The following is a 72,089-nucleotide window of genomic DNA, read 5'->3' on the forward strand; positions in this document are numbered from 1 at the left end:
TAAAGGTTGAGTTATTTCTTTTCATTGTATGAAGAAGGATTATTATTGACAATATATTTTGGAGATTATTGAGCTCTCATCTTTTGGAGCATATTTTTCCTGTGTATTCTTTCCTTCTATGATTTGCTTCATTGCTTCTCCTTGTAACAGGTTTTTTTAGCTTGTAGAGATTATTTGGGCTCCTATGGTTGTATTTTCTCAACTCCTATATGGTATTAGAGCTTTAGATTTGCAGCTACCTGTTCTTGCTTTGAGATTTTTGGCTTTGGAAGCAGATCTGGGGTTTCAGGAATTTTTTTATGTACCTAGGGTTTGACCTTTTTTCTGAGCACTTTGGGCCTAAACGGACCTCACCATCATGCTCAGAAGGCCTGAAAACCCCTATGGTCATATAAAATTCAACCTATTTTGGTTCCTAAGCCTTTGAGAGAATTTTTTTCTCCAATCCAGGCCGTACAACCCTAGCACATAGATCGAGAAAAAAAATTTGAAATTTTTTTTTTTTCCTTTTTATGGCATGTAGGCCGAAATTTGCTTTAAAAAAAAAATAACAAAAAAACAAAGGTGAAAATAGGTTTCTTTTTTTTAAAATTTGTTTGTTTGCGATTTTAATGGGGGGTTCCCATGGTACATAGGGTACCGTGGGACCCCTGCAGGTGTCAGTACGGCCCCTATCGCTGCCTACCCTCGGGCCCCACATCACCTTTCACTGGCTCTTTCGCCGGCCGCTGCCGCCGGTCTCCCCGCCTGCAGCTCAGCTCAGCTCCGCCCGCCTGCGGCCCCCACCGCCCAGCCCCTGCATCGCTAGCGGCCCCCCGCTCCCCAGTTGCTACAGCTTCTGCCACTACCTACTCCCTGGCCATGCTTCGCCTTGCCCCGCCGGTCCCCGGCCCACCGCCTGCTAGCCCCGCTGCCCACCGCCTCCTGGTCGCCGCCTGCAACCCATTGCCGCTCGGCCGCCGCCTGTAGCACCTCCAGCTAGCTCTGCCACCAGAGCTCCTCCCAACCACTGGCTCTTAGCCAAGCCACCACTAGTACACCATCAGAGCGCCGCTCCCTGGCCACTAGACCACCCACTGCCCACCATACCCCTTTTTTGGCTCTTTTAGGGGGGGTTTGGTTTTTTGGCCCTATCTTGGGCATACAGAGTCATTTTTTTGAAAATGAATAGGCGTTAGAAAGTTGGTCCCGAGGCCAACCTCATCGTTTTGGTAATTTTTTCCAATTTTACTATTTGACTATTTTTTTTTGTAGTCAAAGTGAGGTCTCTTTTTTGTACTCCGGGAGACGTAGAATGAGCATCCGACCTCCATTTTTTGAAAACTTTATATTTTCGGAAAGTGTGTGCTGTGTACTTTCCAAAAATATGAGTTTTATTTCTATATTTTTCTCCATGCATATTTTATTTAGTTTTTTTCTTTTCAGCACTCTGGTGGATATCGTGGTTGTTTCAGGTCCTAGGATCTCTTTTCTGAGTAGGGTGTCTCTGTTTTGATTCTCGTTTCTATTTCCAGTCTTCTTATCATTGTAGCATTGTATACATACAAATGAACTGAGATAAAGTGCCATCATGCATATCTTGTGTCTTGTTGTACATGCACTATTGATCAAGTGTCATGAGGGGGTTGATGTTTGCCTGTTGTTTGCCATCTTCCTTTGTCAAGTGAGTGTTCCTTCCATGACATTTGCCTCATGATGATTTGTCTCAGCACCTTTGATGTTCTTGGTTCTTCATCATGCAATTTTTTTGGCTATCCTTTTCAATGTTTCTGTCCCTCTCCCACTTCCGCATTATGGGGAGGTTTATCTTGTTGGTTCTAATGCTTCCATGGTTTGATTGATCAGCTCTTCAGGCTTTGGTTTCTCATGCCATCTGTATCTTTGATTTCAGTTGTTTTTGCCTTGTTTGCCTCTTGATTCGAGTAGTGTCGTTTGAGGGCACTCATGCAGATTATAGTCTTCTCTACCTGGTCATGTTCTAGTTCAGTGGATGTTCTTCAGATCAACAGTTATTCTTTGATAGAGTTTGCAGGTTCTTCATGCTTCAGTGATATTTTTTCAATCTCTTTTTGGAGTAGAGTTTTGTTCCCATGTGGTTTTCTCTATTTCTCCAGTTCATAGAGATTTCATTGTATTTGGGTACTTGATCAGGCCTTGTTGTCGGGACCCATCTTTATTGCAGTTGTTCTAGGTTTTAGCTTCTCCCTAAGTCTAGCTTAAGGGGGGGTGTTAGAGTATTCAGGTATTTAATTGATTAATTAAACATTATTTGTTTAATTATTTAAGTTCCCTTTATCTCTTTTACACTTAAGCTAACTTTAGGTGCATATAATTAATTATTTTAATTAATTATTATGTGCAAACCTAGGTTTTCCCTTTTAGGGTTTCTTGACCTATTAAAGGTTGAGTTCTTTCTTTTCATTGTATGAAGAAGGATTATTATTGACAATACATTTTGGAGATTATTGAGCTCTCATCTTTTGGAGCATATTTTTCCTGTGTATTCTTTCCTTCTATGATTTGCTTCATTGCTTCTCCTTGTAACAAGTTTTTTCAACTTGCAGAGATTATTTGGGCTCCTGTGGTGTTGTATTTTCTCAACTCCTATGGGCAACACTATTGGTTTTCACAAATCTACTTTAAAACTATGCTTTTTCATCTTCTTTTCTTTACCTTTCACTGATTGAACTAAGACAATGGCTTGTGAGGCTTGATGACCCTCGGTTGGTCGCTCGTTAGAGGCAACAGTTTGGTTGATTTCTTTAGCCTCTGTAGTGTCCTTTGGTGTCTCAGTTGCAACATTTTCAGTGCTAGAAGGTGCTTGTGAGGTCTGTTCTTGAGAAGCAGCTTCTCTTGCTATAGACTTGTGACCTTCAATGCCTTGTTCCATATCCTAAGGGGCCTCGGTTAAATAGGCTGATTGATCAGAGGATAGGGCTGACCTTGTTCCAAAACTGACTCACTGGATACAAGTTGGGCATAAGCATTTCCTTCTATCATTTCCTATTCATGTGCCTCTGTATCCATGATATCTTCATCTACTTGTATGGTGTCAGCAGGGTCTTGCTCGATGACATCAGGATCTTTCTTGGTGACATCAGTAATTTCAACTATAGCTTGCTCACCAGCATCCTTGATTCTAAAGATTTCCTACCATTTTTCCTTGGTCTCTTTCTCTACTTCCAGATAAAGTCCATTCATCAATTTTAAAGCTTTTTTCTTAACTAGGAATTTTTTGTGGTAGTTTGTCAAATTTTCTTTGATTTCATCTACCGACATGTCTTGAAAGAGATGTACTAGACTTCTTTCTCTAATCTATTTTTTCGAGTCCATTGCATATTTCCACCTATTATCAATATGCACATACAATTATTTTGGAAGAGAATTGGATACTTCCAATGGGACCAATTGGAATTTCAGAAGTGTGTAGATGACAACTTCTTCTATTTGTCTCTTTTCGGCATCATTTCTGGATTCATACTTAACATATCTGAATGATCCAAATCCACCATATTGCTTCAGATTAGCAAAAAAATTTTCAATACTATGTACATTTACCTTCTTGCTCTTAACAATCTGAAATTTGCTTGCATCTTTAGATTTGGTGTCACTAGACTCTTTTGCCAAAATGAGTCTTCGAGTAGATTTCTTGTAAGTTTTTGTTACCTTGGGTGCGGCAACACTCTTTGTTTTCTTACTCGGTGATGTTGTTGATGCTCTTATGTTAGGTCACTTTGCTAGAGAAGTCGGTAAGGCCTTTGATGTATCATGTTTCTTTCTCTTCAGCACTTTTCCCTTAGGCAATTTGGTGCTTAGTGTTATAGCTGCCTCTTGGGCTTTAGATTCCTCTTCGGCAATGGCTATAGTGCCTTTGACAGGTGTGGAGGAAGAGTCTTCTCCAAATTTCTCCATTAATACCTTTATCATCTTTGTTGCCTTCCTTGTAGCTTTGGGTACTACAATGTTCATTTTTACTTTTTCCTTTGCTTCTTCATATGTTCCATACCTCAGCTTGGTAGCATGCCTTGGTAATGTAAGAAATGCATCAATTTGTTGTTGTGTTATGTCAAAATCAATCTCATAACCCATAGGTGGCAAAGATTGAGTTCTTGGTTCCACAACATCCACATAATAGTAATTAGTGTCCACTTCAAAACATATGTCATCTTTGTATTTCTCCACTAGCTTGGGTGGAATCCGGTACCTATTATGCATCCTTCCCTAAAACTTGCTAAAATAATCATCCATAATATCATTAAAATTATCACCTAGCTTCTTGATGAAGTCATTGATCTAATGGGTGATTGGTTGGTGTAGCTCCCAAACAACTTTACTGACTGATGGAAAGAATTTTTCAAAATAGAAAAACATGCATATTAACAGTGATCCAAACTTTAGTGTATTGGCCGAATTGTTCTTCTTTGGCTTCCTTATGGTGTTTGGATTCTCAAATAGGTTTTTCAGCAACACCTCACATAAATCAATTTTCATGCCTTTCTTCACAAATTTATATGCTAAGTCTACTGCTGCACAGGGTACATTGTTTTCCCTTCCTGATTGGAAGAAACAGTAACCTATTACTCTAATGGAAAACTTTAGTTCTATAGTAGTGACATTGTTCAATTTCAGTCCTCTGCAATCTGATTCTACTCTGGTTAAACTGATCAATTCCTTCTGTGATATCATTTTTTGAGCTCAGGCATGATCAAAAATAGGGTAACCAGTGATCAAATGAATGATCTCCTTGGTGATCTTAAACGGCTGCTCTTCTAGCCACATGAAGTCATCATGAACTCTGCTTAGAACAAACTTGACTCACTGGGGTTTGAATACACAAGGATAGGTTAGGGCTTCAGTCAATCCCTTGATCTTAATGTGCTCATACTTGCTATCCATTTTACCATCGGTGCACAATTCATCATATGTTTCTTTGATTTCAACATGACCTAGTTCTTCAACTTGACTTTTGGTGAAGAATCTCACATCCTTGACTAATAAAACTCTATCTGGGATGAGTGAAAATGCAGTTTTGTCATCTGGTTCAGATGCAATTTTGGGAGTTAAAGAGTATTTCAGTGAGGGCTTTTTGATGTTCTCAACAAAAATGAGATTCTGTATATTAGGTGCCATTGCAGATTTCAAGTAAGAATTAACAAAAGATCCTTAGGGTTTGAAGATTTTCAAACGGAAGATGCTTCACACTTAGCAGATAATAACAACTTGATATGATCGATAAACCAGCTTAACAATGCACTGAGATTGATGTAAATACCTTGAATTTTTCTTTGGAGGTGGTTTGATCGCCTTTGATTTGCTTGCTCTGCTCTCTTGAAAACTTGGTGAGTGAAAAATGACCGCGTAAATGCTTTAAGTACACAATATACCTTTTCGGGCTCCATGCAGGTTAGGTCAAAAACATTAAATGCACTCGGTTTCACTAAACGTTCTTTCCTTTTTGTGCTTTAACTAAGTAACTAGACTTCCTTTTTACTGACAAGACAGGCTTCCTGTATTCACCAACTTGATAGTCTTCCTATATTCACTGACTTGACAGTCTTCCTGTATAGTGCTCCAAAAGACTTTGATAGAATTTCTAACTTACTAATACATCTTTAACTATGCAGGTTTTGACTTAAGTACATAATAAAATAGGAACTGTTAAGATTTGACCTTTGAGAGAATGCAGTCCCTTCATACCTTTATCAATTAATTTGGAATAGGTGCACCTAACTCGGTAGGTAAGGTGCTTTCTTCATTTGACACAATTTCCTTTTTTTTCCAAATCATCTGTAATTTTTCTTTTATTTCTTCAGTGTCTCCTCTAGGTTGATCTTTGCAATCTCTAGCCAAGTGTCCAACTTTGTGACAATGAAAACATGCCATACCAGGATTTCTCCATGATCTTCGGTTGTTCATTCCAAACCTTATAAAGTAGTTGGCACTTATATGTCCATATCTTCTACAACATTCACACCATATCCTTGTATTGTAATCCCATGGAACTGCAGAATATTGTCGGTATGGATCTTTGTGAGTTTGGTAACCTCCAGTATTTACTCGGTGTGCAGACCACATATAGTTCTTTTGCTTAAGCCAACACTTCTCAGTACTATGTCCATATCTATTGCAATTTTTACAAAACCCTTTGAATTTTGCCTTCTCATAATTGTTAACAGACTTTGTCCTACATTGGTTAAATGTGTGACCATATTTATTGCAATTATAACAATAACCATTAGACTTAGTGACATTCGGTTGCTTACCTTTTCTGATTTGGCACATGTTAGTAGTATGACCTTGATTTCCACAGTAGTTGTAAATAGGCTTCTTTCTTTTGATGTGCTTCTTGTTTCTAGCTTGCTTTGATGATTCTCCTCTCTTGGTTGTATGAATTCCCTTCTCAGTAGAGTCTATTCCTTTGTAACCGAGTCCTGCTTCTTTGTTGGGTCTTCTTGTATTCAGCTGCTCATCCAACATCTTTGATGCTTTATAGCTCTTCTTTAGTGTTTCCTTGGATTTCTTTTCTATTTCAAGTTCATTGGTCAACCTTGATATTTCAAGTTTCAATGCTTGATTCTCATCATCTTTCAAATTTGCTTCATGATGTGCATAACCTAATTGATCTGACATATTTTGTTGAATCCTAGTCAACCTTATGATTTCATCATTCTTTTTAGATACTAATGCTTCAAGTTGTTGTTTTTCTCTTTCTAGATCTCTTACTTTATCCTCAGCTATCCTCAATGCATCAAGATTCTTAGTCATCAGTGTGCTGAAATGTTCATGTCCTCTTTTCATTGCTTTTAGCTGATCAGCCAGTGCTTTGTTCTTTTCTTTCAATACTCCAATCATTTCTTCAGTCTCTTTAGATATATTGTTCTCCGATGATGTCTCAATTTGTTCCACTAACTCTTGAGAGTCCTGCAAATCATTTGATAATCTTCTTCTCACTTTCAATGATTTTTGCATTTGTCTTTGCATGTCTGCAATCACTTAATTATCATGATCCAACTCTTCTTGCAGATACACAATTCTCCGAGATTGTTTATAAACTTCCATTGATAAGATCTTTCTCTTTAGGTTGTTAAACCTTTTTCCAAGATTCAAGCTCTGATACCAATCGTTAGGCTCCATATGGAAAGATAATATACTGAGAGGGGAGGGGTGAATCAATACTTCAAATCCTTTTAACAACAATATCTTTACTATTATGCATAAACCAAAAATTGCTGCGACATAACATAAAGCTAAAACAAATAAATAACAATCATACATGATTCACTCCATAACACATATATTTTGGTTACGCAGAAACTCTTGATTACAGAGAAAAACTACGGTGGGGATGGCACCCACAACTTCACAACTACAATAATAAAGAGTGCTCGATTAGAGCTACATGTTTAGCTATTTATGATAGCTTACCTTGTTAGGAGTATCAAGATATGTTAGATCTACCTTGCTAAAGGATTTTAAAACACTTAAACTAAATGTTGTACCTAGTTAGAGGCTTTACAATTTATAGACTTGGTTAGAGTCTTTTACCCTGTTAAAGGTTTCTCTTACAACTTCAAAATATTTCAATAAAATCTTTACAAATATCTGCAACTTTACATCTAAAATGTTATAGCAGATTCTATGTGCTCAAAATAAGATTACCTTGCTTATAGCATACCTTGGTAACCCATAAAGTAACTTGGTAAACCCTTCTGTTTACTCTGTCCTTTGTCTATTCTTTGAAATCCTTCTCAGTGACTTCTGTGTCTCTATAATAGTCATAACACTTAGTTCTTTCTCATGTTTCACACATGTCTTGCTTCATAAACCTCTGTATATCTTTGTCTGTCACTACATGTCTATATCTAATCTCAATCCATGTTGTATAAATAGATCTCTTATGTCAGTGATCTGATTCATTTCTTCGATCTTACAAACATGATTTATCAAATGAATAACTATACAAAATATTTCAATGGATAAATGACCTCGAAATCATACACAATCTTTAAGTGCAATTTCCAATGTGATAATGGTGCTATGTTCCTTGATCTTGTAACACGTTTTCATATGTGTGTCTAGGTTCAATGAATATGGTAACACATTTCACTCGGTGTATATCAACTCGGTGTATCATCTTTGTTGCTCGGTAGACATGGAATGATACTCGGTAGATAGCTCGGTGCATACTGGGCTCTGTGAATACTTTCTTCTTTAACCGACTATTCTGTTCATACCAACTGAATATTTCGGTAGAGATAACTGACTAGATTATATAGAATGACTTTGGATGTAAAACTAATGACAAATTGATAAGTAGTAATAGTTATATTTATTGCTTGCTGAAAATTATGAAATGCTTAATTATAAATTTTTATGATGTTGTGCATGTATAAATTAAAAGTATGATTCCTTGATGAAGATTGCTTCTGAAAATAGTTGATTTAATTTGTTAGGACCCAAAGGCAACTGAGAGGTGGGGAGGGTTGAATCAGTTGACAATGAATTATAACCCAATTATAACTTAATCAAACTTGATACTTAATACCAGTAAACCAAACTTAATGTTGGTTGACAAATTAGCAGATAGTATTAATACCAGTGAAACTCAATGCATAAAATAGAAAGAGAAACAACATCCACAACACATAACACAGAGATTTGTACGTTGAAACCCTATAAGGGGAAAACCACTGTGGGAAACCTTACCCATAATCAGATGATACTACTGCAAATAGTATGTGTATACAAATGGGGTCTGCACATGTAGAAAGGCTAACCGCTTAGAGCTAACTACTTAATCACAATATAGGAGTCACACTGAGTACAATTGGATGGTTAAATCCAATGATAATGTACTGCTCAAAGTAGCATCTCCAATGTTGGATTCAGTACCGGTTAAGCTCTGATAATCACCTTCAAACCTTTCTTCAACATTCTCTATGGTCTACTCATATGATCTTCAATATTTGCACATACCATTTTATAATACCATGTACCATTACATTACCTCCTCTGCTTCTACTTCTATCTCATCAATTGAGATCTTACATATATACCAAAACCTAAGACCAAATGTGTAGGTCGACTCACTAAGAATATTACAATCAAATAAATTACAAATAAGTCAAGATATGATGCATCATGTGGGCTCAATACATTTACAACAATATCCAATCAATAACTCATCTCCATAACATGTTGTGCTGTTCTGGAATAGATCTTTCATGGTGGTCCATAACCCAGACCAATTTGACAGTAACAACAAATATGCCAACCCGATTAGACCAATAACAAAAATACCAAAACCAAGTATCCAAACCATGTCTTTGACATAACCAAGTGATCTCTAGATGATGACAAGTCATTCTCAGTGCCGATGAACATTATACCAGTGAATGTGCATAAGTCATTGAACTTGCCGGTGAGCATAATGTGTTGGTTCAACATAACCAAAGATCTCCATAAGAATAAGTGTTGACATCAATGACAAAACTAATATAGCACATCCATAATACCGACAATCTCCCCCTTTGGCATTGATGGCAACATAAGATGGAAAAACATCTAAGTGCCAAAAACAGAATGCCAAAAACCAAAAACCAACAATCTCTTGAATAGATCAATACCAGAAATAAAAATACAAATGTAGAGAGTATATATCTCGCCAATGAATAATCTCTCCCCTAGGATAATGCTTCCTAAATACAAAGTTTTTCCATAGATATCTCTCCCTCTTTGGCATCAAATTCCAAAGCAATACAAATACCAAATCATACAACCAACTCATATATCCAATTACAATAACCAATTGTTATAACCAACTACTCCCCTAGAGAAATAGCACTCCTCCATCAAAGCCAGAAAAAGGTTTCTCTATTAATTTCTATCAGTTTGATGCCAATACTCAACTATCTAAGTCTCTTCTCTTGAGGGTATTACTCCAGGCTGCTCTCTGAGATATTCAAAAGTTTCCTTAGGAAAAGACTTAGTAAAGATATCTACAATCTGCTCTTTTGTATTCACATAAACCAATCTCACTTCCTTTGTTTCAACATTGTCTTTTAGAGAATTATATTTGATAGAAACATGTTTAGTTTTAGAGTGAAATACCGGATTCTTTGATATATCAAGTGCTATTGAATTATCACAATAAATGATTATAGGTTATTTATATTTTACCTTTATGTCCTTCAACATTTGCTTAATCCATAATACTTGAGTACAATTAGTTGATGTTGCAACATATTTTGATTCTACTATTGATAATGATGTACAACTCTGTTTCTTGCTCAGCCATGAAATCAATTTGCTACCAAGAAAGAATGCTCCGCCGGTGGTGCTCTTTCTATCATCTACATCTCCTACCCAATTTGCATCGGTATATGCACATAAATCAAAATTTTCATCTTTAGGATACCATAAACCAAGATTTGTTGTGCCTTGTAGATACCGAAAAATCCTTTTCACTACCGATTCATGATTTTCTTTAGGATTACTCTGAAATCTTGAAATAATACATACTGCATTCATTATATCAGGTCTTGTTTGAGTCAAATACAATAAACCTTCAATCATAGATTTGTATCTTGTCGGATTAACAGGGGCTGAATCATCCTTCAATGTCAATTTATCAGTTGCAGTCATAGGAGTACTTACTGGTTTAGAGTTTTCCATACCAAATTTCTTCAGTAGTTCCTTTAGGTATTTTGTTTTACATATGAATATACCTTTATCAGTCTGTGAAATCTGCAATCCTTAAATTTTTTTTATCTCCCCAATCATAGGCATTTCAAATTCTTGCTGCATCTTATTAGCAAAGTCTTTACACAATCCATCTTCTCCTCCAAAAATGATATCATCAACAAAAACTTCAATAACCAAGATGTCTTCATTATTTACTTTGAAATATAAGTTGTTGTCAGCATTACCTTTAGTGTAACCAAGCTTCAAAAGATATTTGTCCAATCTAGCATACCAAGCTCTAGGAGCTTGCTTCAATCCATACAAAGCATTCCTTAATCTGCAAACCATATCATCATTATTTGTCAATGAAAATCCATCAGGCTGTTCAATGTAAACTTCCTCTTCAAGATGACCATTTAGAAATGCACATTTTACATCCATTTGATATACTTTATAGTTCTTATGTGTTGCAAATGCAAGAAATAATCTGACTGCCTCAATTCTAGCTATCGGTGCAAAGGTTTCATTATAATCAATTCCTTCTTTCTATGAATAACCTTTACACACTAATCTTGCTTTGTTTTTGATAACCTTACCATTTTTATTAAATTTCTTTCTGAATACCCATTTAGTTCCAATTACATTTTTGTCTTTAGGTTGGGGAATTAATGTCCATGTATTATTCTTTTCAATTTGTTCTAATTCATCTTCCATTGCTTTAATCCAGTGTTTATCTTCACATGCTTCAATAACAGATGTTGGTTCAATTTGAGAAATTAAACATACTTCTTCATTTTCTAGTCTTCCTCTTGTCATTACACCTTGATACTTATTCCCAATTAGCTGACTTTCAGATTGATTCAGTCTGACATACTTGGGTTTGTTTACTTGTTGTTGTTCTTCAGTCACTATGGAATTCTCTTATGATTCTAGTGTGACTGGATCTACATTTTGTACCATTGCACTCTGTATAGGTTCATTTATGATCATCTCAGCTGCTGGTTCAAAATCTATAGACCTTGAATTTCCTCTAAATTGTTCATCTATCTTCACATTTGCTTCCAAATATTCTAAAATATTTAAGAGTAGGAGTATTACCAAACCATAGTTCATAAGGGGTCTTACCGGTTTCACCATTGATGTGAACTCTGTTGAAAGTGTAAACCGTTGTATTCACTACTACTCTCAAATAAACATGAGGTAGATTTGCTTCCAATATCATGCTTCTAGCTGCATCCAGATGAGTTTTGTTCTTCCTTTCCATAATTCCATTCTACTGAGGTGTCTGAGGTATTGACAGTTGTCTTTTGATTCCATTCACTTCATAGAATGTATTAAACTCCTTAGATGTAAATTCACCTCCTTGATCTCATCTCAAACATTTGATTTTCTTACCAGTTTCATTCTCTCCCATTTCCTTGAATAACTTGAATTTCCCAAAAGCTTCTGATTTCTCCCCAAGAAAAGTAACTCAACACATTCTAGAATAATCATCAATAATTAGCATAAAGTATCTACTTTCCTATAGACTTCTTATTCTTTCCAGACCACACAAGTTAGTATAAATTAAATCAAGAACATTATTGGATTTCTCAGAAATACTCTTAAAAGTTGTTCTAACTTGGTTTCCCATTTGACATTCCTTACATATTGAATTATGAGGTTTCACAATTTTAGGTAAATCCCTTACTGCCTTAGATGAACTGATCTTTATAATGCAATCAAAATTCACATGACAAAGTCTCGTATGCCATAACCAACTTTCATCAATACGTGCAATTAAGTATGTCTTTTCACTATTATTCAAATGAATGATATTACCTCTAGTCTGATTACCAATTGCAATCTCCAAACTAGTTATGTTCATGATTTTGCATTTACCATTCTTGAACTGTAACTGAAATCCCTTTTCAACTAGTTGACCAGCACTCAAAAGATTATGCTTCAAACCTTCAACATAGTAAACGTTGTTAGTATTGTGCTTACCATAAAAAGATGTAGTGCCCTTTCCTTTGATCAAACAAGCTTTATCATCCCCCAATCTTACTAGACCTCCACTATATTCCTGAAAAGATAAGAATTTACTTTTATCACCAGTCATATGATGTGAACATCCAGAATCTATAATCCATTCATCCTTTTCTTCAATTTTAGCTGCCAAGACCTATTCTACCGGTGGAACAATAGATGTCAGGTGATCTTCTTTTATTGCAACAAAATCCCATCCATTGTCTGCTAGTTACTCATCAAAATCATTAGTAACTCCTTCATCATCATAGTAACATGATTTATCTCTATTCTTCTTAAATATGTATCTCTGATATTCAGGGTTAGGCTTATATGTTCTTTTAGCTTCTTCTCTCAATCTTGCATGTCTATCAAGACATCTAGATGCCATGTGACCAATTTTATTGCAGTTAAAACATTTAAATCGTGCTTTACCTTCATACTTACTTCCAATAGGACCTTTAGGCCTTTTCCTTGCAAATAGTGCTTCAACTTCTTCTAGTTATTCATTTTCCCTCTTGATTTCTTCAAGTTCTTTTCCATAAAGTGCTTTCCAAACAGATTTGTCAGATGATGATGATGATGTTGCAAATGATGATGCTTTGAAGGCTAAATCTATCTTAATTGTATCAACATGACCAAATTCCTCAAGCTCAAATGCTAAAAGTTTTCCAACCAAGGTATCTCTAGATACTGATGTATTAGGCATTGTTCTCAACTCATTAATAGAAGTTACTTTCATTTTATATTTTGGTGGCAATGCTCTTAAAACTTTAGAAATAATTTCATCTTCACTTAAGGATCCTCCACAACATTGTATTTCCAAAACAATTTCATTAACCCTTTCCATAAAAGAAAAAAGTCTTTCATCTTCTTCCATTTTCAGATTTTCATACCTGACTCAGAAGCATTCCAGTTTTGCAATTTTGACAGTGGTATCTCCTTCATTCAATGTCTCCTATTTATCCCAAATAGCTTTAGCAGTAGATCGGTCTGATAATCCCATGATTTGTTGATCTGACAATGTGCTCAAAAGTGCTTCTCTTGCTTTGCAATCATTCTCTTGATCCTTACCCAATGTTGGTGGATTAGGTTGATTCAATGTAGGACCAACATAGCCATTCTTCGTAACATCTCATATTTCTCTTCTAATGCAATTCAGATGAGTCTGTTATCACTGTTTAAAAATTGGGTATTCTTGTCCCATATTTGGCTAGAAGTCTGCAAAAGTGTGTTTAGCTTGGCCTTGTTACCTCTCAGTTTCTTCAGTCAAATAAGGGTTTAAGGTTTTTGAAATTCTAACCCTTCCTATGTTTGAAAAAACCTAATGTTCTATTTCTGCGTTACTTTTGCCACTTAAAGAAGGGTTGATTTATCGTTAAAAGTGTTCCCCCATAGGTTTTCCCTAAGCGGTCTTTCAAATATTTTCAAAATTTACGCCTTTGCCTATGTCTTGTTCTAATGTTTCTCAAGCTCCTTAATAAGTGTGCAACTCATTGCTAATCCTATGGTTGTTGTTGTTTTGCTAGGCAGAGATGCTAGTAGGTTAATGTTCACAAAATAGCAAAAAGGCTAAGTGAGCCCGACCAGATGGATTGGCCATCAGATTAAAGGACTACATCTTGTTTTAAATCCAATGGCTTGTGTTGATTCTCTAGCCCAAAGTGCACCTGATTTACCCTTTGCGAAGTAGCAAAAGACTTGGTGGGTCCCAGAAGGCGCATAAGGTAATTGGTTAAAGGATGATCAGCTCAGAAAAGATCAACGGCTCACATTGATTCACAGTCTAAAGATACCCATTGTTTACCTTTCGTGAAGTTGCAAAAAGATAGAGGGCCCGACAGAGGTGGTCATGACAAAGGTAACTGACGAGAAAGTTTTCGAGATCCAACAGTTGTCACTACTTTACGAAAATAAGTGGCCTGAGGTTTAAGCTCTGCAAAATAGTGAAACAGTTAGTGGGTCCAAGGGACAGGCAGGTCATAAGTTTTAAATGTCGATTAAGTAGGTTTTAATCAGACGGTTGTCATGAATTCGTAGCCTCAAATCAAGTGGAGGTTAGTGTTCATGAAATAGCGAAATGATGTGGCAATCACATGATGGTTGACATGGCAGGATAGATGGGTTGTTCCATGGAAAGAATTAGTGACTTGTTAGATACACGTGGCTCTGAAGGGTAGTTGAGGGCCCACCTTGGTTCAACTGGTAGTTATGTTGAGAATGGTGAAGTTAAAACATGTGGCAGCTTCAGAATGGAACCTGGTGGAGCTTCCTAAGGAAATATTCGACTACCACATGGTGTTTGTTAACCGGTGATGCAATAAAGAAAGTGGTCTCCAAGTTAAAGGGCCCACTTGGAAGGTCTAAAGCGTGTTAAATGGTGTTCATCTCATGGTCGATCCAATGGTTGTCATTGTTTCACAACCCAAAGATGCCTGCAGTTTAGTCTTTGAGAAATGGTGAAAACCATTAGGCGTCATGGTTAAGCATAGTTAGTTAAGAAGACTGGCGGTCACTGTAGGAAGTAAAGACCAAGCAAGTAAATGATGATCTAATGGCCAGCGTTGTTTCATGGGGTAAAAGTGTGCATGGTTTAGTGTTCACGAAATGGTGAAAAGAAGGTAGGGCGCGTGACTAACACAGAAAGACCGGAAGGAGTAAAAGCAGTGTAGGTTCCTGAGATCGAACGATCGTCGTTGCTTCGCAAAAGAAAAGTGTGGGGGTTTTAAGCTCTGCGAAATGGAGAAACGACTAAAACAGAGAAAAACTTAGAGAACTTGTGGTCCGTTGGAGCCTGTTTTTGAATTCAATTTTTACAAATTCAATTTTGAGGTGATGGCAAAAGCATGTAGGATTAGTTTCTCAATTCAATGCCAACTTTTTGTATTAAGGTCCGCATCAATTGAATATTGGTACCATTTCGACAAGTTTGTTGCAGAGGAGCTGGTGCAGAGCGAGTTTCTTCAGGCAAATAACCAAGTTTTTTCTATGTTTTCCTTGCTAATTGTAGTTTGAGAATCAGTGTTGCTGTGTGAATTGTTTGATTAGAGTTTTGTGCAAATCCTAATTGATATAGTTGCATTAACCGGGATGGCACCAAGAATGGAGTTAACAGGAAAACTAAATTACTAGGATAGGAATATTTGTGATGATTTTCTGGAACAACTAACTATGTCTACCAATGTGGGGGCCAGGGATAAAGAATTGGTACCAAAGAACCCTTGTTTAAGAATCGGGGATGGCCTATATGACAAAGGCAATTGGTTAAGGGATCCACAAATAAGGATGTCAGGTTTAGGATTGTTCAAATTAGGTTTTGGTCAGAGACATTCCCTTGCCCCTTTAAATAGCATATGGGAATTGGATGTGGGGAAGCTTATAGTTCCTGGTGTATTCATGGATATAGATTTGTTGACTTTGATTGCACAAAATTATGACCCTATAGCTAGATGTATTAGTAATGTGAAAGGATCAGCCCTGATTGAAATTAAAGATGACGAATTGAGAAGTGTGTTTAAGCATAGTGAAGCTTCAAATTTGTTAGAGCTTATTGATTTTGAATGACTGGCCCAGGTTTATGATGCTCAAAGGGATCACCTTAGGAGTGGCCCATTGAAAGAGTTCTTTGTTAAAATAGGAGGGTTAACAATTGTAGGCCCTAGTACAATGGAGCCCTTCTCCCTAAATCTGTTTACTCTAAGAGCTAAGGGTATGTATTAGGCACTTTGTCAGATTTTTGGAGAAGATGCTGAGAAAAACATGCCAACCTATTACATGCTGATGATTGCACAAATTCTAAACCCCTCTCTGGCAATAACATTTGATTATGCGCCATACCTTATTGATGCAATTCATGTAGGGCTAGTAGGGATAAAAAATGGTAAGGTGGACAGACCATTTGGATGGTATTCTCTTCTAATGCACTTTTTTTTGTTCAAGGGTGTTGATTATTTTACAAAAGAAATGGATCTGGTCAAGGTGAAAGATAAGGAAGAGATGCATGTTCAACTTTGGAGTACTATTTTGTCCTAGGACAGAGAGGATGCTAGCTATCTAAATTTTGATAGATGCTTTGCATCTAAGATTAGATTTCTTTTGTGCACAAAAAACCCTAGGATTCCTAAGGCTCTCTTGGAATTCCTTAGGCCCAAGGAGTTTGCAGAAGGTATTAAGATTGTTCATAATTGGGGAGATATATATTTGTACCCTGTTTCTACAGTTTTCAGAGTATATGGTTTCAGAGGCACTCCATATTTATTGCCCTATCAAGTCCCACTAAAGATAGGGATTGCTGAAGTCTTAAGGCAAATTGGAGGTGTACAAGAGGCAGAGCTGACAAATAGGGGTAAAGGGACCATTTTACCAACTATTACCATGGCACATCATTTTTTGATCACTAAAGGTGGGTGGAAGTATTTTGAAGAATTCCTTAAACCATATAGATTGTCAACTTCCATTTCAAAATGTGCAGACCGTGAAGACTTTTTCAATGACATATTTAGGAAGAGAGCGGTTTGTAAAGGTAGGCCTCACCAATTTTAGTTCCCTGAAGATCTAATTAGGAATGAATTCAGTTTGGATGAGCAAGAACTGAGGAAAGAGAAGTGGGTTGCATATAAAAGGGCTCTTGACTTCATTCATCAATTTGATAGTAGTTATGACCCTCTTTCTAGTTTCAATCCCTTTGAGGAGAAAATCAAATTCTTGATTCTTTATTTTGAAGACCTTATGCAAACTTTGAAAGAAAAGAGGGAGGCTATAATGAGAAATGATCTTGATAGGGTTAAATTGGTTCTAGCTAATCCTTCCTTTGCTAAGGCTATCCCACCTGGTGATTATGTAATGCACAAGAAATCAAGATACATTATGATGATGCCAGTGATAGGTGAGCCTTCCACTTCAAGAGGGAAAAGAGCAATTAAGGATGTCATTGACATCTAAGACTCCCCTAAAAGGCAAAGGGTAGGGAAGGAAGTGTAGACAAATGAGCCTCAGTATTCTCTATCTCAGTCCCCTATCCACATAGGAGATGAGCAGGCAGTGGCCAAACAATTGCTATAGTTAGGGAGTCTCAGGGAGATTTCCTACACATATGAGGAGACACAAGAGGGGATGCTAGAAGAGCCACCTAGTGCTGAAATGAACTTGACTGATGGTGAGCTCAAAGGTAAAGAGTTAGACCTTACTGTCAAGCAAGCCAGTGAGGAGTTCTTGGTTGATAGTAACTTTGTTACAATAGGGGCCTTGATGCAGTTTTTATGGAAGCAAAACATGGAACAATTCAAAGCCAAATGTGAACAAAGGAAGAGTGAGCAGTGATAACTTAATGATGAATGAATAGTACCAAACTAGTACTAAGAGGGGGGGGTGAATCAGTATAGGCAAAAACTCAACCTTAAACCAATTTGTCAACTAACACTTATGCACTGATAGACAAACAACATCACCAGTCCTTCAATAGAGTTCAACTGGCAGAACCCAGTGTAACTAAGATGAGCAAAGACCAGTTGACACTTATCTTCTCATATAATCTAACTCTTCATTCCCATTTCACTCTAATGGATGAATAGGCAATCTACCATCAAAGATGTACATATTATAGTAAGATCAACATGCATCACCACTTAATTAGAAAACAATCATAACATCACACATGACACACATATTTTTCATGTGGAAACCCAACTGGGAAAAACCACAGTGGAGATGAATACCCACAAGCTTGTTTTTGAACTCTTTGGAAGTCCGCTCTGTTAGGAGCCTTGTCTGATTAAAGATAGATACAATAGGTTCTGTTAGGAACTGATCCTGTTAGGGATCACCCTGTTAAGGGATGGCTAAAATACCCTGTTAAGAGTACCTTGTTAGAGGATTTCAAGAACTCAATAGCTAAAGGATATCAATGACTCAGTAGCTTTGAGTTACCTTGTTAGAGGATTTTCAACAAGCCAGTTAAGGCTACCCTATTAAGGGATTTCACAACTTTTGAAATAGTTAAAGCTCAATAGGTATATCAATGACCTGATAATAGCACTCAATGACAATGCAGATCCACTTAAGCTCCTCTTCACCTTCTGCACTTACACTCTGTAGATATGACTTCTCTCCTCTGGTCTAACAAGAATCACATATCTCTTCTCTTAGATACACACACACAACTTTTTCCAACAAAACTCTAAAAGAATCACAACATCGACCTTATAGAAAATAGTTAGGTCAGAAACATAAACCCTAAACCTAATAGGTTAAGGAATTCAAATGATTCAATCCTAACCGTTGATCATACTATATTGAATGTAACTGTATTGATCCAATCTCAAGACATTCTCCATCATTTGATTTCCACCAATTTCATGGTGGCTGATAACTCATCACATGTTATCACCATTTATAGACTTCACACATTCCCAAGCTAGATAGGAACACTCTTCTTTATGCAAGATCCTTCATGCACACAAGGCTTACGTAGCAACACTATCTGTTCTTTGTTATCATGCTAACTTCATCACATAAAGATCACTGATTGAGTCACACAAGCTTAAGATACTCCAACCAAAAATCCTAAAGTGGAAACTACCTGCCAACCGGTAGTCATCCAATGCTTGCATGTGTCGGTTCCCATTACTACATGTCGGTTCACCTTGACATGTCAGTTCACCTTGAACAAATATACCACTTTACTCTCGCATATATACCAGTTCTCACATATGTCGGTTCTCTCTTCATATCACATATTGACATCAATGACAACATACAATATCATTATGTCCTCATACCAGTTCACATAATGCCAACAATCTCCCCCTTTGGCATTGATGACAATATACAAAGATGTCTTTCTGCAAACTCATCTTCTCCCCAATTTTTGCAGATATCTTCTCCATCTTCTCCACACACTTCTTCTCCCCCTTTGACAACAATGCCAAAGTGGAAGCACAAACATCCCTGTTCCATTATGTTGCTCCCCCTGAGGAGTAGCATCCTTCAACACATCAATCAAAAAAAAATGAGTATGCAATACTTGATTGATGTGGAGAATATGCTTTTAGTTCACCTTCTGAAGAGGAAGTACCCCTAATTCACCATTTAAGTATGTAAATGTAGTCTTTGGGAGAGACTTGGTGAATATGTTTGCTAACTGCTCCTTACTGGAAACATGCTCCAGTGCAATCTCTTTATTTTGAACCTTTTCCCTCAAGAAATGTTACTTAAGCTCAAAGTCCTTGGTTCTAGAATGTAAAACCAGATTCTTTGAGATATTAATTGCACTAGTATTGTCACAAAATATGCTTACTGGTTCAGATACAGGAATTTTGAAGCCATTCAATACATGCTTTATCCAAATTGTCTGAGTGCAATTCATGAAAGATGCAACATACTCCACTTGCGTTGTAGACTGAGAGATACAACTCTGCTTCTTACTCATCTAGGAAACCAATCTACCACCAAGGAAGAATGCACCACTGATTGTGCTCTTCTGGTCATCTACATTACCAGCCCAATCAGCATCTATGAACACTTTCAAGTTGAAATCCTTACTATATGGATACCACAATCCATAGTCAACAGTTCCCTTCAGATACCTAAGAATCCGCTTGACTACAACCAAGTGGGATTCCCTTGGTATTTTTTGGAACCTTGTAGTAATGCCAACTGCATGTGCAATATCCAGTCTACTATGCACCACATAATGCAATTTACCAATCATTGATTAGTATTCCTTCTCATCAACCAATGCTGAGTCATCCTCTTTGGATAGTTTACAACCGGTCACCATCGGTGTACCAACCAGTTTGCTATCTTCCATGCCAAAGGTCTTCAACACCTCTTTGACATACTTGGACTGAGTGATAAAGATTCCATCTCTCATCTCCTAGATCTGTAGTCCAATGAAGAACTTAATCTCCCCTATGAGTGACATCTCAACTCTTTCTTCATCTCATCTGCAAACTCATGACTCATCTTGTCATCTCCACCAAAGATAATGTCATCAACAAATACCTCACAGATCAGGATCTGATCTCCTTCACACTTCAAGTAGATATTGCTATCTTCACTTGTTCTCTCAAATCCAATCTTCACAAGATGGGAATGTAGGCATTCATACCATGCTCTAGGTGCCTGCTTTAGACCATATAAGGCTTTATGTAGCCTACACACCATGTCACTGTCTTCAGATAGGGCAAACTCATCTAGTTGCTCTATATACACCTCCTCTTCAAGTACACCATTTAGAAATGCAGATTTTACATCCATGTGATATACTTTGAAGCCTTTAAAGGCTGCATATGCTAGAAGCATATGAACTCCTTCCAATCTGGCTACAGGAGTAAAGGTTTCACCATATTCTTCTCCTTCTTCTTGGGCATATCCTTTGCATGCTAGTCTAGCTTTGTTTCTAATCACTGTGCCATCCTCATTCAACTTGTTTATGAACACCCATTTGGTGCCAATGACATTTTTATGTTCCAGTCTAGGTACCAAGGACCATGTGCCATTTTTCTCTATCTGGTCAAGTTCCTCTTCCATTGCCTTGATCTAGTCTTCATCTTTATGAGCCTCTTGGAATGACTTAGGCTCAAATTCGGAGAACAAACATGAGTTTTCTCTAATATTTCTTCTTGTAAGGATTCTTGCATCCTTATCTCGTATGATCTGCTTAGGATCATGATTCAGCTTGACATACCGAGGAATAGTCTTGACTGGTTCTTCTTGCTTTTCCACTTTATCCTCATCTTCATCAGTATCAACATTCACCAGTTCAGGAACACTAAACTGGTACTTGGTTGACTGACAACCGGTTCCCAGAAGGTTGCAACTGGTTCATTTACAACTTGCTCACTACCTGTTTCTTCCAGTTTCTCAGAGGTTTCATCAATTCTCACATTGATACTTTCCATAGTTCTCTGAGTCCTATTGTTGAAACGCTTGAGAGCTTTACTCTTTGTGGAATATCCTAGGAATATTCCCTCATCACATTTAGCTTTAAACTTGCCCTGATGTTCACTCCTCTTGATGTAACATTTGCTACCAAATACCCTAAAGTAGCTAACCACAGGTGTCTTACCAGTCCAATACTCATAAGGAGTTTTATCCTTACCTTTCTTGATGAGTACCCAGTTCATTGTGTAGACTGCAGTGCTCACTGCTTCTCTCCAAAAGGTGTGAGCTACCTTTCCTTGAATCAACATGGTTCTAGCTGCTTCAACCATAGTTCAGTTATTCCTCTCTACTAGGCCATTCTACTGTGGAGTCCGAGGGGCAGATAATTGCCTCTTGATGCCATGTTCTTCACAGTACTTGTTGAATTCACTGGAAGTGAATTCCCCTCCTTGATCAGTTCTCAAGCACTTGATCCTTTTACCACTTTCCTTCTCCACTAATGCTCTGAAAGCTTTAAACTTTACAAAGGCTTCAGACTTGTCTTTCAAGAATGTGACCCACATCATTCTTGAGTAGTCATCAATGAGAATCATGAAGTACCTATCACCCTGCACACTCCTAGTTTTCATAGGACCACAAAAATCAGTATGCACAAGATCAAGCAAGTTGTCAGTAGTGAAAGATTTACCTTTAAAGGTTGAGGAAGACATTTTCCCCAATTGACACTCTCTGCACAAGGTATTATCTGGTTTGCTTAGCACCGGCAACCCTCTAACTGCCTTGATCTTACTGGCCTTTACAATGTTATCAAAGTTTACATGGTAGACTCTCCTATGCCTTATCTAGCTATCATCAAACTTAGCCATAAGACATGTACTTATATTTGCATTCAGATGAAATAGGTTACCTTTGGTCTACATGTTGGTGGCCACCAATTCACCATCTTTTCCTTTGTTTCTGCAAACTCCATTCTTGAATTGCAGAGTGAGGCCACTATCATTCAGCTGGGAAACACTCAGAAGGTTGTATCTAAGACCATCAACCCAGTACACATTGTCAACACTACTCTTTCCATTCAGAGAGATGGACCCTCTACCTTTGACCATGCATGGTGCATCATTGCCAAAACAAACCACACCACCATCATACTCCTCCAAGGATAGGAACTTGCTCCGGTCACTAGTCATATGGTGAGAACAACTACTGTCAATGATCCACTCATTGGAATTATAAAACCAGGAGACAAGAGCCTTCTTGTCTAACACTTCTTCCTTGACTGCCACAAACACAATATCTTCATTTTCTTCATCCTCTGATTCTTCATCTGTGACACCTTCATCAACTGCCACAAAACAGTTTCTCTAGTTTCCTCCTTTGAATTTCCTGAACCTTTCTGGTTTGTCCTTGTTATCGCCATTAGGACAGTTTATAGCAATATGTCCTATCTGGTTACAAGAAAAGCATTTCAAAGGTAGCTTACCTTTGTATTTACTAATTCCTTTAGGAAGCTTCCTAGCAAGGAGAGCTTCAAATGCCATCAGAATCTCCTCATCATCCATTTCTTTGCTCTGTCTTGGTTCACCATTGGTGCTAGCTTCTTTTCCTTTTCTAGATGGAATAATAGAAGCTTTAAAAGCCGATTCAGTCTTTTGAACACTGCCATCACAACTATTTAGCTCATAGGCTATCAACTTTGCTATGATGGAGTCCAAGGATACCTTAGTCTTGTCTATCGATCTCAGCTCCTGAATAGCGGCAACCCTTATTGCATAGACCGGCAATAGGGATCTCAGGACTTTGCTTACCATAGTGGAGTCTTCTATTTTACCACATGCACTCTTGATATCTCCAACAATAGTTTGTATTCTTATTCCATACTATTGAATGGTCTCACCTTCAACCATCCACATATCTTCAAACTTCCCTCTCAGGCTTTCTTCCTTAGCCTGTTTTACATGTTCATCACCACCATAGATATTTTCAAGAGCATCCCATACCTCTTTGGGATTTACCTTGTCCTGAACATCAATAAACTCAATGTCAGATAGACTACTAATAAGGGCTTCCATGACTTGCCCATTTTCTTGTATCTCTCTCTTTTGGTCATCGGTGAGAGTACCGGTAGGGGCAACATAGACATTCTCAACATAGCTCCAGTGTTGAGCACCCATGCTTCTGATGAATATTTTCATCCTATCTTTCCATATACCAAAATTTTCCTTGTTAAACTTTGGACCTTCCCTCTTCATCATTACAATAGGATCTTTCCCTCAAGTAGTTAAGCTTATAACACAGAGGACCTGGAGGACGCTCTGATACCAATTGATAACTTAATGATGAATGAATAGTAGCAAACCGGTACTAAGAGGGGGGGTGAAACAGTACAGGCAAAAACTCAACCTTAAACTGGTTTGTCAACTAACACTTATGCACTGACAGACAAACAGTAGCACTGGTCCTTCAACAGAGTTCAACCGGCAGAGCCCAGTGTAACTAAGATGAGCAAAGACCGGTTGACACTTATCTTCTCATATAATCTAACTCTTCATTCCCATTTCACTCTAATGCATGAACAGGCAATCTACCATCAAAGGTGTACATATTACAACAAGATCAACATGCATCACCACTTAATCAGAAAACAATCATAACATCACACATGACACACATATTTTTCACGTGGAAACCCAACTGGGAAAAACCACAGTGGGGATGAATACCCACAAGCTTGTTTTTAAACTCTTTGGAAGTCCACTCTGTTAGGAGCTTTGTCTAGTTAAAGATAGATACAATAGGTTTTGTTAGGAACTGATCCTATTATGGATCACCTGGTTAAGGGATGGCTACAATACTTGGTTAAGGGTTAAACCCTGTTAAGGGTATCTTGTTAGAGGATTTCAAGAACTCAATAGCTAAAGGATATCAATGACTCAGTAGCTTCGAGTTACCTTGTTAGAGGATTTTCAACAAGCCGGTTAAGGCTACTCTGTTAGGGGATTTCACAACTGTTGAAGTAGTTAAAGATCAACAGGTATATCAATGACCTGATAATAGCACTCAATGCCAATACAGATCTGCTTAAGCTCCTCTTCACCTTCTGCACTTACACTCTACAGATATGACTTCTCTCGTTTGGTCTCACAAGAATCACTTATCTCTTCTCTTAGATACACACACACAACTTTTTCCAACAAAACTCTGAAAGAATCACAACCTCGATCTTATAGAAAATAGTTAGGTTGGAAGCATAAACCCTAAACCCTAAACCTAATAGGTTAAGGAATTCAAACCATTCAATCCTGACCATTGATCATATTGTATTGAATGCAATAGTCTTGATCCAATCTCAAGACATTCTCCATCATTCATTTTCCATTTATTTCATGGCGGCTGATAACCCATCACACATTATCACCATTTATAGACTTCGCACATTCTCGAGCTACATAGGAACACTCTTCTTTATGCAAGATCCTTCACGCCCACAAGGCTTACGTGGCAACACTATCTATTCTTCGTTATCATGCTAACTTCATCACATAAAGATCACCAATTGAATCACATAGGCTTAAGATACTCCAACTGGAAATCCTGAAGTGGAAACTACCTACCAACCGGTAGTCATCCAATGCTTCCATGTGTCGGTTCCCATGACTACATGTCGGTTCACCTTGACATGCCGGTTCACCTTGAACAAATATACCGCTTTACTTTGGCATATATACCAGTTCTCACATATGTCGATTCTCTCTTCATATCACATATTGACATCAATGACAACATACAATATCATTATGTCCTCATACCGGTTCACATAATGCTAACAAGAAGCCTCATAGAGATGTAACTCAGGTAGAGGAAGAGGTGAAACTAGAGATAATTGAAGAGTTCAAGACCATTACCCCTGAAAAAGGGAAGAGAGATGGTATCAAAGGCTGGTGTTTTGATCCTCCCTGAGTGGGATATAGCTGACGCTCTAGTACTAGAGGTAGTCAGGAAGGAAAATAAACCCATGGAAGGAGTGACCTTCAGTAGAGATAATGTTGCTTTAGTCATGTGGTCACTAAGAAAGGAAGAAAATAAAAGAAGGAAAGATGTATCAGATTCTAGTCTCCTAGGAGGCATGATTGTAAAAAGAGTCCAAGATACATGAATGGTGGAAGCTACAAGCACAGTCTTGGAAACTACAAAGTTCAATGTAGCAATGGCAAAAAAAGAGGTAAAAGAAAAGGCTAATCTCAAATTAAAATTGGAAACAATCTTAAAGGCTTACAATAAGGCCAAAGAAGGAGTAGCCAACAGAGACAGTATTATTGCTAGACTTCAGGGTAAGTTGGTAGGTCAGCACCATCAAGGTGAATCCTCCACTCTTATGATAACTTCTTCTCTAGCAAGACCTCCATCTACAAGTCCTATCATAGAATATCCCCCTTCTCCTATGCCTTCTAGTTTCTAGTCAGCTGAAACTGTTCAACATGAGTTGGAGAAGTTGAAATAGGCTCAAGCCCTGTTTGCAAGCAAATATGAGGAAAAGGTAAAAGCTACAATTTTGAAATTTGCTGATTCAGTTAGGCCCTCTGTTATTCACATTTCTATGAAGAGGATTCTGAATATTTTGACCAAATTAAGAGAGGATGAAACCACCTTGGAACCAATTCTTAATAAGTGGATGCCTATAGGTAAGGAGTTGGAGCTCATGTGTTCATCCCATGCAAATGCAGAGGGAAATGACAATCTTAGGTCTACTAATGAATTCATAAAAGAAATGAATATACTCTTAGAAGAAAGGGTAGGTGTAAAAAGAAAGGCCCAACTATATAGAAAGGAATATTCTGATCACAAGTATAAGATGTTTCCAGGAGGTTTTGTTGGTCCAACTCAGTTAAAAGAGGAGAAAACATGGCTAGAAGAGATGGATCACAACTTGTCCAAAAGGGTTAATGAAATCATTAACACTGATGAGACATCCTTATTTGTCAAGAAAATTTAAGAGATTGAAAAGGTGAAATCACATTATAGTTTCATAGAAACATAAATTGGGCAATTAAGGGTTACTTGGAAAAGGCTAGAAGGAATGAAGAAAAAGATTGTCAACTTCTCTTGGCCGAATGATGATGTGTTCCAAGAATGGAAGGATAAATATGTTAGACAAAAAGAAGAAGTTCGCAAACAGTTAGAAGATGTTGCAGCGGGACAACAAGTTGAAGAGGTCGTTGATACCGAAAAGGACTTGTAACTGTTTCTTGGAGAAAATTGTGATTTGTAATAAACTTTTCTTAGGTTTGTCTGAAGCTTGTATGCATCCATAATGTTATAAATGGATACAAGGACTATTAGAAAAAGGATCACAAGAATTTTGTAAAGAACCTTTAGCAAAATATATCTAGGTTTTTGGTTCTCTCAGAGATTACTTTGAATTATGTAGCATTTTCAAAATGAATATGAAAATATAGATCAATACTTTTCAGGCCTAAATCTATGTTGTCTTCTGGTGTGCATTTGTTAATTTGCTAGTTTCATTTTGAGTAATCTAGGGTTATTCAAAAGAGCATGGATTGTAAGGCAATCTTATAGACATATTTCTGGCTTTTCTCTTTAGGAGAGGAATTAAATGTGCATGAAATATTTCTATCAGTAGATCAACTGTTTGCTGCTTTGAATTTGATGAATAGTTTTAGTTAAGTGGGAAAGGACCTATGTATATGTTAGGCATGTATGGGGTTCATGAAAGCTGAAGTGATGAAATGTATAAGAATGTTTAAGTCTTGAAAATATTTCTTGATTTAGGTGACTCTATGGCCCGGATAAGGCACTGGTATCAGATCGTAGGATTTCTTTCTATCTTTCTTGAAGATCAATACTGAAAATGAATACAATTTTTTCTTTTAGTGTTTCAGTTTCATTGAGGTGATGAAATCCATAGGTTTTTTAGCACTGGTTTACTGTGGATCTCAATTTTAAAGTGTAAAAGTATTCACAGAAGGTATACCCACCTGAACTTTGGATAAGTTCAAAGTCTAGAAGGTCTCAAAAACTTGTTATATGTTACTCTTGAGTTCCATTTCCCCGATCTTTTCATATGTAGACAAAGTTGATTTATTTCTTATAGGAAGGATAGAAGGGAAATAAAAATTTGAGACTAACAGAGTCTCCATCCTGATCTTCCATATGCCATAGTTAGTTCCATCAAGTTTCAGACTTTCCTTCCTGAAATTTTTTGTTGCCATAGAATCTCCTCAAGCTATTAGACTTCTACAAAAAGAGGACTTAGCTCTGATATCAATTGTTAGGACCTAGAGGCAACTGAGAGGGAGGGTGAATTAGTTGACAATTAATTACAACCCAATTATAACTTTATCAAACTTGATACATAATACCGGTAAACCAAACTTAATGTTGATTGAAATATTAGCAGATAGTATTAATACCCGTGAAACTCAATGCATAAAACAAAAAGAGAAACAACATCCACAACACATAACACAGAGATTTGTATGTGGAAACCCTGTAAGGGGAAACCATGGTGGGAAACCTTACCCACAATAAGATGATACTACTATAGATAGTATGTGTATACAAATGGGGTCTGCACATGCAAAAAGGCCAACCGCCTAGAGCTTACTACTCAATCACAAAATAGGAGTCACACTGACTACAATTGGATGGTTAAATCCAATGATAATGTACTGCTCAAAATAACATCTCCAATGCTGGATTCAATACCAGTTAAGCTCTGATAATAACTTTCAAACCTTCCTTGAACCTTCTCTATGGTCTTCTCATATGATCTTCAATATTTACACATACCATGTATTGCTACCATACCTCCTTTGGTTCTACTTCTATCTCATCAATTGAGATCTTACATATATACCAAAACCTAAGACCAAATGTGTAGTTCAACTCACTAAGAATATTACAATTAAATTAAATACAAATAAGTCAAGATGTGATGCATCATGTCGGCTCAATACATTTACAACAATATCCAATCAATAAGTCATCTCCATAATGTGATGTGTTGATCTGGAATAGATAATGCATGCTAGTCTATAACCTAGATCAATTTGCCGGTAACTGCAAATATGTCAACCCAATTAGACCACTAACCAGAATACCAAAATGAAGTATCCAAAGCATGTATTCGACATAACCATGTGATCTCCAAATGATAACAAGTAATTCTCAATGCCGGTGAACAATATAACCTGTTGGTGAACAATTTACCGGTGACTATGCATAAGTCACTGAACTTGTTGGTGAACATAATGTGCTTGTTCAACATAACCAAAGATCTCCAGAAGGATAAGTGTTGACATCAATGACAAAACTAATGCATCACATCCATAATACCAAAATAATTATATATGGTCAACAACAGACTAGTGCCTTCATCCCTTATTTATTTCATACTATTTCAAACTGAAAGATCCTAGGTATAACCATGGAGACAATTTTAATAACTTGTTTTCAAAACAAGACCATCACATCAAAAGCATCTATATGGATTGCAACTGAAATATAAAATGTAGTTAGTCTTATTGAATTTTAACTTTTCTCTGAAAGACCAATAAGACAATTTGAAACTTCCCAACCCACCTTTCAAACTAATGCTCAAACTGGAAATTAGTCTCAATCACAATAGCATAAGATAGAACATTGACACAATCTAATAAAATAAATTATCACATGGAACTAATAAATCAATTGAAAAGAATATGCCATTCAGAATGAAGAACACTTGAAATTTATATTGAAAATAGATAAACAAACCAGTTGATTTCAATATGTATCATCCATCAACTTTGATATTTCCAGAAAAGAAACTGCATAAGTGTTGTATAAAATTGTCTTGATAAGATCATAAAACTTGAGGTATCTTCTCCACTTATTCTTAAAGATCCTCCATTTATAGATGAGGATTTAGTTTGAAAGTGAAAGGGCATACCCTTTCATTAAAACTAAAACTAACTAAAAAATAACTTCCTAAAAACTATCTTTACAATATGAACATATTATAAAAACATAGAAAAACATGATGTAGAAGTACTTCTCTACCTTATATATGTCTACATCATGGATGATATCCTTGACAATGACTTCCAACATGACAAATTTTTCCATCTGTTTCACAGTCTCTTTAAATTCAATTTCATCAATTTGGGCAATATCAAGGGCAGCATTGAGAAGACTACAACATTATGAGATCCATACATCTTTATCCTTTATCTCAACCTTCTGATCAATTAAGTCTGGGAACCCATTTTGAACAATGTGTTTTCATTCATCATATTCAAATTGTAATCCTTTATCAAATTTATTGTGTTTAGCCACCAACCTCTTTATTTTTTCAATTTCTTTTGTTTCCGCTTTGGCCATTGTTTTATCATGTAACCTTGTTCCCAATCTGTTTGAAATTATGTTGTGTGAAACTACATTGTCCATGTTATTTTTAAATACTATCTAGAATTCTTTCAGAAAGCCTTATAAAACCTCAAATTGTTTAGTTAGTAATACACCAACAGTATCTGCCCTCACACTTTGCATCTGTTTTTAATATCCTTTTATTTTCTTGCTGCAACTCCTCACATTTTTTCTTCCATTGAGAACTATCCAAAGTAAGAACCATTGGCACCTGTTTCCCACTTCTCCTTAGTGTTTCTTCATAGAATTCCTTGTACTAGTTCCTCTCCCTCACTAATTTGACCATTTGTGCTTTATTGAATTTTAAAATATCCACTCCAATATCAGCAGAAAAAATTGGATCAATTTCACCAGCTTTTAGTTTCATCATATGACCAAAGGCCTTGTCAACATCAATGATCTTTGGTATCTTGTGAGGAGGATTCAGAGCCCATAACCTCAAATATTCCTCATCTTGATCAAATCTTAAACCAATAAATACATCATTTACGCCTTGTATATCCAATTTGAATTCCTTGTTTTCTGAATGCAACAAACTGTCAAAGATAAAAGAAGCACTGAGGTCCCATCTGGGAAAAAAAATCACCCTAGCCTCTGTAAGATGTTGCCTTGCCTTTGGAGGGGTCATTATGGTTATCTATGCATCAATTTAATCCTTTAATTTATTTAACAACTCATCCTCATTATTAGGCACTATGTTGGGAATAGAGTTCGTCAATTTATTCCCTTTAAATTGTACAAGAATGATTTAAATTCTTTGAAATGAATAAAAACATCATCAGCAACAAAAGAAGAAAACTCCTGTAACCGAGAGTCAACATGAACTTCTAATGTTGTCTCTATTTGGCCTTGCATGTCTGGCTCCTCTTCCTTCTCTAGCACTTTCCATCTAGAGACAACTGCATTCTCATCAAATTCACTTTCTGCCTCCTCCTTGGTTTCAATTTTGAGGAGTCTCCCTCTCTTTTTTGCTAGTTTATTATTCATTTGATCAATGACATCTTTAGCCTCTGCATCCTCCATGCTCCTAAAGATATATTCAGCCTCAATAGTGACATGTAGATAACCTCCCAAGTTATTCCTCTTCTTGCAAGAGTGAATGTATCCTTCAGGATCATAGTTTTTCCTGGCATAATGCTCAAACAAATTGTATTCTTCCATTAGCTTCTTATCAATTATTTCATAATCTTTGGTTGACACTATGGTGAAATCACTAAAAATTAGTATCCCAGGCAGGAAGGATTGCTTACACATATTTGCAATTTTTTTAGCATTGGATACACTCAATTATGTCACAATCTCTAGATAAGCTATTATGTCCAATACTAGTTTTGGCAGCATGTAGAGGCTCCCCTCAAATCCATATACTCTAAAACATGTAAAATCTTTTTCCACAAACCATTCCCCCTAATTATGATCAACAATGTGTCTTTCATCATAATCCCTGGGTCTTAGGATCCTCTTGATCTCATCAAAGATAGAACCTTCACATGAAATCCCATACATTTGGTACAATGGCATCACAATAATTTTTCCAAACTTAATATAGTTAGACCTCATATATCAAGAATTCCAAAGAGATGTTCATAATTGGATGGGCTGCTCCTCACCTTCCCTATTCTTGGTATTTAATTTAGGCCCTCAGGCCAAAAGCCCTTTTACATATCCATAAAATAACACTAGATGCATCAATAGTGAATAAAATTTGGAACTATGATGAGTATCATCCCTAAGGTTTAAAAAATCTTCATGCAACCTCTCCACCAAATATGTTGCATGGTCAAAAGGCCTAGGTTCATATATTTGTATATCAGAGGCTAACACCAACAACCCAGTCCTTGCTAGATCAAGCACCTCAACCCCTCCTACTTAACCACACGACATATATGTGTACTGCAAGTAGTGTCTGAACAAATCAATGTTGAATGGTGGCCCGTCTTCCACTATTAATTTTCCTACCCGCCTCTTGTGAATGGAAAATTTCAAGTCGATATATGTAGTGTCCATTCTAAGGTATTCTTCCTCCACCTCCTCAAAGGACAAGGGCTTATTAGGACTTGGGTCTAAATTAAAAACCTCATTTATGGTACCCGCAAAAAATTTAATAAATGCTTCCCCATTTGGGAGTTGAATTTACCTCTTTGCTGAATTATAATTCCTTACTAAAACCTCTAGCAATCTTATGTTTAAAAAATAAATTGGGGACTGCTAACTTACCTAAATTTTTCATCCAAGGATTGTAGAGTGACATCTCCTTGCTCCTTCTCAAATAGTGGAACATAAATAGTTCATGTCCCCTTACCTTGGTCTAAACATCTCTGACCTCTCTGTACTTGTCTTCTAATTGGTCTCTCCCCAATAGGTGCTACTTCAACCTTCTGGATTTTGGGCCAGGTGCCTACATTTGGTCTATAATGTCTTGGTTTAACCTCCTGACTAGAAAAACCTCTTTAGTTTTTCCTTTTTTCACCTTAGAGTCAGGGCTCTTGGCCACCCTCTTCTTTCCTGTTGAACTCAAAGCTTCCATTTCTGCAAGTATAATCCTCTGCTCTATTTTTCAAAGGCACAATGTGTTCTATTTGTGTATTCTTCTTTCACCGATGCAGTATTTAGACAAGGAAATTTGTAGTTCCTTCGTATTCTTTTTTAATAATGAACATCTCATACAATTTGCCTTGCATGAACCATAGATGCATCTGCTGCAAGTATTAAATAGAAGATTTTTAAAAATTTTGGTTTTGAATTCTGATATGACAATGGCTCATTCACATATGTCTCCTCGATTAATATTTCCCTTTTGGTGCTCTTTGAACAACCCTTTATCTGCTTTGACATCTTACTTTCTCTTATTGGGATACCCTAAGATGATGACTCCTTTTCCTCCTCATCGGTATATCTCAAATCAATATTCTCATTGCACGTCGTGTGAGCTCATTTAGCATTATTGTGATAGGCATTGTTTCCCCGATGGGCTTCACCATCAACATAGCTCTTCCCAATGCAACTGACTTCATCACCATGATTCTTCTTGATAGTGTCTTCGCTTTTCTCAATCAATGTGATCCTTCATTGAGTATCGGGGTAATCCGAAATGAAACATACAGATAAGAAAAGCTTTCTTGATAGATTATGTTCCATCGGTATATGTTTCACCCTTGATTTCTTCAAACGTCAGGGTGGCTCAAAGTAACACATACCGATTGCTTTGGTTATACCGATGCAATGGGCTTCATCACCATGAGTCTTCTCGATAGTCTCTTCGCTTTGCTCAGTCAGTCTGCTCCTTCATCAGGTATCGGGGTAATCCAAAATGAAACATACCAATAAGCAAAGTCTTCCCGATAGAGTATGTTCCATCACTATATGTTTCACTAATTATTTATTCGGGTATCGGGGTGGCTCAAAGTAGCACATACCGATCGCTTTGGTTGTACTGATGAAACCCACTTCATCGCCATGAGTCTTCCTGATAGTGTCTTCTCTCCGCTCAATCAATCTGCTCCTTTATCAGGTATCGGGGTAATCCAAAATGAAACATACCGATAAGCACAGTCTTCCCAATAGAGTATGTTCCATTGGTATATGTTTCACCGATGATTTCTTCAGGCATCAGGGTGGCTCAAAGAAACAGAAACCGATCACTTTGGTTATACAGATGGACTCTTCCTTTCACCACTCTTATTGGTATAAGTCTTACCGATACCCTCATCAGCTATTAACAAGACAATTATCCACTATTGCCGCTAGTGTTTACTAAGTCAATGGGTCATATCGGTATAATTTTTTCCGATGCATCAATTCTCCTCAACTTTGCTCCTTGATTGGTATAACTTCTGCCAATGAGTACAACTTTGGCTTGCTACGCTCTCTCATCGGTATATGGTATCCCAATGCAAAATTGGTCTTTCTTGGTTTAAGTGCCCTCATCGGTATAACTTATATCGATAATATGAAATTTCAATAATTTTCAACTCCTTTAAGATACGAAAATTGATAATGGATTTACTACAATCTGAACAAAAACTCTGTCCTGCATGGGAGCTTTACCCTTTCTGATAATTACTTGTGCACTTTGATCAATTCCAAGAACCCGTTTTCCAGGCCTCCTCACCTCAAAAGGAAACCTAGAGTGCTTCATATTATCTCAATGCCACCCTCAATATGTCCACCTGATGGTTGAATATCTGGAGATAAGTCACAAATGGATGGAGATTGTCATTACAAGATTGCACCTACACATAAAACCCAACAGTAACTATTCTTATGGAAAAGGTGCTCAATCTATAAAAGGAAATTATAGAAAAATAACATTTTTAAGAGCATAATTAATTTGAAAAATTATGTGCTAACATGTTGAACTTTCTAAAAGGGATAATCTTTACAAGGATGCAATGGAAACTAGTTCTCAATCAGGTGGTTGTGAACATGCAGAGGAATTGTTGGTGTATTTTGTGGAATAGGTATACAATTGGTAAAACATATAGTTGGTTGTTCTCTCTCACTAGATAAAGTATATTTGGAATTTTTATTTTGGATTGGGGCATTGGAATGGGGCTTACTTTTGCATTTGGAACTGCACGGCAAGAAAGAATGATTAGCTTCATGCTTGTTCATATGCTATGACTTGATCAGACTAGACGTGGCTTTGGAACTTGCCCGGATGAATGATATGATTGACTTTGTGTTTCCATACCTACTTTAGGTTCCTAATATACTTTAATGATTCTATGAATATTTTAAGTTTCTCTTTAATAAACATTTTAAATCTTCTACATAATTAAATAGCTAATACTCAAAAAACTCTTTTTCAAAGTTCATTCAAGAATACATTTGAAAAGTTGATGAGCTTGTTAAGGAAATGTTAGAGGCTATCCAAGAAGAGAAATCCAAGGAGAAAGAAGATGAAGATCTTGTTTCTCAATAGGTATGCATTTTGCTTAATTGAGCCTGAAAAAGCACTTGTTCTACTATATTGACGGTTTTTAAAAATTCAAATAAATATGTGCCTATTTTGTTTACAAAATATGTATGCTCAACCTCTTCCCCTTGCTTTGCCAACACCTCCAATAGCATTTTTAAGAACATATTTAAGGAAATTATAGAAAAATAGCATTTTTAAGAGCATAATTAAGGAAATTATAGAATAATAGCATTTTTAAGAGCATAATTAAGGAAATTATCAAAAAATAGCATTTTAAGAGCATAGTTAATTTTAAAAATAGCATTTTAAGAGCATAATTAAGGAAATTATAGAAAAATAGAATTTTTAAGAACATAATTAAGGAAATTATAGAAACATTATGTGCTAGCATGTTGCATTTTCCAAAAGGATAATCTTTACAAGGATGCAATGGAAACTAGTTCTCAATCGGGTGATTGTGAACTTGTAAAGGAATTGCTGGTGTATTTTGTGGAACAAGTATACAATTGATAAAACATATAGTTGGTTGTTCTCTCTCACAAGATAAAGTATATTTTGAATTTTTATTTTGGATTGGGGCATTGAAATGGGGCTTACTTTTGCATTTGGAACTGCAGGGCAAGAAAGAATGCTTTGCTTCATGCTTGTTCATATGCTATGGATTGATCAGACTGGATGTGGCTTTGGAACTTTCTTGGATGAATAATATGATTGACTTTGTGTTTCCATAGCTACTTCAGGTTTTTGATATACTCTTATGATTCTATGAATATTTTAAATTTCTCTTTAATAAACATTTTAAAGCTTCTCCATAATCAAATAGCTAATATTCAAAAAATTATTTTTCAAAGTTCATTTGAGAATACATGACAAAAGTTGATGAGCTTGTTGAGGACAAGTTAGAGGTTGTCTAAGAAGAGAAATCCAAGGAGAAAGAAGAGAAATATCATGTTATTCAACATGTATGCATTTTGCTTAATTGAGCCTCAAGGATCACTTGTCCTACTCTACTGACGGTTTTTAAAAATTCAAATAAATATGTGCCTATTTTGTTTAGAGAATATGTATCCTCAACTTCTTCCCTTTTCTTTGCCAGCACCTCCAATAGAATTTTTAAGAGCATAATTAAGGAAATTATAGAAAATTAGCATTTTTAAGAGCATATTTATTTTAAAAAATAGCAGTTTAAGAGCATAATTAAGGAAATTATAGAAAAATAGCATTTTTAAGAACATAATTAAGGAAATTATAGAAAATAGAATTTTTAAGGAAATTAAAGAAAAATTATGTGCTAATATGTTGCACTGTCTAAAAAGGATAATCTTTACAAGGATGCAATGGAAACTAGTTCTCAATCGGGTGATCGTGAACTTGTAGAGGAATTGCTGGTGTATTTTGTGGAACAGGTATACAGTTGGTAAAACATATAGTTAGTTGTTCTCTCTCACAGGCTAAAGTATATGTTGAATTTTCATTTTGGATTGGGGCATTGAAATGGGGCTTACTTTTGCATTTGGAACTGCAGGGCAAGAAAGAATGCTTTGCTTCATGCTTGTTCATATGCTATGACTTGAGACTAGATGTGGCTTTGGAACTTGCCTAGATGAGTAATATGATCGACTTTGTGTTTCCATACCTACTTCAGGTTCTTGATATACTTTGATGATTATGTGAATATTTTAAGTTTCTCTTTAATAAACATTTTAAATCTTCTACAGAATTAAATAGCTAATATTCAAAAAAAATCTTTTTTAAAGTTCATTCCAGAATACATGACAAAAGTTGATGAGCTTGTTAGGGACAAGTTAGAGGCTGTCCAAGAAGAGAAATCCAAGGAGAAAGAAGAGGGGGCTCTTATTTCTCAACAGGTATACATTTTTCTTAATTGAGCCTCAAGGAGCACTTGTTCTACTCTACTGACGGTTTTTAAAAATTCAAATAAACATGTGTACCTATTTTGTTTACAGAATATGTATGCCCAACATCTTCCCCTTGCTTCGCTAGCACCTCCAATAGCATTTTTAAGAGCATGAGTAAGGAAATTATAGAAAAATAGCATTTTTAAGAGCATAATTAAGGAAATTATAGAAAGATAGCATTTTTTAGAGCATATTTAACTTGAAAAATATCATTTTAAGAGCATAATTAAGGAAATTATAGAAAATTAGCATTTTTTAGAACATAATTAAGGATATTATAGAAAATAGAATTTTTAAGGAAATTAAAGAAAAATTATGTGTTAACATGTTGCACTGTCTAAGAAGGATAATATTTACAAGGATGCAATGGAAACTAGTTCTCAATCGAGTGATCGTGAACTTGCAGAGGAATTGTTGGTGTATTTTGTGGAACAAGTATACAATTGGTAAAACATATAGTTGGTTGTTCTCTCTCACAAGCTAAAGTATATTTTAAATTTTGGATTTGGGCATTGAAATGGGGCTTACTTTTGCATTTGGAACTGCAGGGCAAGAAAGAATAATTTGCTTCATGCTTGTTCATATGCTATGACTTGAGACTAGATGTGGCTCTGGAACTTTCCTGGATGAGTAATAGGATTGATTTTGTATTTCCATACCTACTTCAGGTTCTTGATATACTTTGATGATTATGTGAATATTTTAAGTTTCTCTTTAATAAACATTCAAAACCTTCAACAGAATTAAATAGCTAATATTCAAAACATTTATTTTTCAAATTTAATTCTAGAATACACGATAAAAGTTGATGAGCTTGTTAAGGACAAGTTAAAGGTTGTCCAAGAAGAGAAATCCAAGGAGAAAGAAGAGAGAGATCTTGTTGCTCAACAGGTATGGATTTTGCTTAATTGAGCCTCAAGGAGCACTTGTTCTACTCTACTGATGGTTTTTAAACATTCAAATAAACATGTGTGCCTATTTTGTTTACATAATATGTATGCTCAACATCTTCCCCTTGCTTTGTTAGCACCTCCAATAGAATTTTTAATAGCATAATTAAGGAAATTATAGAAAAATAGAATTTTTAAGAGCATAATTAAGGAAATTATAGAAAAATAGCATTTTAAGAGCATAATTAAAGAAATTATAGAAAATTAGCATTTTTAAGAGCATAATTAAGGAAATTATAGAAAAAATGCATTTTTAAGGAAATTATAGAAAAATTATGTGCTAAGATGTTGCACTGTCTAAAAAAAATAATATTTACAAGGATGCAATGGAAACTAGTTCTCAATCGGGTGATCGTGAACTTGCAGAAGAATTGTTGGTGTATTTTATGGAACATGTATACAATTGGTAAAATATATAGTTGATTGTTCTCTCTCATAGGATAAAGTATATTTTGAATTTTTATTTTGGATTGGGGCATTGAAATGGGGCTTACTTTTGCATTTGCAACTGCAGGGCAAGAAAGAATGCTTTGCTTCATGCTTGTTCATATGCTATGACGTGATCATACCAGATGTGGATTTGGAACTTGTCTAGATGTATAATATGATTGAATTCCTGTTTCCATACCTACTTTAGGTTCTTGATATACTAATGATTATGTGAATATATTAAGTTTCTCTTTAATAAACATTTTAAATCTTCTGTAGAAATAAATATGTGCCTATTGTGTTTACAAAATATGCATTCTCGGCTTCTTCCCCTTGCTTTGCCAACACCTCCAATGTCGGGCATGGGAGTGGGCATGAGAGGTTTCTTTCAGCAAGGTATGAGTGGAATGGGAATGCCTCCCATGCAGGCTTATGGTATGCCACCTATGGGTGGCTATTGATGGGATTGAAGAACTTAATGTGGGACACAATTCTTCAATCATACATGTTTTTTTGAGGCTGGTCTTCGAGTGGAAAGATTAGATTGTCAAATTGTTTTTATTGTTGTTTGGTTGTATCGTATTGCTCAATCAATTCAAAGCTTTCCATCCACCAAGCATCCAACGCCCAAACTGTTGCATGCTTAGATTGTCAAATTGTTTTTATTATTGTTTGGTTGGTTGATAAAAAATAATAAATCTTTAGTATTATCATATTGCTCAATCAGTTCAAATCTTTCCATCCACCAAGCATCCAAAGAGGATGTTGTATGTCCGGCAGCATCCTTGTCAGATAAGCAATGAGGGGGTTGTCGGAATTCTGTTGCCCTTCCAATTTATTCTGATGCCTGAACCGTCGCACATACAACATCCTCATCGTTGCAGATGCCCTGGTTGCCATTGGACATTGTGGGAAGTTTGATGGACCCCCTCAAAAATCTGATGAGGATGTTGTATATCCAATGACTATCGGAACATTACATGGAAGCTATTGGAATTTCGATGACTTGTTGAGTTTTACTGATGGCTAAGCGCAGTCATGTTCATCATCGAAAGAGTCTTTGATGGTGTTGAAATGTAAGACTACAAGTTTTCGATGATGTTTCTCGTTGGCAATCTGATGAATTGTAGTTGGAATTCTGACAAACTATCATTGGAATTGATCCCCAAATGTACTACTAAATGTTAGGGGCTTAAATGCCAGATCAAGAATCAATTGGAAATTCAACTAGTTAATCTAGTTCTTCTACAAGAATCCAAAATATCTTCCAAAGATGCCAAAATTTTTGTCAAACATTGCAAAGGATGGATGGGCCTCTCCAATAACTCAACTAGGGCTTTTGGAAGCCTTGGTGTATTGTGGAAATCCAACAAAGTATTAATTGAGCCCATCATAATTAATTAGAACTTTTTAAATCTTTTGATACAAATCTCTTCTATAAATCTCTCATTCAACATTTATATCTATGGACCCACAAAAACCCTAGACAACAAAGCTTTGCGGGAGATCCTTAGTCATGACCTCTATAGCACAATGGACAAGAGTATTTTGGCAAGCAATTTTAATGCAATATGAGACCCAACTAAGAATGTTGGTAGTCTTGAAAGAGTAGCACAAACCTAGATAGATGTCACATATTTTGTGAGAAAAAATGGTCTCACCAATGTGAACCCCAACAATAGTAAATTCACATGAAATAATAGGCAATATGGCTTCACCAACATAGCAGATTGTCTAGAATAATTTCTTATTTTAGATAATTGGTTGGGTTCCCCATTTCAACTCTCATTTTAGGTCATAACCATGCCCATATTAGACCACTTCCCAATCAAGCTTCAGTTCAGTGAAGACCCCCCAATCCAAATGCTAATTTATATTTGAGAAGACCTGGTTCTAGAGGAAGGATATAAAATGTCTCATGGAAGCATGGTGGACTGAGTCAAACACATATAATGGCACCAAGATGTTTACCTTCAATGAGAGATTGCAATTTTTTAATTCCAAATTGAAACAATAGAATAAGACTTCTTTCAACAATATTTTTGAATAAAAATAAGAAATTGTGGATGATTTGGAAAAATTGAGTCATATAATCACCAACAAGAGAATGAGACACACAAAATATGTCAAATAAAAAGAGCTAATAGTTGATTATAGTGAAATTATAGCATGAGAAGAAATTTACTAGAGGAAAAAATCAAGTGAGGTGTGGCTAAAAAAAGGCAATCTTAACACAAAAAATTTCCACAATAATAAGACGATGTACATGAGTTGGAATCAAATAAAGCATATATGGTTATAACTTGAGTGAATTTTTTTCAAAACATGTTGGGTGTTGTTAATTTGGTAGAGCCACTACACCCTAATTTCAAATGCTGAAAATATTCCCGAAATGGTCTTACAAGAGGACAAAAATCTTTTGATGGCTCCCATTACAATGAATGAAGTAAAAGAGGTCACTTTCCAAATGCACTTGGATTAGGCTCCTGGCCTAGATGGCTTCACCGCCTTGGTATTCCAAACTTGCTAGTATTTGATGGGTTTAGATATTTTGTGAAAGAAACAAAAAAGAAAAATAATTTTGAAAGAACTCAAAGACACAAACATTTTTCTAATCCAAAAGAGACCCTTCTCTTCATTTTCAAACTTCTATCCAATTTCATTATGCAACACTATTTATAAAATTATTGGAAAAGTGATGGAAAACAAATTGAAAATCTTACCAAAGTTGATAATTGTGGAGCAGAGTGGTTTTGTTCCAGGACAAAACATCTCTAATGGCATTACCATTGCATATTAATTGATGCATTCAATCAATAAATACAACCTAAAAGGTATGTTACTTAAACTAGATATGATTAAAGGTATGACAAGGTGCATTGAAATTTTTTAATCAAAGTCATGGAAAGGCAAGGTTTTTGTGAGGAATTGATTAAATAGATTTTGGGCTACATTTCGTCTCCATGATATTTTGTCATAATCAATGGTGTCTGTTATAGTCTCCTTTAGGGTGCTTGAGGACTATAGCAAGGTTACCTTCTCTCCCCATTCATCTATAATATGATGGTAGAATCTCTAAGTTGCGGGATAAAGGTAGATGTACAAAGAGGAATCCGAAAAGGAATAAATGTAATAAGTGAATTTCCTATATTCACCCATTAAATCTTCTTTTACGACACATCGTTATTTGGTGATTGTACCCTTGATAAATAAAACACAACAAAAAAATATATTGGAAGACTACTCAAACTCCTTAGGACAAATCATAAATAAAGACAAGTTGAACATATTCCTTTTTAATACTAGCAATGTATGGAAATGACGTATTTCAAATATTCTCAAGGGCTTCAACACTGGGAAACTCCCATCTTGTTACCATAATATCTCTCACTTCAATAGAGAAATTGGGGACTCATTATGGTGTAGAACAACTACAATGTGGGAGAAGAAAATGGATAACTAGAAAGGATGATGGTAATCCCTTGCTAGCAAAATCACAATGTTAAAATTAGTAATATCAAAAATTTCAATATGCATGCTATCTTGCATAGAGGTTCCAAAAACCACAACACAAAAATTGATGGTGCAACAAAGATATTTTGTGGGAAGGATCAAATAGTAGGAAAAGAATTACTTTATTGGAATAGGAGGTATTGAAGAAAATTAAATTTAAATTAGGTGTTGGAGTCAAATATATCCAATTATAGAACACCATGTTGGGTGTAAAGCCAATGTGACAACTATATAGAACCCCCACAACCATGTAGTGCAGGGTAATGAAAAAGAAATAGTTGGATGATAATGTTGGAAATTGACATTCAATTGGTTAGTTTCACTATACTGTCATTGATGGCAACATACTATTTTTTTTTTCCAGCTTCATGTTTTGGTTCAGTTATCTACCGATAAGCACTTTACAGATACTACACCAACATTGATAGGATAGAAGGATTTCTTTGGTTACCGGAAATGCAGGTCGGCATGGTTAAGAATAAGGTTTTCGGTATTGGAGGCTGACATCTCTTGGATATGGCATCGGTAATTTCTTTTGATATTCATGCATTTATGTTATCTAGCCGACATGTAATTTGATATTGTAATTATCTTTGTAAGCCGACATAAGGCATGATGAATTGTATAGGGTATATAGGTCAGTTGGACTAATTCATTTTGATATGGACATGAATATAAACATGGTGATGGATATGTGAATTTGATATAATGAAAAATATATTAGAGAGATTATGTATGTGAGGATATTTATGTAAGGGTTATTTCGGTAAAGGGTTTAGGGTTTTAGACTAGAATAGACAAAGCTTAAAATTGAACTATATTCTGGTGTAGAAGATGCTATTTTAGCAGTTCAACACTTCTCCAGATTGTAGTTTGGATTTATATGTAGTCAGTGAGGCTCCATTTGTGATTGAGTAGTGTCCTCTAGGTTGTAAGCCTTCTTGCAAGTGCAGGCCCATTATATTTTGTAATCTCTTTGTATGGCTAGTGGATTGATATTGTGGGTCACAAATCCCATCGTGGTTTTTCCTCTTTGAGGTTTTCGATGTATAATTTTGTTTGTTGTGATTATCATCTATGTGATTGGCTTATTGATTGCTTTACTTCTTTCAATTATGTATGTACTAGTATACCAGTTGGTGTATACATGTTTTAAGAAGGCTAAAATTGATCATTTTGGTATAAGATTGACTCAACCCCCCTCTTAGTGTTATTGAATTCCAACAATTGGTATCAAAGCCTTATGTCTCAAAGTAATTTTAATAGCTTGAGGAAGATCCTGAATTTGGAACCCATGGACATGGCTTTGGAGAAACAACTTGAGATGGCACTTGAAGATTATGATGTTGAAAGGTTGAAGAACTTAAAGCTACAAGATGAATTGAATTCTTCTAAAGAATTCATTCTTGTCCTACAAGAGAGGCTATCATCTATTCAATCTAGGAGGAAGGAACTTTTGCAAAGTTAGGATGATGAAGAGAAAGATGCACTTAAGGAACTATGTCATAAATTGAGTCAGGAGAACATGGTTATGAGAATTGAAATGCAAGCTATAAGTATGAGGATTTCTTAGAAGATTGAGGACTGAAAGAAAAAGGAACAAAATCTTGTTGTATCCCTAAAGAACAAATTTGAAGAATGTGTTAGGATAACCGGTGAACAACTAAGAGGGGGGGTGAATCAGTTGTTGGTAGATTATATCAATTGATCCACTTAATAGCCTTTAACCAAATCACATAAACATTAAGTATCAGAATGTCAGAAATAGATACTGGTAAGCAATAAAACTTAACAATGAAATAGATAATCAACACAATGCAACCATACCACATAACACCATGATTTGTATGTGGAAAAATCGAAAAGGTCAAAACCACGGTGGGAAGCCTACCCACAATCAAATGATACTTCTGCAGAAAGTATGTGATACAATGAGGGGCTTCCACATGCAAGAAGACACACTCCCTAGAGTGTAATACTCATTACAAAAGAGTGTCACTGACTACAGAGAGGTTATAACCACCTCAAGATAAATGGACAACAATCCAAAATAATGAACTACCAGAGATAGCATCTACCATGCCTAATTACAGTCCCGATTAAGCTCAATATCGGAGGCCTTTGACCTCTTCCTTAATCCCAATTTGATCACCTATGATCGACCAAATCTCCTTCTCATATGATATTGCATTCCAAGACCACGACACGTGATAATATATAATATGATCTTACATCATTTTATACCAACCCTAAGGCCTAAACCAATTAGGTTGGCCACCTACAAGATTTTACAATAAGATCATTACATATATCCATTTTATAGTGATATGCCATGTCGGCTTAAGACCATAACAACAATAACCAATCCATAAATCATCCCGGTAATGTGTAGAGATCACGTTAACATGATACCAGTACATAACCTAGATAGGCACCATACCTAATCTGGGTCAGCCATGCCAAATAAATGTCTTCACTTAGTTGAGGCATGATCAAAGAACATCTTCAGCATCCTGAAATCCATCTAGAAGCCGCACCAACACCACTTATGCATCTTGTCAAGATTTCTCAGTGAAAGCTATGTTGGTTAAACCTTAAATCAATGTCGGTATGGGTTTACAAGTGTATGATAGCATCTGATTACCAGATCAATACCAACTGACCAAAACATGCTCCAGAAGCATGTAACACCTAAAATCAAACACACTCCATTGATCCAAACATGTTGGAAGTGTCCAACAGATAGTCTCTTCTGCCGATAACACTAGATCTTCTATTGGTAACCAAAACCTGTCTGTCGGTAACCAAAACCTATTTGTCGGTAACCAACCATAACAACAAGTGTTGACATCAATGAAAAAACATTATTGCAACACATAATCAATTCATCCATAATGCCAACAATCTCCCGCTTTGGCATTGATGGCAACACTAGATGTGAAAACCATCTAAGTACCAAGAAATGCCAAACAAGTCTCCCCCTGTGGAAGACGACCAACAATCTCTTGAATATCAATAACTCTCCCCCTGTGAATGATATCTCTAAATTTATTTTTCACATCACTATCTCTCCACCTTTGACATCAATGCCATAAATCTGACAAAATAATCAAAGTAAGAATATAAACCTCTGAATCTCAAAGCTGACTACTCCCCCTGAGTAGTAGCACCACTCATCAGTGTCGAAATGAATAATATCTCTCATAATGCATGTTGAATTGATGACAAATTGCATCAATCAAGTATCTTCCAAAGGGGCAGAAACCCCTAGCTTGTCTCTCAAATACTCAAATGATTCTTTAGACAACAGTTTAGTGAATATATTTGCAATTTGTTCTTTAGTGTTCACATAAACCAATTTGACTTCCTCTCCTTCTACCTTGTCCTTCAAAAAGTTATACTTTATTGATATATGTTAGGTCCCGGAGACAACTAAGAGGGGGGGGGGGGTGAATCAGTTGTCTAATAAATTCAAACCAAAAACTAATTAACCAACTTAATGCTTAATACCGGTAAACCAGTTAAGTGTACTGGTAGACAGTGTTAATAGTAAATTTCTATACCGGTAAGGATTAATGCATGAAACATAAACATAAAGTCATCCACAACACATAACACCAATATTTGTACGTGGAAACCCAGTAAGGAGAAAAACCATGGTGGGAAACCTTACCCACAATCAGATGATACTACTACAGATAGTAAGTGTACATAATGGGGTCTACACATGCAGAAAAGCCAATAGCCTAGAGCCCAGTACTCAATCACAAAATGGGAGTCACACTGACTACAGTTGGATGGTTAAATCCAATAATAATGTACTACACAAAATAGCATCTTCCTATGTTGGATTCAGTACCGGTGTAATGCTGATATGCTTCTACAAAAACCTAACTTCACCTTAAAATGATGTCTTCATGTATATCTCTACTTAATCTCGCATATACCTTCACTCAATTCTTTTTCGCATTACACACTTGATCTTACAAATAAGATCTTACATTTATACCATACCCTAAAACCAATTTTAGTAGGTCGGCTCTACAAGATATTACAATAAAAAACATTTTGCATACAATATCATATCCGATGCAATAACCGATTAAACATGTCAGCTTAATGCATTTACAACAATAGTAAATCATCTCCATAGCATGCCATGCTGATCTAGAAAAGATAAACCTGTCGGTGTAACCCTAGATAACTTGGACCTATTTGCCAGTAAAAGAAAATATGCAAATATGAATATACCAATGATTAATTCTTCAAAACAAAGTCTCCACACGATGTCTTCGACATTACCAAGTATCCTCCATATCATTCCAGGTGCTGGTGAACATTATGTCCTGCCGGTGAACCGTATACCAATAACTGTTGCACAGTTACTTGCTTGCCAGTGAATGTTGCTGGATCTCCAAAGTGCTTGTTTTCAATAGGTGTTGAAATCAATGACAAAACCATACCAAAATACCAACAATCTCCCTCTTTGGCATTGATGGCAACACAAGATGGAAAAACCATCAAAGTGCCAAAATAGAAATGCCAAATATCAAAAACCAATAATCTCCTCTAAACAACAATCTCTCCCCCTGGGAGCAACAAGAGTTTATCTAAAGATTTATTTTCAATACAAATTTCTCCTCAAAAGATAATGTGTTTTTCCATAGATATCTCTCCCCCTTTGACATCAAATGACAAAGTTACAAAAATCAAATTGATACAAAATACCAACTACTCCCCCTGAGGAGTAGCTTCCTCATCAAAGACCAGAATAAAAGATTTGTCTTTTTAATTCTGTCAGTTGATGACAATCATCAACTGTTTAAGTCTCTACTGGTGGTGGCATGACTCCAAGCCGATCTCAGAGATATTCAAAAGTTTCCTTAGGCAAAGGTTTTGTGAAAATATCTGCAAGTTGTTCTTTAGTATTCACATAAACCAGTTTTATCTCCTTTTCTTCAACTTTTTCCCTTAGAAAATTCAGTTTGATAGAAACATGTTTTGTTTTAGAATGTAATACCGGATTCTTAGATGTATCAATTGCTGCAATGTTATCACAATATATAGTAATAGGTTCCTTGCATTTTACCTTTATGTCTTTCAACATTTTCTTAAGCCATAATACCTGTGTATAGTTAGTTGCTACTGCAACATATTCTGATTTTGTTGTTGATAAAGATGTACAACTTTGTTTCTTACTCAACCAAGAAACTAGTCTCTTTCCAAGAAAGAATGCTCCTCCAGTGGTGCTCTTTCTATCATCCACATCTCCTACCCAATTTGCATCTATGTATGCACATAGGTCAAAATTTTCATCTCTAGGATACCATAATCCAAGATTTGTTGTGCCTTGTAAGTACCAAAAAATCCTTTTTACTGCTGATTCATGATTTTCCCTTGGATTAATTTGAAATCTAGAAACAATACATATTGCATTCATAATATTAGGCCTGGTTTGTGTCAAATACAGTAAACCTCCTATCATAGATTTGTATCTAGTTGGATTAACAGGTGTAGATTCATCCCTTTGAGATAATTTGTCATTTGTAGTCATAGGTGTGTTTACCGGTTTAGAGTTCTCCATCCCAAATTTCTTTAGTAATTCTTTCAAGTACTTGGATTGACTCAAAAATATACCTTTATCAGTCTGAGAAATCTGTAAACCTAAAAAGAATTTTATTTCTCCAATCATAGACATTTCAAATTCTTGCTGCATTTTAATAGAAAATTCCTTACATAATCCATCTTCTCCTCCAAAGATTATATCATCAACAAATACTTCAATAATCAAGATGTCATCATTAGTTATTTTGTAATATAAATTGCTATCTTCATTTCCTTTAGTAAAACCAATCTTTAAAAGATACTTATCCAACCTTGCATACCAAGCTCTTGGGGCTTGTTTCAATCCATACAGAGCTTTTCTTAACCTACAAACCATATCATTGTCATCTATCAAAGAAAATCCATCAGGTTGTTCAATATATACTTCTTCTTCAAGATCTCCATTCAAAAATGCACATTTAATATCCATTTGATAAACTTTGTAGTCCTTGTGAGCCGCAAAAGCCAAGAATAATCTAACTTCCTCAATTCTGGCTACCGGTGCCAAGGTTTCATTGTAATCATCTCCTTCTTTCTAAGAATATCCCTTAAATACTAGTCTTGCTTTATTTCTGATAACCTTACCATCTTCATTAAGTTTGTTTCTAAATACCCATTTGGTTCCAATTACATTTTTATCTTTAGGCCGAGGAACTAATGTCCAAGTATTATTTTTCTCAATTTGTCCTAAATCTTCTTCCATAGCTTTAATCCAAAATTTATCCTCACATGCCTCATTGATAGATGATGGTTCAATTTGAGAAATAAGACATACCTCTTCATTTGCCAATCTTCCTCTTGTCATAACTCCTTTAAATTTGTTTCCAATTATCTGATCTTCAGAATGATTCAATCTTACAGACCAGGGTGTCTTAGTTTGCTATTGTTCTTCAAATACTATGGAATCCTCTGATGATACCAGGGTAACTGGATCTTCATTCTGTACCGGTGGATTCAGTATAGGTTCATTTGTCACAATTTTTGTTGCCGGTTCAGAGTCTATATACCTTGAAGTTCCTCTGAATTGTTCATCAATCTTTACATTTGTACTCTCAACAATTTTCTGCAATCTCTTATTAAAAATCCTATATGCCTTTCTCTTAGATGAATAACCAAGAAATATTCCTTCATCACTTCTAGGATCAAATTTGCCAATATACTCATCTCTTCTAATATAACATTTACTTCCAAAAATTCTGAAATACTTAAGAGTAGGAATATTACCAAACCATAGTTCATGAGGGGTCTTATCGGTTTCACCTTTGATGTGAACTTTGTTGAATGTATAGACAGCAGTGCTGACTACCTCTCTCTAATACACATGTGGCAGATTTGCTTCTCATAACATACTTCTTGCTGCATCCAAGATAGTTCTTTTTTTCCTTTCAACAACTCCATTCTGCTGTGGTGTCTGAGGTGCTGATAACTATCTTTTGATTCCATTCACTTCACAGAATGTATTAAAGTCCTTAGATGTGAATTGTCCTCCTTGATCTGATCTTAAACATTTGATTTTCTTACCGGTTTCATTTTCAACCATTGCTTTGAATAGTTTGAACTTTCCAAGTGCTTCTGATTTCTCTCTGAGAAAAGTAACCCAACACATTCTAGAATAATTATCAATAATTAGCATAAAATATCTATCACCTTGTAAGCTTCTAGTTCTAGTCAGACCACATAAATCACTATGAATTAAATCAAGAGCATTATTGGATTTTTCTGGAATACTTTTGAAACTAGCTCTAACTTGTTTTCCAAATTGACATTCCTTACAAATTGTATTCTGAGGTTTCACAATTTTAGGTAGATCTCTAACTATCTTAGAAGTACTAATTTTTACCATGCAATCAAAGTTTACATGACATAGTCTCTTATGCCATAACCAACTTTCATCTATATGTGCAATTAAGCATGCCTTTTCACTGTTATTCAAATGAAAGATATTGCCTCTAGTTTGATTATCGGTTGCAATTTCCAAACCAGTTCTATTCATGAATTTGCATTTTCCATTTTTAAATTGTAACTAAAATCCTTTTTCAACTGATTGACCAACACTTAAAAGATTATTCTTTAATCCTTCAACATAGTAGACATTGTCAGTGTTATGCTTACCATCAAGAGATATTGAACCCTTACCTTTGATTGAACAGTCTTTGTCATCTCCAAATCTTACTAAACCTCCATTGTATTCTTGAAAGTTTAAGAATTTACCTTTGTCTCCAGTCATATGATGTGAGCATCCTGAGTCAATGATCCATTCATCCTTTGCTTCAACTTTAGCTGCTAGGGCTTGTTCTACCGGTTGAGCAGTAGGTGTCGGTTGATCTTCTATTATAGCAACAAAAACCCATCCATTGTCTGTTGGATCCTCATTAGAATCATCAGTCACACTTTCATCAGCAATGTAACAAGATTTGTCTTTGTTTTTCTTAAATTTGTATCTCTGATATCTAGGATTAGGCTTGTATGTTCTTCTAGCTTCTTCTCTTAGTCTAGCATGTCTATCAGGGCATCTCAAAGCCATATGACCAATCTCATTGCAGTTAAAACATTTAAAGGGTACTTTACCATCATACTTACTTCCAATTGGACCTTTTGGCATTTTTCTTGCAAATAATGCTTCAAGTTCTTCAAGCTATTCATTCTCCTTTCTAGTTTCTTCAAGTTCTCTTGCATAGAAGGCTCCCTAGTCTGATTTGTCAAATGATGGAGAAAATGGTGTTGATGCTTTAAAGGCTAAATCAGTTTTTATAGTAGCAACAGGACCAAATTCCTCAATTTCAAAGGCTAAAAGTTTTCCAATCAATGTATCCCTAGTTACTGTTGTATTAGGCATTGTTCTCAACTCATTTATAGCATTAACCTTCATTTTATATGCCGGTGGCAAACCTCTTAAGATTTTTGAAACAATTTCATCCTCACTCAAAGTTCCTCCACAACATTTAATACCCAAAACAATTTCATTTACTCTTTCCATAAAAGCAGAAATCCTTTCATCTTCTTCCATTTTTAGATGTTCATACCTAACTCGGAAGCTTTCAAGTTTTGCAATCTTGACTGTGGAATCTCCTTCATTCAGTGTTTCCAAATGATCCCAAATAGCTTTAGCAGTAGACCTATCTGATAATCCCATGATTTGTTGATCTGATAATGCGCTCAAAAGTGCTTCTCTTGCTTTGCAATCATTTTCTTCATCTTTAGCTAAGGTAGTTGGAGCAGTCTGACCAGCTACAACAATAGTATAACCATTCTTTGTAACTTCCCAGATGTCTTTACCAATGCAATTCAGATGTGTTTCCATCCTAATCTTCCATATCCCATAGTTGGTTCCATCAAGTTTAGGACTGTCCTTCCTAAAATAATTAGTAGACATTGGATCTCCTCAAGCTATTAAACTTCTGCAAAAGAGGACTAGGCTTTGATACCAATTGTTAGGTCCCGAAGACAACTAAGAGGGGGGGAGGGGGGGTGAATCAGTTGTCTAATAAATTCAAACCAAAAACTAATTAACCAACTTAATACTTAATATCGGTAAACCAGTTAAGTGTGTCGGTAGACAGTGTTAACAGTAAATTGCTATACAGGTAAGGATTAATGCATGAAACATAAACATAAAGTCATCCACAACACATAACACCAATATTTGTACGTGGAAACCCTGTAAGGGGAAAAACCATAGTGAGAAACCTTACCCACAATCAGATGATACTACTGCAGATAGTAAGTGTACATAATGGGGTCTACACATGCAGAAAGGCCAACAACCTAGAGCTCACTGCTTAATCATAAAATGAGAGTCACACTGACTATAGTTGGATGGTTAAATCCAATAATAATATATTGCACAAAATAGCATCTTCATATGTTGGATTCAGTACCAGTGTAATGCTGATATGCTTCTACAAAAACCTAACTTCACCTTCAAATGATGTCTTCATGTATACCTCTGCTTAATCTCACATATACCTTCACTCAATTCTTTTTCGCATTCCACACTTGATCTTACAAATAAGATCTTACATTTATACCATACCCTAAGACCAATTTTAGTAGGTCGGCTCTACAAGATATTACAATAAAAAACATTTTACATACAATATCATATCCGATGCAATAACTGATTGAACATGTTGGCTTATTGCATTTACAACAATAGTATATCATCTCCATAGCGTGCCATGCTGATCTGGAAAAGATAAACTTGTTGGTGTAACCCTAGATAACCTGGACCTATTTGCCGGTAAAAGAAAATATGCAAATATGAATATACCAATGATTAATTCTTCAAAACAAAGTGTCCACACGATGTCTTCGACATTATCAAGTGTCTTCCATATCATTCCAGGTGTTGGTGAACATTATATCCTGCCAATGAACCATATACCAGTAACTGTTGCACAATTACTTGCTTGCCAGTGAATGTTGCTAGATCTCCAAAGTGCTCGTTTTTAGTAGGTGTTGACATCAATGACAAAACCATACCAAAATACCAACAATATATGCTTATTCTTAGATTGAAACACCAGATTTTTAGACATGTCAATAGTTGTAAAGTTATCACAGTAGATAACTATCGGTTCACTACAATTTACCTTGATATCCTTCAACATTTGCTTCATCCACAAGACTTGAGTGCAATTAGTTGCTACTGCAACATACTCAGCTTCTGCAGTAGATAAAGAAATGCATGAATGTTTTATATTGTTCCATGAAACCAATTTCTTTCCAAGAAAGAAAGCTCCACCAGAAGTTCTCTTCCTGTTATCAATATCTCCTACCCAATCTGAATCAGTATATGCGCATAAAGTGAAATCATCATCTCTAGAGTACCATAAGCCATATTTTGTTGTTCCTTGCAAATACCAGAATATCCTCTTTATTGTACATTCATGATTTTCTTTAGGATTACTTTGATATCTTAAAACAATACTTACTGCATTCATAATGTCCGATCTAGTCTGAGTTAGATATAACAAACCACCAATTATAGACTTATACCTTGTCGGATTTACCAGTGTAGAAGTATCCTTGATAGATAATTTCTCACTTGTCACCATAGGAGTACTTACCAGTATGGAATTATCCAAACCAAACTTTTTCAACAATTCCCTTAGATATTTATTTTGACAGATAAAAATGCTTTTGTCAATTTGAGTAATCTGCAAACCTAAGAAAAATCTCTTTTCACCAATCATGGACATTTTAAATTCGTTCTTCATATTATTAGAGAATTCCATGCATAATTTATCTTCTCCTCCAAAAATGATATCATCAACAAATACTTCAATAATCTGAATATCATCATCAGTGATCTTATAATATAAATTACTATCAGTACTGCCTTTAGTAAAACCAAGCTTCAAAAGATATTTATCCAACCTTGCATACCAAGCTCTAGGAGCTTGTTTCAATCCATATAAAACTTTCTTCAATATGCAAACCATATCTTTATCATCTATCAGTGAGAATCCATCATTTTTCTCAATGTATACTTCTTCTTCAATTTCACCATTCAAAAATGAACATTTAACATCCATTTGATAAACCTTATAGTTCTTATAAGTTGCATAGGCAAGAAATAGTCTAACAGCTTAAATTCTTGCTATAGGTGCAAATGTCTCACCATAACCAATTCCTTCCATAATGCCAACCTAATGTGGTAGGTTGGTTCATGAGAATGATATGCTGAGAACTGATTTAGTACAATCCTAGAGTAATGAACAAGATCTTGAGAGACAAATAATAATTTTAAGAGAAGATCTAACTACTGCAAGTATAAAGAAAAATTCAAGATTAGCTCAACATGGCTAGATGTGTTATTGAGGAGACAAAGGCACATTGGAGATTCTAGTGGACTTGGATTTGAGCAAGGAAAGAGTTCCAGTACTACTAATGAAGATCAAAACCATAAGGCACCGGTAAGGAAATTTAATGCTTATAAATTTAATGGTAGATGTTTTGTTTGTAATAGATTTGGTCACAGGGCTATACAATGTAGATACAAAGAAAATTAGAACCCTGATTCTGCTCCCACCAAAATGTTCTAAATGCAATAAGTATGGTCATAAGACAAAATATTACATAATGAATGTTAAATGCTATGCATGTGGAAAGTTTGGACGTATGGATAATAAGTGCAGGTCAAGCAATTTCACCAGTTTTAGCAAAGCAATTCAAAGGAACAATGTTACATGTTATGCATGTAACTAGGTTGAACATATTGCTAAATTTTGTAGAAGTATAAATCCACCAGTTGGTAATAGAGGATCAAATGAGAAAGGGAAAGAGAAGGTTAGTGAAATCTAGCAAGATCATAATCAAAGATGGGTTAGGAAGACTAAAGAACAATCATCAGATGAAATGCACTGATTACTTATCTGATAGAGGAGGTTAATCCTACACCGATAGGTAGCTCATCCGGTAACTGAGGCAGATGGCTTAGGGGTAGGAAAAATTCATGAAGATGTTCATATGCCCCAGGAAGAAGTTTTGGAAGATGTTCTAGACATTGGAGATGTTTATCTGGTATGGATATGATCTGTTCGAGATCCTGCATCTTTCACCGATAGTCATTAATGTCAATGGAAGATTAGGGTTTTTCTCCGAGGTTAAAAGGTCAAATTCACTTCATTATTGTTCACCTTGCATTCAAATCGATTTCAAAGCAACTAAGAGTGATCAAAGGCATTTCAGAGCAATCAAATTTCTTCTTGAGCGATTTCACTAGTGACTGAAATAATTTGTTAAAGATTTTCCTTGTAACTGATCAGAAGGTATTTATTTTTAAACATGGAAGTGGGATCATTATCTATTCCTATCTTTTTTGTAAATCTAGTTGTAGTAGAGGTCAGGGACCACCTCACGATAATTTTCAAGTGGTATCCACATGTGGCTACCCTGGAAGATTTGGTTGGAGCATTTTCCCATGATCCAGAGGGAGTTGTCTATGTTGAAGCTATTAGGGCATACACACATTGTCACATTGAGAGCTTGGGAATGAGTGAACTGATGGGAGAATATGGAAAGATCAAACCAACATACAAGCACATTGAAGACTTAGGGTTTACTAGTATTTTGGAATCCCAGAATTTGAAGATGAGATAATTAGGTATGTTTTGAGTAGAGTACATGGGGAGTTTATCTAGTTGGATAGACCTTACAAGATCACCAAGGAAGTCATTTGGGCAATCAGTGGTATACCAGCAGTTGGGCAACATCCAGATAATAAGGTTTCGAATGATTTTGTCAACAAAATCACCAACATGACATCTATCAGGAGACCTATAAGAATAAGCAGTACTACTGACACAAACATCGAATTTGGTAGCATTATCATCGGGTATAAGGTAACTCAGTCAAACTGACTCAATTATATTTCCTGTTCTTGCATTTTTGCTGCATACAAAATGTTGAGAGAGCATATGAAATTGGATCTATGTGGTTGGATGTTAGATGAACTGTTAATAAACCTAGGAAAGACTAAGGGAGAAAAGAAAGGAACTTTTTGGTATGGCAACTTAATAGTCTTCTTAATGTTATATTTCATGAATGATACACCCAGTTTTGGGAAGAGGCAATGGGCATTTTATATCCTGATAGGGAGATAATTGAAATAGTCAATTGCTACTTTAGGCAGTCAGAGAGATGATAAAATATGGGGATATTTCAAAGCATTCCAGGAATGTATGAAGTCTAGGGAAAGGGTTCCTAAGAATATTGTTGAAAAATATTCAACTGACATATGCTTCATGGTGAAGAAGGATGAAACACTTATGGAAGCAATTATGCCCCAAAAGATTTGGATTGAGGAAATGGGTTATGAAGTGGATGTACAGATTCTTGAGACTTATGCAAAACTATTGATTGATGCACCTATTGATGAGGCAGAGAAGCCTTATGGTACTACAAAAAAAAAATCGCAAGAGGTTGAAACAAAGTTCAACTAGAAGAAGAGAGATAAGTAGGAAGGAAAGGATAGAAAGTTTATTGAGAAGGTCTCATAGGATATAAAAGAATTAATTGATTTTGTCCCAGAGAAAGGCAGGAAGAGGAAGAATCCAAAAGTACACATTGAGCTTGCTACTACAGAGTCTAAATTTGAGGATGACACACCCTTCGCATTCAATAGGGTTGTAAGGAATAAAACAAAGGAAACAAAGGTAGAAGCTAAAAAGAAAACTGTTAGGAAGGTTACATTCAAAATACCAGCACAGATGCAAGCACCAAAAGTAACCACTTCAGTTGCATCTAGTACTACAAAGAGGAAGAAGAAGAATGACACTTGTACAGCTATTCAATCTGGTAATGTTCCACCTAAAACTTGTGCAAAATTAGTAGATGAAATAAGTAAAGATGGCATCTTAAAGAATGTACAATTTTATTATGATTGTTTTGAGGAAGATGAACAAAGAGAGGTAGAGGAAGCATTATTATTATACTTGGATATTTATAAGTAATCCTTAATAGAAATTGAAAACCAAATACCGACAAAGTTATATAATATGTTAGATGCTAGAAGACTATCAGCAATGTAAGAAGATAAGCATATTAAAATTCAAGAGTTGTTATTTGTTTGTGTTACTATTTGTCCAGAGGAAATGGAAAGGACACTTCAAGTAGCAGATAGAAAAGTCTTCAATAGAACACATAGAATAACCAGTTTGATGCTAGGAAGGGTAAATGAGATAATAAAGGAGACTCAAAAGGTATGGGTTAAGTTATTTGGAGAGAAAAAATGATTTTTTACTTCACCATAATGAAAGATAGGCACTGCAGACACCCTAGTTGAAGGAAAAGGAAAGGGTATTATGGGTACTTCACCCTCAGTTTTGAAAAAACATTAAGATAGTGGAAATTAAGCCTCCAGTATATACAAATGTAGAGATAGATATTGAGACACCGACTAACATAGAAAGTATAAAGGTGAATGATGTATAGGATACTAATATTGAGGATAATAGTCCATTGGATATGAGGTGACAGTTCCTACAGAGGAACTGACAGTTATAGAGACTGCACCAAGTGGCAAAACCACCAATTCAAGTGAGGAAGCCATAAAAGATAAATCATCAAAGGAGAAGAAAGGGGAAACTGACACAAAACCAGTAGTTGGTCCATCATTATCATCAATTGACACCTCGTAGGTTGTAAAGAAAAAAATAACTGAGATGAGTCCTACTGAACTCATGATGATGGCTGCACAAAAATTATTGAAGGAGGGTTCTACAGATAAAGGGATTATTGATCAGTCAATCACTATTTTACACAAACTAGTCCCAGAGTGCAAGATTGACAATGAAGCGAGCCCATCCAGAAAGCTTAAGACAAGTACTGATCACGTTTCAAAGGATTTTCAATACTTACAACAGATTTCAAATTGACAAGCACTACAAAGGTTCACTTAGGCTAAGAGAGTTGCATTTGATCATGTTATTGAACACGAGAAGAAGAAGAAGATTGATGAAAAGATGAAACTAATAGATAATTATTTGAAGTGGTGTATAAATATTTATAGAGTATGTTGCATAGATATACTTAAGTCAATGTGGATAAGAAGATAAAATAATTTAAGGAGAAAATTGCAAATATAGCTAATTATTTTGATGGATTAACTTCATTGACTACATCCATTGATGGTCAAATTTTGACTTTGGAAGCCCAAATTTATGTTCTTGAGAAGAAAAGAGACAAAATCATAAGAAGAGCCAAAAGTTTGAGAGGTTTGGTGAGTCCCCGATTGGATTCACTCATTGTTCATAAGAAAGAATGTATGGATATTGTTGGGAAGCCCACACCAACAAAGGTAAGTAAGAAAGAGTCATTTGCACATATATTGAGTGGACTTGTATCTATTTCCAACACTTTCAAAAATGGTTCGGATACTTATCTTGACCTATTGGAGAAGGCTTATCTATAAATTTTGAGATTTATTAAGCTCTGGTAAGATATTTTTTGGATATTCATTGTACAGTTTCTTTTGGATCTTTGACATTATTTTTGGAATTTTTTATGGCATTGATGTCAACTAGGAAGTGATATAGATGTGAAAAAGAATATAAAGAGATGTACACATTAGAGGGATATATGGAGATATGCGAGTGGAGTATTTTGCATTGATGAATATTCATCTCAAGGGGAGCAAGCGGGATGAAACCGATAGATGAAACCTTGACCATCTTTCACATGAGTATTGTCATCAATTCCAAAGGGGGAGATTATTAGCAATTGACACTGAATTGGTTGGTTTCACTATGGTGTCATTGATGGAAACATGGTATTTTGTTTTGGTTTAGTTGTGTACCAACAGGCACTTCATAGACACTAAACTGACACCGACAGGACATAAGTATTTATTTGGTTACCGGCAATGCAGGTTGACATGGTTAAGAATAAGGTTTTTGATATTCATGCATTTATGTTATCTAGTCGGCATGTAATTTAATATTGTAATTATATTTGTAAGCCAACATAAGGCATCATAAGTTGTATAGGGTATATAGGTTAGTTGGATTAAATCATTTTGATATGGACATGAATATAGACATGGTGATGGATATGTGAATATGATATAATGAAAAATATATTAGAGAGATTATGTATGTGAGGATATTTATGTAAGGGTTATTCCGATAAAGGGTTTACGGTTTCAGATCAAAATAGATAGAGCTTAAACTAGAACTGTATTCTGGCATAAAAGATGGTATATTAGAATTTCAATACTTCTCTGGATTGTAATCTGGATTTATATGTAATCAGTGAGGCTTCATTTGTGATTGATGTTAGGACCTGGAGGCAACTGAGAGGGGGGGGTGAATCAGTTGTCCATTAATTTTATCCCAAATATAACTTAATCAAACTTGATACTTAATATTGGTAAACCAAACTTAATATCGGTAAACAGATTAACTATTAATAACAATACCAGTGAAACTTAATGCATGAAACAGAAAGAGAAACAACATCCACATCACATAACATAGAGATTTGTACGTGGAAACCCTATAAGGGGAAAAACCATGGTGGGAAACCTTACCCATAATCAAATGATACTACTACAGATAGTATGTGTATACAAATGGGGTCTACACATGCAGAAAGGCCAGTTGCTTAGAGCTCACTGCTCAATCACAAGAATGGGAGTCTCACTGACTACAATTGGATGATTAATGTATACACCTAAAAATGATCTGAAGATAATTAATTGAATAAGCAATTATTTAATTAATCTCCCTCCCCAAATTAATTGAATTCATCAATAAATTGATTAAATTCCCCCTTTCATCTACTTATTAATAAATCTAAGGATTTATTTAATAGGTTCATTTCATAATCCCCTTTAATTAATTAATTCCCCCATCAAATTCATTTCATAATTCCCTAATTAATTAAAACAAATCAATAATGAGTTGTTGAGATTAATTAACCTTTTCCTATTATTTGAATTTTTAAATTCAAATTCTCCTAACTTTTAACCACCTAACCTAACCCATTCCATCTAACCTTGAGTTTAATTAACTCCATCCTAGCTTGCACATCCTAACCACCATGTCCCCTTTCCTTGAACACTTTCCCCTCTCATGAGAAAATATTTGGGACACTTGTCAATAAGTGTTCCCTTTCATCTAACCTCTTCTAGAAGCTTCTTGACACTTGTCACTATGGAGATGACATTGTCCCCTTTCATTCAATCCCTTCTCCTACCAACCACCAATTGTCTCCTTTAATTCAACCTCTTTTCCAACCTCCTCCAATTTAACCATTGATATCTTCAGATCAAATCTCGACCGTTGATTCATGCCACATCACCCCTAGCCTTGGAAATCCTATAAATAGACCTCATTTTGGAGCAATAATCATCCCATCTCATTTGCATTCAAGCATTGTTACTATAGGCATATAGCTCTTAGTTTATCATTTTAGCATTGTTATCATGTTCAATTTTATCTTAAATCTAGCTTATTTCTAGCTTAATTGCATCTTCATTCTAGCTTATTTTCTAGAATAATCATGAAATCAAGTAGCTTAATCATGCTATCATTGCTAGCTTATGCATCTTCATCATTCAAATCCTCCATTTAAGTGTAGTCAAGTCACTGGAATTCGCATAACCAGATCTAAGAGCAAAATTCATACTCACATTTACTAGGAGGCAATAGATAGATTAGCTATGGTTTTATCTTTCATTGATTAATTTTCTAACCATTGCTTGTAATGATTTATTGAGTGTTTTGTGTTGCAGTTGCAGGTATAACAGGTACACACTTCACAGGCACGATAATTAAATCCAATGATAATGTACTGCTCAAAGTAGCATCTCTAATGCTGGATTCAGTGCCAGTTAAGCTCCGATTATCTCCTTCAAACCTTCCTTGTATCTTGAAATGATGTATGCATGAGTAGCTCTTCTTATATTTGCATATACCAAATATCAAAACCTTACCATACCATACATTAATCTCAAAAATGAGATCTTACATATATACCAAAACCTAAGACCAAATGTGTAGGTCGGCTCACTTAGAATATTACAATAAAATCAATTTCAAGTAATTCAAGATACAATGCATCATGTTGGCTGAACAACAATACCAATTAATTAAACCATCTCTATAACATGTTGTGCTGATCTAGAATAGATAGTTCACGCCAATCCATAACCTAGACCAATTTGCCGATAACAACAAATATGTCAACCCGATTAAACCAATAGACAAATATACAAAAACAAGTGTCCAAACCATGTCTTTGACATAACCAAGTGATCTCCAGATGATAAAAAGTCATCCTTAGTGTCGGGGAACAATATAACCTGCCAATGAACCAAATACCGGTAACTGTGCATAAGTCACTGAACTTGCCGGTGAACATAACCAAAGATCTCCAGAAGGATAAGTGTTGATAAGTGTTGACATCAATGACAAAACCAATGCAACATATCCATAATACCAACAATCTCTCCCTTTGGCATTGATGACAACACAAGATGGATAAACCATCTAAGTGCCAAAGTAGAAATGCCAAAAACCAAAAACCAATAATCTCCAGAATATATCAATACCAGAAATCAAAATACAAATGTAGAGAGTAAAAATATCTCCCCCTATGAATAATTTCTCCCCAAAGTAAAATGTTTATTTGTATTTCCATAGATATCTCTCCCCCTTTGACATCAAATGCTAAAGCAATACAAATACCAGATACAACTAGTTTATAGAACCAATTACAAATACCAACTACTCCCCTTGAGAAGTAGTTTTCCTCCATCAAAGCCGGAAAAAGGTTTCTCTATAATTCTATCGGTTTGATGCCAAGCATCAATTATCTAAGTCTCTACTGGTGAGGGTATAACCCCAAGCTATTCTCTCAGATATTCAAAGGTTTCCTTAGGCAAAGGCTTAGTAAAGATGTTTGGAATCTGCTCTTTAGTATTGACATAAACCAATCTCACTTATTTTGCTTCAACATTCTCTTTTAGAAAATTATATTTGATAGAAACATGTTTAGTTTTAGAGTGAAATACCAGATTCTTAGATATATCAATTGTTGTTGAATTATCAAAATAGATGATTATAGGTTTTTTGCATTTTACCTTTATGTCCTTCAACATTTGCTTAATCCATAATACCTGAGTACAATTAGTTGCTGCTACAACATATTCTGATTTTGTTGTTGATAATGATGTACAAGTTTGTTTCTTGCTCAACCATGAAATCAATCTACTACTAAGAAAGAATGCCCTGCTAGTGGTGCTCTTTCTACCATCTACATCTCTTGCCCAATTAGCATCGGTGTATGAACATAAATCAAAATTTTCATCTTTAGGATACCATAAACCAAGATTTGTTGTGCCTTGTAAATACCGGAAAATCATTTTCACTGTTGATTCATGATTTTCTCTAGGATTACTCTAAAATCTTGAAACAATACACATTGCATTCATTATATCAGGTCTTGTTTGTGTCAAATACAGTAAACCTCCAATCATAGATTTGTATCTTATCAGATTACCAGAAGATGAATCATCCTTCAATGATAGTTTATCAGTTGTAGTCATAGGAGTACTTACCAGTTTAGAGTTTTCCATACCAAATTTCTTTAGTAATTCCTTCAAGTTCTTTGATTGGCATAAGAATATACCTTTATCAGTCTGTGAAATCTGTAATCCTAAATTATTTTTTTATCTCCCCAATCATAGACATTTCAAATTCTTCTTGCATCTTATTAGAAAAGTCTTTACACAATCCATCTTCTCCTCCAAAAATGATGCCATCAACAAAAACTTCAATAACCAAAATGTCTTAATTAGTCACTTTGAAATATAAGTTGTTGTCAGCATTACCTTTAGTGTAACCAAGTTTAATAAGATATTTGTCGAATCTAGCATACCAAGCTCTAGGAGCTTGCTTCAATCCATATAAAGCTTTCCTTAATCTGCAAACCATATCTTTATCATTTGTCAATGAAAATCCATCAGGTTGTTCAATGTAAACTTCCTCTTCAAGATCACCATTCAGAAATGCACATTTTACATCCATTTGATATACTTTATAGTTCTTGTGTGTTGCAAATGCAAGAAATAATCTGACTTCCTCAATTCTAGCTATTGGTGCAAAGGTTTCATCCTAATCGATTCCCTCTTTCTATGAATATCCTTTACACACTAATATTGCTTTGTTTCTAATTACCTTATCATATTCTTTAAGTTTATTTCTGAATACCCATTTAGTTCCAATTACATTTTTTATTTTTAGGTCGGGGAACCAATGTCCATGTATTGTTCTTTTCAATTTGTTCCAATTCATCTTCCATAGCTTTAATCCAATGTTTATCTTCAGATGCCTCAATAACAAATGTTGACTCAATTTGAGAAATTAAACATACCTCTTCATTTTCCAATCTTACTCTTGTCATAAATCCTTGATATTTATTCCCAATTATCTGACTTTCAGAGTGATTCAATCTTACATACCTGGGTGTGTTCATTTTCTGCTATTCTTCAGTCACTGTGGAATTCTTTGACGATGCCGGTGTGACAGGATCAACATTTTGAACCAGTGCACTCTGTATAGGTTCATTTGTGATTATCTCAATTGCTGGTTCAGAGTCCATAGACCTTGAATTTCCTCTAAAGTTTTCATCTATCTTCACATTTGCACTCTCAATTATTTTCTGTAATCTTTTATTAAAACATCTATATTCTTTTATCTTAGATGACTAACCAAGAAATATTCCTTCATCACTTCTAGGATCAAATTTACCAATATACTCATCTCTCCTAATGTAAAATTTGCTTCCAAATATTCTAAAGTACTTAAGAGTAGGAATATTACCAAACCATAATTCATAGGGTGTCTTACTGGTTTCACCTTTCATGTGAACTCTGTTGAAAGTATAAACCGTTGTATTCACTGCTTTTCCCCAATACACATGAGGTAGATTTGCTTCTTATATCATGCTTCTAGCTACATCTTGATTAGTTCTATTCTTCCTTTCCACAACTCCATTTTATTGAGGTGTCTAGGGTACTGATAGTTGTCTTCTAATTCCTTTCACTTCACAAAATGTATTGAACTTATATGTAAATTCACCAGAGAAATTAAAGTTTTTCAAAAATAGAGGGGCTTGTGGCAGTATCTCGAATGGAGCCTCTAGAGGGGTTGCTATATTCTGGAATAAAAGCACAACCTCCAGAGATATGATTGATGTTGATGGCAATATTTTATCCCTAAAAGCTTAAAGCATCTTTGATGGTAAGGAATTTGTTATCACTAATATCTATACCCCTAACTCCAAATCCACTAGAAGCAAATTCTGGAATAAAATTTAGCATAAAAGAAATTCCTTCCCTCTGAACAGCTAGGTTGTGATGGGAGATTTCAATACTCCTCTACAAGACATTGAAAAATTTGGAGGTAGTCAAGCTCAACCAGATAGCAGATCTGACCTGATGGACTTTTTTAATGACAATGCTCTCATTGATATGGATCTCAATGAGGCTTCCTACACTTGGTCTAACCAAAGGGATGGTGAAGATCTCATCCAGGTAAGACTTGATAGATCCCTTCTTTCTAATGATTGGATTCTTTCTCATAGATGCTCCCTTTTTGTTATTAATAGAATTGGGTCAAACCATTATCCCATCTATTTTGTTACTAAGAATTTTAAGAATAATCAAAGATTCCCTTTTCGGTTCGAAAAGATGTGGACCTCCCACCCTAATCTTGAAAAATCTATTGCTAACTGGTGGAATCTTGATGTTAATGGAACTGCCATATATAAAGTTGCCAAAAAACTTAAAAACATCAAAACCAACATTAAGACTTGGAACAAGAAGGTCTTTGGTGATATCTTTGATTCAAAGAAAAAATTAAAGGAGGAACTGGACCAGATACAAAACTCAATTCAGAAAGAAGGCTACAAAAAGTATTCCAAAGCCATGGAAGATGATGTTCTAGTCAAAATCCACAACATTATTTCTAGGGAAGAAATCTATTGGAGGCAGAGATCTAGGGCTATATGGTTGAAGGCAGGGGATAGAAACACTAAATTTTTCTACATGACTTCTCTAAAACACAAGGCAACAAATAGAATCACAAGACTGATTGTTGAAAACAACACTCTTCTTAATAAGGATGAAATCAGGGATGAAGCTATCAAATTCTTCAAGCAGCTCCTTTCTAGTAACAAGGACATTGATCAGACCCACCAACTCAATTTGGTTAATATTATTCCTAAGGTCATTAACCCTATTCAGAATAAGGCCCTTACTGCTATTCTGTCTACTGGAGAAATCAAAAAAGCTGTCTTTTCATTTCAAGGGGATAAAGCTCCAGGTCCTCAAGGATTCCCTATGTTTTTCTTCCAAGATTTCTAGCATATTATGGGGGAAGACACAGTTAATGCAGTTAAAGAATTCTTTGGATCTAGAAGAATCCTTAAGGAACTTAACTCCATTTTTATAGTCTTAATCCCCAAAGTTGTTGGGGCAGACTCTATGGGAAACTTTAGGCCAATTAGCCTATGCAACTCTTTCTACAAAATCATATCCAAAGTTATGACCACTAGAATATTGGCAGTGCTTCCCTTCATCATCTCTGAGGAGCAGAAAGGTTTTGTTCTTGGTAGGTAGATCCTGGACTCAATTATTCTTGTTCATGAGAACATTCATTCCCTCAGTGCTGCTAAAAAGGAAGGTTTCTTGATAAAGTTGGATTTGGTGAAGGCTTATGATAGAGTTGAGTGGGATGTTCTCTTCAAAATCATGGGGGCTTTTGGTTTTCATGATAAGGTAACCAAAATAATCAGAGAATTGATCACTACTCCTATGTTCTCTATACTGATTAATGGATCTCCTACAAATTTATTTAAAACTTCAAGAGGGCTTAGACAAGGATATCCCATATCTCCTATCCCTTTTATCATATTGGCTAAAAGTATGAGCAGATTGATTCATAAGTTGAAACAAAGCAAAACTATCAAAGGTCTTCAACCTTCCTCCACTAATGTTTTTTGCACTCATCAACAGTTTGTTGATGATACTATCCTCATGGGATATTCTTCGGTCAAGGAGGCTGATGCCTTCAAAATAGCTCTTAACTCCTATGCTTTGGCTACTGGTCAGCAAGTCAATTGGGATAAATTGGCTATGTACTTCCTCAATACTCTGGTCATAAGAAAGTAGAAAATTGCTAAAATTATTGGGTGCAAAGTGGAAATACTCCCTTCCACCTATTTGGGCCTTCCCTTGGGGTTAGCTCCCCCAAATTCCTTTTGGATTATGCTTATTGATAAAATTAATAAAATACTTGCTGGATGGAAAGGCTCAATGTTATCTCAGGCTAGGAAACTGCAGCTCCTTCAAGCTACTCTTCAAAATCTCCCTAATTATGCACTCAGCCTGTTTGGTATCCCGGTTAAATTTGTTGAAGCTATGGAAAGAATCTAGAAGAGATTTTTATGGCCAGGAGTGGAAGAAAAAAAGAGAATACCCTTGGTTGTCTGGGACGAAGTGTGTAGACCAAAGAACAAAGGGGGGTTGGGGATTAAAGCTCTAAAAACCTTTAACAAATCTCTTCTTGCTAAACAATTATGGAGAGCCTATGCTACTAAGAAAGATTGGAATCAAATTTGGATTGACAAATACATTCAGAATTAGACTATCCAAGGGGTCCTTAACTCTGAAGATATCCCTGTTCGATCCTTCATCTGGAATAGCATTACTAAATCCATAAAAGTGGCAAAAGTTGGGGCTAGATGGGTCATTGGAAAAGGTGACGGAATAAGGTTTTGGGAAGACCCCTGGATGAATAATGAAGCTCTTTATGATCAAAACAACACTCAAATTATTGAGGCGTGTAAAAGGAGGTTTGGGCTTATGGTATGTGACTACTGGAAGGAGGACAAGTGGGTTAGGCTTGATGACATCCATTCTAGATTTTCCTCTCTCTAGAAGGAGTTGCTGTCCTTTTCCCCTAACAAAGTCTATGATGATGTTTTCCTTTGGAAAAGTGATCCTAAAGGTGAATTTATGGTTGCCTCCACCTATAAAAACATTTTTTCTCAAACTAGCAATCCCATTTGGAGTAAAGTTTGGAACAACATTCTGATCCCTAAAGTCAACATTTTCTTTTGGCTTGCTTCTCGTAATAGCACTCTTACTCTTGACAATTTAATCCGAAGAGGTTTGAAATTGCCTAATAGATGTGAGCTATGCTAGAAGGAGGGGGAATTAGTTGATCATCTCTTTTTTCACTACTCCTTTACCTGGGATATTTGGTGCAAAATGTGGGAAAAATGGAAAGTTAATTGGATCATGAACAAGAGCATCAAGGATATTATCTAGCAATGGAATTTTCCAAACAAATGCCAAATCATCAAGAACCTTTGGTCTTTGACCCTCCCCATGATCTGCTGGGGCATTTGGAAAGAAAGAAATAATAGGATATTTAGGGAAGCTAAGTGTAATACTCAGGTGGTCTTTGAAAAAATATGCAGGGCTATAAAGGAGAACATCAACATTCCTCACAAGAATAATCAGCAATGGTCTATTACTGATATGAATGATATGGAAAGAGACATCCTTACCAAATGGAACCTAATGCATAAGGTCTACAGATCAGAAAATAAGAACAAGAGAGATAACATTGTATGGTGTTTTCCTGAATATGACTGGATAAAGGTTAATTTTGATGGGGCTACTAAAGGGAACCCTCGAAAGGTTGGTGGAGGAGTTATTAGAAATGCTCAAGGAATTTGCATTGCTTCTTTTACTTCTCCTTTTGGGGTCCAAAATAACCATTTGGCTGAAGCTCTGGCAATGCTAAAGAGCCTCCAGCTAGCTTAGGAATTCAAATTCAAAAAAATTTGGCTCGAAGGGGACTCTTCAAACATCATACAAGCCCTCAAAGGTACAAGTTCTGTTTCCTGGAATATTACCAATTTAATTAAAAATGCTAAAGATATTCGATATAACTATGTTAGCATTAGTATAACTCATACCTTTAGAGAGGGCAATAAGGTTGTGGATATCCTAGCCAATGAAGGGATCAATTTGGAGAAGGATGTCAAATACATTGGAGAAACTCATGTCAAACGGGAGGTTAAAGAGCAATTATACTTTGATCACATCAATGGGTCAAGTTAATCTCATGATTAATTTATGGGGAACAAGTTCCAAAGATAGATTTTGGGGGTAGATTAACTATCAGATTATGAGTGTTTTTCAGCATCATATCCAAGATCATATGTGTGCAAAAGATTATAGTAATAATAGTTGGGTTTGTGCAGCCATAAACAACAATTTCAAAACTATGAAAGAGTCCTTACAAGGGAATTCCATAAATAACAAGTTTTCAGATTTTTACCTGGAGATTGAGAACTACAACAGTGGGTATGTTTACTTGGAGCTCAGAATGGGTGGTAACCTAAACAGGAATGAGCCTCCAGGATGCAAGAATTGGAAGAGTGAAAGAAAGGTCTAGAGAAGGATCCACAGACACAACTTCACTGACTATATGGAAAAGCTTCATGGAAGCAGAAATTCTATGTCTTACGGTTTTGCTAAAAGTTGGAGTAACAACAGAGCCACCCTGTTTGGGGAGATTTGGAAAATCAATGAAAACTTGATTGCAGAGGTCACGGGGCTCAAGACGGAGGGGACTAAATTCTACAGGGATCAGAAGTATGTAGCTGAAGCTTTCAAAAATTTCCCAAAGTTGGAGGATGAGAAAGGAAAGCTTGCGAAGAAGGACAACATCTCCTACTACAGTCCCTAGCAGGTAAAGCCTTTCTGGCAAAAAGTTCTTAGGGCTTTAATGGAATATTTGACTATGGATGGCAGATTTACAAAAAATTATAACTATCATTTTTCTATCCTGAACCATTTCTGTCATGGGGCTAAAATATCCCTGCCCTTCTATTTAGCATCCTCTCTAAACAAGAGCCTTGCAGACCATGCTAAAAAGCCTAACTCTTACCCTTTATCCCACGAGGGGCTCATTCTGCTAATATATGATCATATTAAGGATAAGGATAGGGCAACCAAGGGTGATCCTTTGATCATTAATGCTCATATATCTGAGAGTTGCAAAGACTTTAACTCGAATGGGTACTAGCCCAACACCCCTACCCATAAAAAAAGGAAAGTTGAAACAGATGATGAGGAAAAGGAGGTGCATTATGATGAAGAAGAGGAAAAGGATAAGGACACTGATACTGAAATGGAGCTAAATAAGGATGAGAACTATGGTGAAGGGGAGGAAGGGGGTAATTCTAAAAAACCCTCACTATAACCCTAAGGGTTCAAAAAGCGAGAATGAGGCTCTAAATCCTAAGGAGTATGACAACCTTAACTCTGAGGAGACTGAATAGGGCAAGGACCCTGCGAACACCATCTTGGATACCACCCACAACTGCACTCTTGAATTCTTCAATTTCCAGAAATGGGTTGTCGAAAAACATCATCAGTATGCAGGGTAAGCAAAGGGAGCTGGAAGATAAGATTAATAAGTTGATTAAGATGTCTGACTCTGGGAAACAAAATGAAGATATGGAAAATAGTGAAGTGGAGGAGGAAATGGAGATGGAGGACTGGCTGGAGAAAGATCTAATTAAAGGGGACCTAAAACATTTGGAGGATGTTATTAGAACTATTAAAGAGTAGGTGGAGGAGGACAAAGACAACGTCAACACCCGGATTGCCCATAATTATAAGTCTTTAAAAAGCCTTATGAACCACAACCTCCAGGTCCTTAAAGTTTCTTCCCAGAATATGAACGTGCTGGTGGATCATTTGGAAAAGAAAAATCAGGATAAGAACCTGGTAATTATAGAAGATGCTCCAACTTCTAGCCCCACCCACCAGAACCCTAGGTGCAAAACTAGGTAGATCGCAATGACCTGAGGGAAGCGGCCAAGGCGATGATGCTCTTGGTACAGAATGCTGAGGAAACTATGAAGAGTTTTTAATTTTCTTGTAATGTTGGGCCTGGGGTCAATTTCTTGCTAGCCTCTTGCTTTCCTTTTCTCTGTTGTTGGTCTTTTTTGCTGGTCTTTTGCAGATGTCTTGTTTTGTTTCCTTCTTGAATATCTTTTGAATGTAATCGGGTTTTGGGTCCCTTAAAACCTGTTTTTACTTAATCAAAATATTTGATTTTCTTGCCGATTTCATTCTCTGCAAGTGCCTCGAATAATTTGAATTTCTCAAAAGCTTTTGATTTCTCCCTAAGAAATGTAACCCAACACATTTTAGAATAATCATCAATTATTAGCACAAAGTATCTATCTCCCTGTAGACTTCTTATTCTTGTCGGGCCACATAAGTCAGTATGAATTAAATCAAGAACATCATTGGTTTTCTCAAAAATACTCTTGAAAGTTGTTCTGACTTGCTTTCCCATTTAACATTCCTTACATACCGGATTATGAGGTTTTACAATCTTAGGTAAATCCCTTACTACCTTAGATGAACTAATCTTTACAATGCAATCAAAATTCACATGACAAAGTCTTTTATGCCATAACCAACTTTCATCAATGTGTGCAATCAAGCATGTCTTTTCAGTGTTATTCAAATGAAAGATATTACCTCTAGTCTGATTACCAGTTGCAATTTCCAAACTAGTTCTATTCATGATTTTGCATTTACCATTCTTGAATTGTAACTAAAAACCCTTTTCAACTAATTGACCAACACTCAAAAGACTATTCTTCAAGCCTTCAACATAATAAACATTTTCAATGTTGTGCTTACCATCAAAAGATATAGTGCCTTTTCCTCTGATCAAACAAGCTTCGTCATTTCCAAATCTCACTAGACCTCCATTGTATTCCTGAAAAGATAAGAATTTACTTTTATCACTAGTCATATGATGTGAACATCTGAAATATATAATCCATTCATCCTTTTCTTCAATTTTAGTTGCCAGGGCCTGCTCTTTTGGTGGAACAGTAGGTATGAGTTGATCTTCTGTTATTGCAACAAAAGCCCATCCATTGTCTCCTGGTCCTTCATCAGCATAGTAACATGATTTGTGTTTATTTTTCTTAAATCTGTATCTCTGATATTTAGGGTTAGGCTTATATGTTGTTTTAGCTTCTTCTCCCAATCTTGCATGTCTGTCAGGACATCTAGATGCCATATGACCAATTTTATTGCATTTAAAACATTTAAAAGGTGCATTACCTTCATGCTTACTTCCAATAGGACCTTTAGGCATTTTCCTTGTAAATAGTGCTTCAAGTTCTTCATTTTCCTTCATGATATCTTCAAATTCTCTTGCATAAAGTGATTTCCAATCAGATTTATCAGCTAATGATGAAGATGCTACAGATGATGATGCTTTGAAAGCTAAATTTGTCTTAATTGTAGCAATAGGACTAAATTCCTCAAGCTCAAATGTTGGAAGTTTTCCAACCAAGGTATCTCTAGATATTGATGTATTAGGCATATTTCTTTACTCATTAATAACCGTTACTTTCATTTTGTATGTAGTGGCAATGCTCTTAAAACTTTAGAAACAATTTCATCTTCACTTAAGGAACCTACACAACATTGTATTCCCAAAACAATTTCATTAACCCTTTCCATAAAAGCAAAAATTCTTTCATCTTCTTCCATTTTCAAATTTTCATACCTGACCCAGAAGCATTCAAGTTTTGCAATTTTGACAGTGGAATCACCTTCATTCAATGTCTCTAATTTATTCCAAATATCTTTAGCAGTAGATCATTTTGATAATCCCATGATTTCCTGATCTGACAAGGCGCTCAAAAGTGCTTCTCTTGCTTTGCAATCGTTCTCTTGATCTTTAGCCAATGTAGGTGGATTAGGTTGACTCTGTGTAGGACCAACATAACCATTTTGTGTAACATCCCATATGTCTTTTCCAATGCAATTCGGATGTGTCTCCATTCTGATCTTCCATATACCAAAGTTAGTTCCATCAAGTTTCGGACTGTCCTTCCTCAAATAGTTAGTTGTCATAGAATCTCCTCAAGTTGTTAAACTTCTACAAAAATAGGACTTAACTCTGATACCAATTGTTAGGACCTAGAGGCAACTGAGTGGGGGGGGGGGTGAATCAGTTGTCTATTAATTTCATCCCAAATATAACTTAATCAAACTTGATACTTAATACTAGTAAACCAAACTTAATGTTAGTAAACAGATTAACTGTTAATAACAATACCAGTGAAACTTAATGCATGAAACAAAAAGAGAAACAACATCCACAATACATAATACAGAGATTTGTACGTGGAAATCCTGTAAGGGGAAAAACCATGGTGGGAAACCTTACCCACAATCAGATTATACTAGTGCAGATAGTATGTGTATACAAATGGGGTCTGGACATGCAAAAAGGGTAGCTACCTAATGCTCATTGCACAATCACAAGAATGGGAGTCTCACTGACTACAATTGGATGATTAGATCCAATGATAATGTACTACTCAAAGTAGTATCTCCAATGCTAGATTTAGTACCAGTTAAGCTCTAATAATCTCCTTCAAACCTTCCTTGAATATTCAAATGATGTCTATGTGAGTAGCTCTACTTATATTCGCATATACCAAATATCACAACCTTACCATACCATACATTAATCTCACAAATGAGATCTTACATATATACCAAAACATAAGACCAAATGTGTAGGTCAGCTCACTAATAATATTACAATAAAATCAATTACAAGTAATTCAAGATGTAATGCATCATGTTGGCTCAACAACAATACTAATTAATTAAACCATCTCTATAACGTGTCGTGCTAATCTGGAATAGATAGTGCATGTCGGTCCATAACCTAGACCAATTTGTCGGTAACAACAAATATGTCAACGCGGCTAGACCAATAGCCAAATCTCCAAAACCAAGTGTCCAAATCATGTCTTCGACATAACCAAGTGATCCCCAAATGATAACAAGTCATCCTTAGTGTCGGTGAACAATATAACCTATCGGTGAACCAAATATCGGTGACTGTGCATAAGTCACTAAACTTGTCGGTGAACATAACCAAAGGTCTCTAGAAGGATAAGTGTTGATAAGTGTTGACATCAATGACAAAACCAATGCAACATATCGATAATACCAACATTTAAGTAGTGTGCTCTAGGTTGTAAGCCTTCCTGCAAGTGCAGGCACCTTATATTTTATAATATCTCTTCATATAGCCAATGGATTGATATTGTGGGTCACAAATCCCCTTGTGGTTTTTCCTCTTTGAGGTTTTCCACGTATAATTCTTTGTG

The 72,089-nt window shown here is 35.8% G+C and overlaps 1 pseudogene; it reads left to right on the forward strand.

Moving 5' to 3' along the window:
- Window positions 1-36,225: 36,225 nt before the first annotated feature.
- Window positions 36,226-38,677, forward strand: LOC131859806 (clathrin heavy chain 1-like; annotated as a pseudogene).
- Window positions 38,678-72,089: the final 33,412 nt, after the last annotated feature.

This window comes from Cryptomeria japonica, chromosome 11 (genome assembly GCF_030272615.1).
Source record: "Cryptomeria japonica chromosome 11, Sugi_1.0, whole genome shotgun sequence".
In the NCBI taxonomy this organism is placed as follows: Eukaryota; Viridiplantae; Streptophyta; class Pinopsida; order Cupressales; family Cupressaceae; genus Cryptomeria; species Cryptomeria japonica.